Source organism: Salvelinus sp. IW2-2015, linkage group LG13 (genome assembly GCF_002910315.2).
Source record: "Salvelinus sp. IW2-2015 linkage group LG13, ASM291031v2, whole genome shotgun sequence".
Classification (NCBI taxonomy): domain Eukaryota; kingdom Metazoa; phylum Chordata; class Actinopteri; order Salmoniformes; family Salmonidae; genus Salvelinus; species Salvelinus sp. IW2-2015.
The window spans coordinates 977761-1049849 of NC_036853.1; the positions used below are offsets into that span (position 1 = coordinate 977761).

Here is a 72089-nt window from a genome sequence, read left to right on the forward strand (position 1 = left end):
CCAATTTAGAACTGGACCGGAGAGGCCAACCCACCTCTCCAGTCTGTCTAGAAGAACATTATAGTCAACAGTGTCAAATGCAGTACAAGGACAGAGAGCTGTTTGGCATCTGTGTTGGCTCTAAGATCATTTACCATTTTAACTATGGCTGCCTCGGTGCTSTGATGGGCCTGAAAACCAGATTGTAATTTTTCAAAAATMCAGTTGGCACTTAAAAAACAATTTCCCCAGAATTTTGCTTAAGAATGGAAGGTTGGAGATTGGCTGAAAATTGTTATGAGCTGAAGAATTTAGATCACTTTAGATCATGGGGTTTCACCATAGCAGGTTTTAGTGCAGTGGGGAAAGTGCCTGTGATCAGGGATTGATTAACAATAGCTTGCACTTCTTCAGATATGCAATTAAAAACTGTTTTGAATAAGGTGGTGGGGATAGGATCGAGAAGGCAGGTAGAAGGCTTAAATTGTGACATCTCTTTCCTGATGAGCATGTCTGTCAACCAGGGAAAATAAATCCATAGTGACTTTGCATGGTAGCCTAGGGCACAAACTTCTCATCAGGTCTTGCTTGACTGATACCCATGTGCTATGGCATCAATGGTTGCCCTTAATTTGCTATTAAAGTTAAGACAACTATAATCACCACAAGAGGAAGGCAGAATAGGTGACGGAGTACTGTTCATACACTCACAATCTGTAGCAACTTCAGAGGTAATGTCAGGCTCCTGAGTGGCGCAGCGGTCTAAGGCACTGCATCTCAGTGCAAGAAGTGTCACTACAGTCCCTGGTTTGAATCCAGGCTGTATATCACGACTTCCACCGAAGGTGGCTCCTCTCCCTGTTTGGGCGGCGCTCGGCGGTCGTCGTCGCTGGTCTACTAGCTGCCACCGATCCCTTTTCGTTTGGTTTTGTCTGTCTTGTGTTCACCTGTGTCTAGTTTAGTTAATCAGTGGGGTATTTAATCTCGCCCTACCCGCTAGGTTTTGTCTGTCTTGTGTTTCACCTGTGTCTAGTTTAGTAATCAGTGGGTTATTTATACTCTCGCCACTACCGCTAGGTTTTGTCTGTCTGTGTTCACCTGTGTCTATTTAGTTAATCAGTGGGTATTTAATCTGCCTACCCGCTAGGTTTTGATGGCGGGATTGTTTTGATTTACTGTCGTTGGTTTGGGTTGCGGTTTTTAACGTGTTTAGCAGGTGTTTTGTCACCGGGACTTGTTTTGCCCACACTCGTCAGATTTCCATGACGAGGAGTGTTCGCTCCGTTTTTTTTTACTAGCTGTCGTTCCTTCGTGTTCTGTGTGGCTACTGGCACTTTGTGGTGCCTGTACCTGATTGCGGTGTTGGGTGGACAGTAATAAACGCCCTTCTTTGGATATTCTTGCTCTCCTGCGCCTGACTCCACACCCCCTCTCCCTAGGGAGATTCTGACACTGTATCACATCCGGCCGTGATTGGAGTCCCATAGGGCGGCGCACAATTGGCCTAGCGTCGAAAATACACTGTGGTGATCGAGATAAACCAACATCAAATGAATGTCCCCTGGTAATAAATCAGGTCCAGAGTATGGCTGCACTATGGGTGGGCTAGTAACGTTGGCTAAAGTCCATAGAGCTCAAACGAATCATGAATTCAAATGGTTGGAGTCAGTCTCTTTGGTCAACATGAATATTAAAATCCCAACACAATGATTTTTATCATAGTTCTGAAAGATAATAGTTCAGAGAAATCAGTAAAGAAAGTGGGGCAGTGCTATACACCTATACAGGCCAGCACTGGTGGCTGACATTTTAAACAGTATAGCATGATGCGCAAAAGATCCAAAGTCACCAAATGAAATGTCCTTACAGCTGAGAGCATTACTAAAAATAGTGGCTGCCCCCTACCCTTTTCTGATAGAGTATGGAACGCTGTAGGGTTGGGTGGGGGGGGCTTTAATAAGAGTGGCACTACAGTCTGAACACATCCATGTTTCAGAGAGAAACATGCAATCAACTTTGCGCTCAGTCATGAGGTCATTCACGAGAAAGAGCAATCACTAGTAAAACCTAACATTTAAAAGTGCCATATTCAATGAGTTTGAGCACACTGGGATCTGCCTAGAGGTAACCAATGGAATAACAACCAAATTTAATTATCGTTTACAACCACGTTTTTCGGTGCAGTCTCCAAATACAGGAATGATAGGATGACAGTTTGTATAAAACTCACTAGAAGGCAGAGGTAAATAAGAGGTTCACACAATAAACCATGAGTGCCACTTGTACCAGGAGTTGATATGGTTTCAAAGGTCCAAGGAACGCTGTCTGTCAGAGTACTCTTAAACAGTTTGCATGTTGCTGGGAATAATCCTTGGAACCCTGCGGTGAAGGTGAATCCCATCTCCTTGTTAAGAAAAGTTGCTGTTGCTACCCACAGCAAATCAAAGCTGGTCCACAAAAGTTTCTTCAGGTATTTTGCATTTAGGGCAAAGGGTCGGCTGGAAACATTTCCGAACGCCCTTGTAGCATGGGAAGGGGCCAGAGATAAATTCTATTTCCTGTGCTAGCGAAGAGTCTTATAAAAAAATGTTGAGGTCCTCCCTACAGACTCCTAAAACGAAGGGTCCGTAAAACCTACTGTGAGGACGATATGGTCGTCAATATTGGAGTAGTTTGGCGAAACCGTGTGCAGGAGAGATGGTGACGTCAATGGAAATGGGCTCCTGGGTGACAGTGGACCTTGGTCGGTCCACAAACCATAGGCAGGCCAAAATCTCTCACCATGAGGCTGCCCACAATGATGATGGTAGTGGTGGAATCCGATGGGGAAATGACCTGCTGAAGTGTGGTGGCTGTGGAGGATGGTGCCACTGGGCGGCCGCCAGCTGTTGGTATACACCCAGGATCTGTGTTGACTCCCGGGGCTGGTAGGGCCGTCTCAAGCTGGGCAAACGGTTCGATAGCTGGACCATGCGTAAATGCTGTGCATGTCGGTTGAAGCATAAAATGCTTTTGAAAAGTATGGAACAGTGCACTGCTCTATAAACACAACTTGCACTGAATCCTGGCCACCCTCTGCCTTCAGTGAGACAGCAGAGCAGGTAGTCAACATGTGCATGTTAAATGTAATGCAAATGGCCGGAGTTAGAGAGAAGGTCTCATGTACACAGCATTTCCTCTTGGCACCGTGCCCTAGTGGGGTTATTAGCCACTGTACTGAAAACGTTGACGCATCATTCGGTTGTTGCTGCTGTTGTCCAAGTCCATCTGACATCCTTGAAACGTGATGCCAATTAATCTATAACTGAGTTGCAGCACAGATGGCAATTGAGGCAACCAGGTGACGCTAGGCTCACACAGATTCGGCCGCCACCACCGTTTAGATGAGGCCTGTGGCAGAACGAGATAGCAAGCAAAACTCCATTGGATATCTGCGAATATGGCAGCTCAAATTAAATTAAACTAATACATTCAGAACAAAAGTTTTGCGACTATATATCATCCTGCCTTTCTGAAGTCTTCGAAAGCCAAGTTAACAAACAGATCCTGACGCATTTAGGCGAGATCTGGAATTTTTTTTTTTTTTTTTTTTTTTTTTTTTTTTTTCGAATCCCACTGTACCTCTCCGCTGTGTAATCGGTTTCCGAGCTGGTCACGGGTGCACTCAGCCACCTCAAGGTACTAAACGACATCATAACCACCATCAATAAAAGACAGTACTGTGCAGCCGTCTTTATCGACCTGGCCAAGGCTTCGACTCTGTCAATCACCGTATTCTTATCGGCAGACTCAACAACAGCTTGGTTTTCTCAAATGACTGCCTTGCCTGGTTCACCAACTACTTCTCAGATAGAATTCAGTGTGTCAAATCGAGGGCCTGTTGTCCGGACCTCTGGCAGTCTATGGGGGTACCACAGGGTTCAATTCTCGGGTCGACTCTTTCTCTGTATATATCAACAATGTCGCTCTTGCTGCAGGGGATTCCCTTATCCACCTCTACGCAGACGACACCATTCTCTATACATCTGGCCCTTCTTTGGACACTGTGTTAACTAACCTCCAAACGAGCTCAATGCCATACAACTCTCCTTCCGTGGCCTCCAACTGCTCTTAAACGCTAGTAAAACTAAATGCATGCTTTTCAACCGATCGCTGCCTGCACCCGCCCACCGACTAGCATCACTACTTTGGACGGTTCTGACTTAGAATATGTGGACAACTACAAATATAGGTGTCTGGCTAGACTGTAAACTCTCCTTCCAGACTCATATTAAACATCTCCAATCCAAAATGAATATCTAGAATCGGCCTTCCTATTTCACAACAAAGCCTCCTTCACTCACGCTGCCAAACATACCCTCGTAAAACTGACTATCCTACCGATCCTTGACTTTGGCGATGTCATTTACAAATAGCCTCAACACTCTACTCGGCAAACTGGATCCAGTCTATCACAGTGCCATCCGTTTTGTCACTAAAGCCCCATATACCACCCACCACTGCAACCTGTATGCTCTCGTCGGCTGGACTTCGCTACATATTTGTCGCCTGACCCACTGGCTCCAGGTCATCTATAAGTCTTTGCTAGGTAAAGCTCCGCCTTATCTCAGCTCACTGGTCACCATAACAACACCCACCCGTAGCACGCGCTCCAGCAGGTATATCTCACTGGTCATCCCCAAAGCCAACACCTCATTTGGCCGCCTTTCCTTCCAGCTCTCTGCTGCCAATGACTTGAACGAATTGCAAAAATCGCTGAAGTTGGAGACTTATATCTCCCTCACTAACTTTAAGCAACAGCTATCTGAGCAGCTTACCGATCGCTGCAGCTGTACACAGCCCATCTGTAAATAGCCCACCCAATCTACCTACCTCATTCCCATATTGTTTTGATTAACTTTTTTGCTATTTTGCACACCAGTATTTCTACTTGCACGTCATCATCTGCACATCTATCACTCCAGTGTTCATTTGCTAAATTGCAATTACATCGCTACTATGGCTTATTTATTGCCTTACCTCCTCACGCCATTTGCACACACCGTATGTAGACTTTCTCTATTGTGTTATTGACTGTACATTTGTTTATTCCATGTGTAACTCTGTGTTGTTGTTTGTGTCGCACTGCTTTGCTTTATCTTGGCCAGGTTGCAGTTGTAAATGAGAACTTGTTCTCAACTGGCCTACCCGGTTAAATAAAGGTGAAATAAAAATATAAAATAAAAGATACTAAATCGATCACAGCCAGTTACTGGGCGTCTGGTAGGAGTGAAAAATATAATTTATTTCCCTGCAGCACTAGCAGCAGGTTTTTATTGTGCTGGGTTTCTTTTTGYTTCACATTGTAAATGTTGTTTTGTATATCTAATTCTAAAATGGTTTATGAACTGGCACCTGATTAACCAGGTTTAATTAAACATTGTGCTTGGTAATTTTGACTAGCTCAATAAAATCCTGCCTCATAGCTTCAGCTTCAATATTTTTTATTTTGTCGATCGACTTTCATACTCAGTCTCTCTTTTCCTTCCTTCAATCTCAGTTCATCCCTCACCATCTCCTTTCCCCCCTCCCACCTCTTCCTCTTTAGCTTCCTTCAATCTCAGTTCATCCCTCACCATCTTTTCCCCCCTCCCACCTCTTTCCTCTTTAGCTTCCTTCATCCTCAGTTCATCCCCTCACCATCTCCTTTCCCCCTCTCCCACCTCTTTTCCATATCTTTAGCTTCCTTCAAATACTCTTTCATCCCCTCACCATCTCCTCCCTTCCCAACCCTCCCATCCTCTTTTCGCTCAGTTGCTCGTTCTACTTCCTTCAAGTTTCTCCAGTCTTCATTCGCCTCACCATCCTCCTATTCTGCCCTCCCACCTCCTTTCCCATTTAGCTTCCTTCACATCTCCAGTTCTCCCTCACCATACTTCCTTTCCCCCTCCGCAACCCTCGTCCTCTTTAGCTTCGTTCAAATCTCAGTTCATACCGAACCTTTCCCTCCACCATCTTCCTTTTCCTTACTTCCTTCAATCTACTTCATCCCTCACCATCTCTTCGCCCCTCCCACCTCTTCCCTTTAGCTCCTTCAATCTCAGTTCATCCCTCACCATTCTCCTTTCCCCCTCCCACCTCTTCCTCTTTAGCTTCCTTCAATCTCAGTTCATCCCTCACCATGCTCCTTTCCCCGCCCCCACCTCTTCCTCTTTAGCTCCTTCAATCTCAGTTCTCCCTCACCATCTCCTTTCCCCCCTCCCACCTCTTCCTCTTTAGCTTCCTTCAATCTCAGTTTCATCCCTCACCATCTCCTTTCCCCCTCCCACCTCTTCCTCTTTAGCTCCTTCAATCTCAGTTCATCCCTCACCATCTCCTTTCCCCCCTCCCACCTCTTCCTCTTTAGCTTCCTTAATCTCCAGTTCATCCCGTCACCAATCTCCTTTCCGCCCTCCCACCTCTTCCTCTTTAGTGCTTCCTTCATCTCAGTTCATCCCTTCGACAATCTCCTTTCCCCCCTCCCACATCTCTCCTTTCATAGCTTCCTTCAATCTCATTCATCCCCTCACCATCTCCTTTCCCCCCTCTCCACTTCTTCCTCTTTAGCTTCCTTCAATCTCAGTTCATCCCTCACCATCTCCTTTCCCCCCTCCCACCTCTTCCTCTTTAGCTTCTTCCCCTCCCCTTTACCYCTGTCTGTTCTCCCAGCTGAGAAGAGGAGCTGGATGGTGACAGAGGGACTGTGAACCGTCACTGATCTCATTTGGCTCCAGTGTCGAAGGGAATTGACTTGGGGAGAGAGGAAGAGCAGCCAACCCACAGGAACTGCTAGGATGTTGTAAGGGAGCCAATCAGAAAGGCCATCGATTAGCCCACTCTCATGTCACAGTCGCTGACCACATCTCATCCCCAATTTCAAACTCTGTTCAGTTGAATAGGCAGGAGATTGGATCCCTCCCTATCGCTTAACCTCCCTTAGAACTGGAACATTTGTGGATGTAGTTAGTTTTTCCCCACAGAAAACTAATGGGAGGTAGGCTACCTCCTCTGAGATAAAACCCCTGCAGTCCCCAAGTGTACAGTCGACAGATGAGCTTCAGGACCACTTCCACATTAGTTAGGGMAAATATAGCCTAATTAATCAGAGGGATAGTGAGTGTGCAACATAGGATGACACATATGGGCTGAAAGGAATTGTTATTGAAGTAACAAAAATAATTTCCCCAATGYGGATAGATACCATTTTATACCCTAGGCCTACATATGCAATGCAAGAACGCTATACGCAAAACGGCGATCCTGCATTCTTGCGTTGAGTTATGAATTGCGGGGCTGCACATGTCTGCGTAGTTTTKCTACGCAACAGTATTTTGTGTAGCTTCTTATAGTTCTTCCATGCGTACATATGGTATAAACTAGGGTGTCCACTTTGATAACAGTCAGTATCCAACAGATATTTTTTTATGAAGGGAACCCATCTGACTGTGTGTGGTCCTGCCATTGACAGCACTGAAGGAGCAGATGGCAAAAAGAAAAAAGGTCCTTGAGCTGACAGTTAATGATGGCACTAACCACAGCCACCCACACACCTCTTATGTAAGGGGCGACCCATTAGTACAATTAGCCTAATGGTCCTGCACAGTGGCTCTATGAATAGACAAACCGTAACCAACACTATACAGAACATTAGTATTGATATATCAAAATAAGGATTTTGTGCTTTCTTCTAATTTGACAACTCATATCAACGTATCAGACCTGTTGGAGGGGGGTGAGGGGAGTTGCTGTGGGATTATTTAAGAAACTCTTTGAATAGGTGGGGGGTCAGTTGCTCTTGCTGCTTCGTACGCAAGTACCATTGTCTTGTAGTGGATGCCAGTGGAGCGTGCGGAGGAGTGGGGTGACTTGGGAAGGTTGAACACCAGGTAGGATAAGTTGCAGGGGTTTGATGGCACAAGYGGGCAGCCCAGCCAACATTGAGTTGCAATAGTCCAGATGGGCGATGACAAGTGCCTGGATTAGGACCTGCGCCGCTTCCTGTGTGAGGTAGGTTCATACTCTATGGATGTTGTAGAGCATCAACCGGCAGGAGAGAGTCACTGCTGATGTTTGCAGGGAACGACAGGGTGTTGTCCAGGTAACGCCAAGGTTCTTTGATCTCTGGGAGGGGGACACCATGGAGTTGTCAACCGTGATGAAGAGGTCTTGGAGCAGGCAGGCCTTCCCCGGGAGGAAGTAAAGCTCAGTTTTGTKGAGGTTGAGCTCAGGTGGTGGTCAGAGCTCAAGTATTATGGAAAGAAAAGGAGGGACACAGATGAAATGGACACGTGAGTGAGGGAGAAAGAGAAAGTCTCCACTTAGGAGAAATTAGTAGCCCTGTGCCACCAGCATGACAACCAGATGCTCTCGGACTATGAGAGAACACGTAGTCAGATGGAGAGAGAGCAGCTGGAGTAGCAGTGTTCTCTGGGGTGATCCATGTCTCCATCAGGGTAAAAAAAAAAGTACAGGGACTGAAGGGCCACATAGGCTGAGATGAACTCTGCATTCTTGACCACAGATAAGCAGATTCAAATGCTGCCAGACCAGAAATTCCACATGGGTTGCGCACACAGAGTACACTAAATAAGAAGGGTTGCAGCCAAGGGGTGGGAAGCATCTGTAAAGCCTACAGGGAGAGGAGTGAACAGGTATAGAAAACACACACATAGTTGACAAAGAGCAAAATGAGAGTCTGTAAATAACAAGGCACGATTCTCACGTGAGAGTGGTGTGGTCTGGTCTGGTCTCGTCCGTCCGTCCGTCCTTCCAACTCCGCAGACCTGTCTTTGTTTCGGCTAAAACTAAAGAACTAACACTAATTGCTACTTGCCTAGCAGAGGTTAAGAGCACACCTCCCGGTACCAATTGCTGATTGTCTAAAAAGGAGAAACTACTCCCTCTCCAATACAGCCACTGATTACCAAAACAACAACAGTCACAAATTGCCCTGCCCCTTAATGCTGGTTGATGTGTCAACAATCTCCTGCAAAATTATACTTATCACTGGAGATATCGGGAGTCCTCTAGCAATGGGATGACGTCAGAGTCGGACATCCCAAGGATCCTAGGATAGCACTGGCCGTTTACACAGGTAGCCCAATTCTGATCTTTTGCCAAATTATTGGCCAAAGAGTTGATCTAATTGGTCTGAAGACCAATTACTGAAAAAAATATCAGAATTGGGATACCTGTGTGAACGCAGCCTTAGATCCTAATGAATAAGACTACATAGACAGGTTGGAACTGATCCCAGATCAGCACTCCTACTCTGAGATGTTTGATACGGCCCCAGATGAAAGGCAGAGCATACCATCAATGGTCTGGGTAATTGGTGTGTGTTAATTTAGAGGAATGTCAGGAGGAGTCAAGACTATTTTTCATGCCTCAGTCATTCCTAATGAGTGGTATTTATCTGGGTCAGTGTTCATAAGGCACCAACTATGGGAGAACACTGAACTAGTCCAATAAGAAAGGCACATTTTCATTTTCTGTTGAAAAACGTTTTGCTATGGTGTGTCCTAATGAACACGACCCTGTTTAGCGGTGGATTTGAGTTTTATACATAAATTAAGTCTAATTTGTTTGATAAGTTAAGTGTAACTTGTGAAAAGGCAAACAGATGATAATAGGGCTGAAAGGTGATACAGGATAGAGGATAAAGGATAGAGGATATTGGTTGAAGGATAGAGGATAAAGGATAAAGGATAGAGGATATTGGTTGAAGGTTAAATGATAGATGATATTGATTGAAGGATAAAGAATAGAGGATCGAGGATAAAGAATAGAGGATAGAGGATGAAGGATAGAGGCTAAGGATAGAGGTTGGAGGATAAAGGATAGAGGATAAAGGATAGAGATTGGAGGATAGATGCTAAGAATAGAGGATAGAGAATAAAGGATAGAGAATAAAGGATAGAGGATAAATAATAGAGATTGAAGGATAGAGAATAGAGGATAGAGGGTAAAGGATAGAGGTTGGAGGATAAAGGATAKAGGATAAATGATAGAGGTTGAAGGGTAGATGCTAAGAATAGAGGATAAAGAATAGAGGATAAAGAATAGAGGATAAAGGATAGAGGATAAAGAATAGATGATAAAGAATAGATGATAAAGGATAGAGGATAAATGATAGAGGATAGAGGATAGAGGATAAAGGATAAAGTATAGAGGATAGAGGATCAAGAATAGATGATAAAGAATAAAGGATAAAGAATAGAGGATAGAGGATAAAGAATAGAGGATAAAAAATAGAGGATAAAGGATAGAGGATAGAGGATTAAGGATAGAGGATAAAGTATAGAGGAAAGAGGATAAAGAATAAAGGATAGCGGAAAGAGGTTGAAGGCTCTCAATGCTCAATTGTGAATCTGGTAAAGTTTCAAAGCAAAGACATGTTTCAACTGGTGAGTGGGGTTTCAAAGCAAAGACATGAAGTGAAAATCTTTGCCTAATGGAGTTTTGCTTAAAAGCTTGTGAGTAGCTCACACACACACACACACACACACACACACACACACACACACACACACACACACACACACACACACACACACACACACACACACACACACACACACACACACACACACACACTTCCCAATGGGCAATGCATTTGTGTCCTGTTCAAATTACAGTAATGAGAGAAGTGCCCTTAGGGTAATTGGTGTCCTTGAATAAGCTTAAACAAAAAAAATACTTAGGCCCAGGCAGAGTGTGTATTGAATAATTGATTCAAAGAGGGGGAGGGACCACTAATCAGATCGGAGCATAATGACTTTATATAATTAGCACGCGCGGGGACACGTAGGTCTATGAGAGCCGTGCACATTTTACAGAGCATTGGCACAACTAGAGAGGCAGAAAGCCGAGGTCGACCGTAGACTACTTTGAAACGCTTGTTCCGATGCTTTTAAATATAATGGATCTAAGTGCTGTGGCAACACCAGAGCTATTGAAATACAACCCGACACTTTTGGTAGATATCGCGGGAGAAGTAGGATTATTGATCCACTGACATCTATGGACTATTTTGCCTATTTTTCACATGCCATAAGATACTTTTTACTKATAGCCCAATTTGCCAACATGAAAGGGTTTTAATGGATATAATCATGCCTGGTCAGATTTGATATCGCCGCAAGCGTTCAATTCCTACTAGCGGAGCTGGAAGACTTTGATAAGATCATCTTCAAGAGAATCTAAATCCATTTGCGTCGACCAGCGAGAATTTGCGTCTGAACGTCGAGGGGGACATTGAGAGGTTGTCGCAGCCGTGTGAAGGTTTCTCCGAGTCGAATCCCCGTCTGAACGATGGTGTTTGACAAGGAGGAAAGTGAGTGCCTGATTTGGATGTCTACATTTTTAAGCAACTAATGTTCGAACGGTCGGTCTACGATTCACAGACCTGTATTTCCTTGCCCGTCTGTGTCATCGACATATAGGCCTAATTAGGAATGTCGCCTATGTGATATGAATTTACAATCTAAAGGCTTTTGGGATGTAGCAAGAGCAAATGCCATGTCTCTTTGGTCATTGGGACTGGGTTAAAGGGATAGCCAGAACTTTTTCCACCACAAACTCACTAAATCATTTAAAAAAAATGGAATGTTAATTAATATTGAAATGATTGTGTTATGACCGGATCAGTCTGGCCATATAGCACTAGAAAGGGTCCCATTCATTATAGGCTCTGGAGTCAGAAAATGTTTAAGACCAAAATATGATTTAGACGTGACCAAGAGATAATGATAGCCCTGAGAGAACCATATAAAGTTATGGTAGCCAAACAATATTCCTTGGTCATGTAACAGAGGGTTAGGGATGGCTGTACTGTAGCCTACTTCCAAATCTATCTGTGTCTGCCTGTCTGTAGGTGTCTCCCTTGTGCCTCTCCAGTCCAAAGGGAAGCAGAGGGTCTGCGCCGGGTGCAACCGGAGGATCATGGACCGCTTTATGCTAGAGGCTCTGGACAGGTACTGGCACGAGGACTGTCTGAAGTGTGCCTGCTGTGACTGTCGCCTGGGTGACGTGGGCTCCACCCTCTACACCAGAGCCAACCTCATCCTCTGTCACAAGGACTACCTGAGGTAAGGACTCTCAAACCAGGGCTGTGTTCATCAGGCACCACATGGAAGAAAACGGACAGAAACAGGGAGAGACTATATTAACTTTTCCAATATGAAATTCGAATTAAAAAAAAAATGTTTTCCATTGCAAAATGTTTTAAAATGTTGCGTACTTCAAGCCTCTCCAATCTAGCCTCTACCCCTCTGTGTTTGTCGGGATGGGTGTAAGCAATAATGGCGTCGTCTCAACCTAGACTTCCAATAGATGGAACTATTGCCATGTTGCTTACTCCTTCCTATCTGTTTATTTTCTGATTTGTTAAGACAAATTACCTCAGCTTGGTGAAGGGGGCAGAACAGGCAAAAATCACAGCATCTCCATGTTTTGGTTAGCAGATAAAATGGAGATCAGAGTTTGAGGAGCACAAATATGAATAAAACTATAGTGGCAGACCTGGAAATGAATCATTATGGCTTCAACTCCATATGAAGTTTCATTCCAAAAAGCTTTATACCCATTTTCATAAATGTTGGTAAATTGGCTTTTATTGTTTAAAGAAATTAGGAAATGCAATAAAAGATTTTATAATGAAGAAAATGTACAAATGAGAACACATTGTGACGTCAATATAAATTTTTTTTTTTGTAAATAATCCAATCTGTATGTAAAACGTTGATATTTGACATCAGGCATTTAGCATATGCTCTTATCCAGAGTGACTTTCAGTGAGCACATTCATCTTAAAATGGCTAGGTTGAGACCACCACATATCACAGTCAAATATACAGGATACCAACATTCCATTCCAGCTAAACAATATAGCGTTTTGCAAAAAAAAGTGTAATTTTCATACACATCCAACCTCTATGAATTAAAAAAAAAAAAGAATAGTAATATTTTACACACATGAAGGTACCTATAATTAATGATGTGGGGGGAAACACAAATGTGAAAAATTGGTGTATAACTCATTTTGGAAATAAACTCTTCATATACATCAATATACTCGAGCACAGAAAACCCTCAGAACTATTCTGGGGTTGCTGCTATAGAAACCCYTGCGAATATATTTAGCCCACTACCAGTCATTCAACTCAAGTGCAAGTCTCATGTGTAAGATCCAGCTGGATTTGGTTGAAGCTAAGTCTCTCATTAGCTGCATTGCTTTTAGAGGGGAAAACCAGTTTGACAGTTAAATTGGCTAAATTGCCTCCTGTTTTCCTCGTCATCGCGACGATCAGGCAGAAAGCCTTTGAAGGCCGGGATTAAAACCATGTGATTTATTTTAATTGGACCATTAGTGGAGAATTAGCATTAAGGCCCATACCCTTGTTAAGGAGAAACACCAGGTGCATACCAAGACCCCATTAGCATTGCCTTCGTTAGGCTTCATTAGGMCTGCTTGCTTTTGGTCTCTTGTTTGCCGCTGGTCTATGGCACTATCATGTTTTGTGAGACTTGCCATTCTGATGCAGCTCTGTGTAGATTCTATGAGGGACTCAACCCATGGATGTGGTTCTTCTCAAGGCTCTCTTCCACCACTGCAGATTTCACCCTATGCTACTTTTTTAACGTATKAATAAAATGATAATACGTTAAGTCCTAGTTAATGTATTATCAAAGCAGTCGGCTACCTGGGTTGTGTTCAGTTGGCATGAAACATAGTGAAAAGAGGAGATGGATAGTATCTGAACTTGTCCAATGAGAAACTAAAGTTTATTTCCTAATTGGTGTTTCCTAATGAAGACAACCCACATCATTGCCTCTCTTTCTCCACCTCCAGGCTCTTTGGGATGACGGGGAACTGTGCAGCTTGCAGTAAGGTGATCCCGGCCTTTGAGATGGTGATGAGAGCCAGGGAGAATGTCTACCACTTGGACTGCTTTGCCTGCCAGCTGTGCAGCCAGAGGTGAGATGAGGGGAGCCTCAAGGCTATATTCATTAGGGCACACAACAGAACACGTTTCGCAATGGAAAACAAAAATTGAGTCCCAAGTACTCCCTCCCGGTTTCATTCTGTTTTCTTCTTTTTGGTGCCTAATGAATGAATCCCAGTTCACCCCACATACTGTGTATGCCTTGAAAGCAGGCATCAAGTGACCCTGAAAGGAAAATAATCATGATAGATCCCGTAAACAGCTTGTTTATGTGAGTAACAACAGGCATGTTGAGTATCTGTTTGACTGCCTGGTGCTTTTGGAAAAATTTTAGCCTATAAGGGGGGTTTAAGGGATGGCCTCTTAATGAGCATTTGAGGTCAGACAAAATGGCGCAAACAACCAGCTAAGAGTTTGGGCTTGAAGCAAGTACAGCAAATCCCAAACAATCGAAATGTATGAATGCTTTAAGTTACTCTCTGGAACAAGGTCAAATGTTTTTTCGAGCCTGAAATTGAGGCACTGTATATGGTGCGGCAGGTAGCCTAGCGGTTAAGAGCATTGGGCCAGTAACCGAAAAGTTACTGGTTCGAATCCCTGTGCCAGCAAGGTAGAGCAAAGCACTTTTYCCCTTGAGCAAGGCAGTTAACCCACAACAACTGCTCGCCGGACGTCGGTTTAAGGCAGCCTCCCCCACACCTCTGATTCACACATTTCAGTTGAATGGATTCAATTGTGCAACTGACTTTCCCACAACGTGGCAGTAGGCCTTCATACTGTATGGAATGCAGCATACTGTATGAAGGCCTATTCATTTCCTTTACCCAATGACTACTGCTTTTAAGGACTTGGGAAGTTTCATTGGTCTTAAATGAAGGCACTAATTTGTGTGTGTGTGTGTGTCTGCAGATTTTGCGTGGGAGACAAGTTTTTCCTGAAGAACAACATGATACTGTGCCAGCTGGACTACGAGGGGGGGCATCAGAATGGAAACTCTGCTRATCAGGCTCTGTAGGCTCTACTGCTCTCTGCTGGTCAGAGACTAGCTACCGCCAGTGGACACTACTCCCTACCGGTATGCCCGGACAGTCCTCTTCTCATCACATCAGGGCTGTATTCACTAGGAACCAAATGGAAGAAGGACCTACACTACATGGCCAAACGTAYGTGGACACCTCTTCAAATGGGTGGATTCKGCTATTTTAGCCACACCCGTGTGCAGTAGAATGGCCCGTAGAGCTCAGTGACTTTYAACGTGGCACGTCATAGGATGCCRCCTTTCCAACAAGTCAGTTTGTCAAATTTATGCCCTGATATGTTTCTAGAAGATTCTGTGCTTCCAACTTTGTGGCAACAGTTTGGGGAAGGCCCTTTKCTGTTTCAGCATGACAATGCCCCCATGCACAAAGCAAGGTCCATAGAGAAATGGTTTGTTGAGATCGGTGTGGAAGAACTTGACTGACCTGCCCAGAGCCYTGACATCAACCAACCCCTTCGAACACCTTTGGGATGAATTGGAACGCAGACTGCRAGCCAGGCCKAATCGCCCAACATRCTCTTGTGGCTGAATGGAAGCAAGTCCCYGCAGCAATGTTCCAACATCTAGTGGAAAGCCTTTCCAGAAGAATGGAGGCTGTTATAGCAGCAAAGGGGGGACCAACTCTATTTTAATGCCCATGAAGTTGGTATGAGATGTTTGACGAACAAATGTTCACAAASCTTTGGCCATGTAGTGTACTTGAACTTTTTCAATAAGAAACTATTTGTTGCAAAATGTTTTGCTACAGTGTGCTAATGAATACACCCCAACTGACAGTTGTGGACAGTTGTGGACAGTGCAGGATTAAGCGCCCAGTTCCCGATGCTCAGCGACAATGGTGATGCCACTTTGCCTTGACTTCTGCTATGCTTACTGTCCTTGACGGTAGACTCACCACAGAGTTATTAGCGAATGAAGCGGCCTTGTGCATGGGATATTACTCTCATTGACTGAAACGAGGAAGGAGAACTAATGAGCATTGCCGTGCAAAACAACAACAAAAAAGTAAAAGAAGTTCAGAGCAATATGTTTGGACTCTATTATTATTAAAGCTGCATTTTGTTACTTTTTGGCCGACCTGACCAAATTCACATAGATATGGGAGTTATAGATCTGTCATCTTTGCATTGAAAGCAAGTCTAAGAAGTGGTAGAGCTGTTTGATGTGCACAATTTTTTTGCTTCCCATTCAGTTTTGTTTTTGCATCTTTTGGTTTTGTACACCCGCTTCAAACAGTTGAAAATACAATATTTTTGGTTATGGAAAATGTTTCCATCTGTTTAGATGGTACAATGATTTCTCTACAGTATACTTGCTTGATTTGTCGCTAACTTTTAGAATTTTATCAATCAGGGAATGGCGGAGCAATTTCTGCATAGTTCACCTTTAATGGTTCTGCCCAAATCATGGCTAGGGAGAAAGGCACAGCACTCGTTTGTTTGTAGGGGGGCAAGCTGCCTCTGTTCACAATACGCAGGTCCACTGGTATTGCTGGTATTGAGTTCTGATGTACAGACCCTTTTAATAAAGGGTAATAACTAACATGCTCTATCTCTGAAGATATTTGTTTTTAAGTTACCTTTATGAAGAGTAGTATGATTTGTTTGCWCAGCTTTTGACTTTCAATAAAGACTGAAACATTTTATTTGAGCACTCATGTATTCACCACTCACACTCGCTACTTATAGCTGGATAGCAGCAGCATATAAAAGGACTGACATTCTCTAATTAATAATCCAGGCCATCTGTGTGTGAATACACTAACAAGGATACCCACACCTTGATGATACAAGCCCCTGGGACCTTTTTGAAATAGCTCCTTGATAAAGCTGGATACGCCTGTGTTCCTTTTTCAAAGCTTCTCATTTGAGGGGCAGTGAGCAGTCTGAGGTGATACCCTTCTCACATTAGTGACCCTCTCCATACTGTACAGGCTCAGATATTTCCATTTCATACTGGCCTTCCACCATGGTTCCAACAAAGATTAAGGATATACTCGCAAGATTCTTGCCCCCCCCCCCGACCAATAATGGGAGTCGTTGTCCACAAAGCGGTGGCAAGCTGTCACGCTCTCGCCTATTCCTYTCTTTAGATTGGTGGATATATCTCATTATTTTAATAMATTTTTGAATATTTGATGAGGGTTGTTGAYGTCAACCGCYTGTATTGAAGGGAGAGAGACGCTATGCCACTAGCCACAAGTTGGGCCTCTCGCTTTGCCTCTTTCTTGCTGGTTCCACCAACTATAACCAGTCAGTTGTGGACTCGAGTCACATGACTTGGACACACAYTTTATGATTTGAGACAACTTGACAGAAAATAAAACAACTTGAGACTACTTGGAGCCTCAAGACTCAGGACTCGACTTTGACTTGAGACAGATGACTTGAAATTATCTGGCCAGGTTTTGTAACGTTTTGTCAATCATTTTGGGGCACAGTCTCCCTATACTTCAGCTCCTCTCCACGCAGCCAGAAAAAAAGCAGCCGCAGCATCCCCCTCGCAAAAACAATGTGCAACAGATTGGCTATTGGAATGCGCACACTGATTAGACCAGAAAACGTTCAACCAACACAGGTCGGGTGGGATTGGGTCGCATGCAAACGTCAAATTGTAGGGAGAGTTTGGCGTAATAAATATGCAGCTCCTAAAAATGTAGATGATCAAGAATATTAACTGTTTACTTTTCAAGCTCACCAGCAATAGAGTATCAAACAACAATTACTAGCATTGGTATTTATTAGGATCACCATTAGACGCTGCAACAGCAGCAGCTACTCTTCCTGGGATCCACATGAAACATGACATAATACAGAACATTATTAGTCAAGGACCATACTATACTGAACAAAAATATATATGCAACATGTAAAGTGTTGGTCCCATGTTTCATGAGCTGAAATAAATTATCCCATGAATTGTCCATATGCACAAAAAGCTTATTTCACTCAAATKTTGTGCACAAATCTGTTTACATCCCTGTTAGTGAGCATTTCTGGCTCCCAAGTGGGTGGGCCTATGTCCTCCCAGGCCCACCCATGGCTGCGCCCCTGCCCAGTCATATTAAATCCATAGATTAGGGCCAAATGTATTTATTTCAATTGACTGATTTCCTTCTATAAACTGTAACTCAGTAAAGTTGTTGTATGTTGCATTTTATACTTTTGTTTAGTATACATAATGTACATTTAAAACGTCACACACAGCCTACACATCAGTACACACAATATCTAGGTCTAATACATAATACAGTGCAAATTACAATACGAGATATATATACTGTACAGTATATATAGAAAATGGCTGTGTCTCTTCACAGTCCCCTTTGTGCAGTAAGGTGTTCTTTTATCTGTTTTTTTTAATCAGTTTTTATTACTAGTTTATGGGTCTGGCCATAAGACTTCATCCACATCATATGCGATGTTGTCTTGACGAAGGCAGWGTGGAAAGTATCGCCTGGAGTGCCGTATCCAAGCCTGGCATGACCCCTGATCCATGTCTCCACAAGCCTCCTCCATTGCCTGTAGAAGGGGATTGGTGGGGCTGGCGATCATACACCTTCTAACACCATGCAGAGAATAATTCTTCAATAGGATTCAAGAACGGAGAGTGTGGGGGGAGATTTGAGTGCGATGAAAAGTGGGTGACCTGTGAACCAATTGCGGACCACAGCAGCCCGGTGGAAACTAACATTGTCCCAGATGATAACGTACCTGGGCTGCTCTKGCCCCTGGTCATTKGGGATTAGTCTGTTGTGGAGGGTGTCCAGAAATAAGATAATGTGTGCAGTGTTGTATGGGCCTAGGATTGCATGACGGTGAAGGAYGCTGTTYTGACTAATAGCCGGACACGTTGTTATGTTGCCACCASGTTGTCCCGGGACGTTGATGATGGCACGGTGTCCGATGATATTTCTGCCGYGGCCCCTTGTTTTTGCAAGGTTGAAACCTGCCTCGTCCACATATATTAGCTCATGATGCACTGCATCTGCTTCTAGCTCCATGACTCTCTGGACGAGACAAAACAATGTAGCACAGTAGGAAAAGACAGGGATCAGTCAATATGATGTAGCACCATACACTTCCAGATCCAGTACCAATGATAGGATAGTATAGCTTACCTGCACATATTCATATCTCAGTTGTTTTACACGGTCTGAGTTTATTTCGAAAGGGACTCTGTACAGCTGCTTCATCCTAATTCTATTGTGTTTCAGTAGACGAGAAAGTGCAGAGAGACTCACTCTGTTTCAGTAGACGAGACAGTGCAGAGTGACCAGAGTGACATTTTGGAATATGGTGTTATCTGCCATTATGTGGTCCTGCAGTTCTCTGAGTCTGATGCAGTTATTTGCAATGACCATATTTACAATGTGGGTCTCCTGCTCTGGAGTGAACAGTCAACCTCTTCCACCAGATACTGGTTTTCTTGCAGTTGTGTAAAAACATTTGAATGGTTTTAGTGATAGATCCTTCTCATTGTGAAAGTACAGTACATACTAATGTACCAGTAAGACTACAGCACTTACAGTTACTTACCGGTTCTCATTTCGATATATCCGGATGATACCTGCAACAGTATAGCGGCTCAGATTTGGTTGAACCCGTTGCCCAGCCTCCCTCATGCTCATCCTATGGTTGACAACATGGTCAACCACAGTCGCTCTGATTTCATCAGTTATTGTCGGTTATAGTGATGCAATCAATCTCTCCTCTACTTTGAGCCAGGAGAGAAGTGTGGCTTTGTTCTGGACCAACTGCAATTTACCTATTTTACCAGTCCCTAACCTGTCCCTACTTTACCTGTCCCTATTTGCTACACATGACCACACACCTGTGTAATATTCCTTGTGAAACATTATCTAGGACCTGTCTGGTTKACTGAGATGTCAAGAAGGCAGAGGTCTGTCCTGTCATGGACAGACCTCTTCCCATTTTAGCAACCATTGAGTCTATGTTTTGACCACGATAGCGGCATACTATGTTTACACCAATTAGTTTAGTGTCCTCAACTTGCTCAATCGCGACATTATTCAATAATATATCTGAGGTTAGGTTAGACCAATGAGGTTAGGCCTACTGGTGTTTTGGTATGTCAAAATTGCTTGAAATTTACTTATGAAGCTTGCATTTGGAATTTAATGTTAATATTAATTATTACTTGCGCAAGTCGAGCTCTCCAAACTCCCGCCAGTGGAGAGCGCTTGTTCCGATGTTGAAAWGTTTGCTGCTGCTTTCACACGTTTAAATGCATATGTGGTAAATCTATATTCCATCTAATCCTACAATAATTGCCTGTACCGTTTATTGCAACCCTTAGACATTTCTGTTTCTGTTTCATGTTTGATATAAGATTTTCATTTAGCCCCATTTAATGCCTTTTCAGTGGGCGCTATGTTTCTTGTGCACATGGACGTTTGCAAGACTCGTGAGAAGTTCTGCGTGATAGGAGCGCTTCTGCGTAATAGGAAGCGTTCTGCGTAATAGGAGCGTTCTGCGTAATAGGAGCGTTCTGCGTAATAGGAGCGTTCTGCGTAATAGGAGCGTTCTGCGTAATAGGAGCGTGCGCCTTTCAACGCGCATAGAAATAGGCTACGTGGCCTGGGCGCCACACTTTGGAGTCAGGATTTTGAATAAGATAAAATGATTTCTCCATTTATAAATGGTGATGAAATATCATTAATACTCATTCAAAATGACTAAGAAGGATGTACCAATGTAAAAATGTATGTAGAAATTGCCTTTTATATTGTAGAAGCAGTTTATTAGTTGTAATTGCCAATTAGGTAATTGTATGGACCAAGGGAGGGGCCRAGTGCTTATACTAGACAGATTCGATGTGGTTTCTCAAGGGGAGGATGTGCAGTTTTGCCCTCTACCTGTGTCCATTCAGATAGGACAGGTTAAAGGGATTCTTCTGTACTTTTGTATACTTTTTAGCTAGTAGTTCTGAAAGTAGCACCCACCAGCCAAAAGTGGTMCCAGAAAATGATGTATTACATMAAATGCCAAGGAGCTGAAGCACATTGGCTAAAACTCGAAATTGCTAGAGGGTTGGCCCACATGGGGGGAAATGTAGGGAAAATGGTAATACACAGCTTTCAGAAAACAGTYGCTTTCAAACTAGGGATTTTGTGGATAATTGAGGTAAAACAGTAATTTGCTCATAGATTATGCATGTATGAACTACACATTGACAYATCCAGCGCAAAGCGGGAGGTTTAAAAAATACTTACTAGTTGCCAAAGTACCGGAGCATGTCTTTAAGCCTGATACAGAAGCTATTTCTTTTGGGCTWTTGCCTKTGTATATTTGGTAAATGCACTGGTATATTTWGGATRATATGGTGCTTTCACCATTGGATCACCAAGACCTGTAAATAAATCTACACTCGGAACACGTCAACCTGCTGATGTCATGTCCTTACGACTGCTACATGGTCCCTATTTCACAATTACATCATCAAAATGTGTTGTAGACAAAATCATGAAAAKGGCTGTCTGGTAGTCTCAATGAACAGACACAGATTTGTAGTTTAACAAGTTGTTGCATGGATAGATTTTTTTTTACTTGACTTGAAAAAACTTGTGACTGGACTTGCTCAGAATACAGGACTTGGACTTGTGACATAAGACTCATTCAACTTGGAACTCAACTTGAAACTTGCTTGTGACTCAAATAATAGTAACTTGGTCCCACCTCTGTAACCAATACAGCTGGCCTGGTCTTTGCGCAAATTGACTTGTCTCAGTGGTGTGAATAGGGTGGCTTAGTTTCCCTGACAATTCACAGACAGTGGTTTATTCGTATCTACATGGTAAATGTATATAATTGATATCATAATGAATGTTATGGGGCAATGAATGCTGGGCTAATCTACAGACTAAGTAGTGACGGAGTGGCTGGTCGGATGGTGCACATTCTTGACACCAAGGGAGATTCTCGTTTGTAAAAAATTCTCCTGCCCTCTCTCCTCCGTGACCTGGAACCAATAAGTGATCGAGAAGTGGGTCAATTCTTTAGTAGGCAAACGGAAGAGTGCCCTCCCCTCCTCGATAGCCACCTTTCCTCGAGGATACTCGTGTGTATCCTATTGCAGAATAGTTTTAAATCTGCCACCCCCTTTGAATCAGCTTTTGTTTTGTCAGAGAAAAACATGCACACGTTTAAAAACAATATGCTACGTATTGTTTTATCTATAGAATGTCTTGCACAACTACCTTAACTTGTTTACACATTTATTTKGGGATCCCTTGCTGTAAACATAATTTGACTAATGACGTGCGAGTGGGGAAGGACCGTCTCATTTCAAGCAAGCACAATTCCATCCATGTTCACTCTCTTCGCGGACTGTCCTCGATTAACTTTGACCTTTTTCAAAAGGAGGCGAGAGGGCGCAGRGGGTGAGCAAATCAAATTGATAAAAGTCCCAACCAAGTCTTCAACGCACTGRGTTGACAGTTCCAATTAGGTCTTTCCCTAGGTATTACCATTATCTAATCCAGTGGCGACCCGTCTTTCAGGGCAGGTGGGGGCTTGCCTGTTTTGCATGTTATTTTGGCATTAATATGTGTCAMATATCAGTTTGCAAACAATGCAACAAAAATATATATMATTGAGTTAATAAATCCGCATACAAACAGGCAGCTCCAAAATACAGGTGTTTCAGCCTAGCTCAGGGCTTTCTGTGGTAATGGGGCAGGCCAGCAGAAAATAGGAGCATTGCACCGTGATTGGCTCAGCATTGCACCGTGATTGGCTCAGTGTTCTGTCACTTATGGGGACACTGCGTCACTCTCCTTTAGTAAGGGTAGACATCAAGAATGTGATCCCTTTGGGTCCCTGCCATAGACTTAGATTGAAAGTGCCCTCCAAGAAGGCTCAAGGTCATTGGCCACAGATAAAATGATGTCAAATCATGTTATATCTACAGTAGCTTTGATTGGACTGAACATCTTACAGTCATCATCATAAATCAAGTAGACAATCTACTGGCAAATCCTTTTTAATCATTGCCATATGAAGAGAAAAAATGAAGAGAAGTTATAGATCAAATGTATCGGTGCTCATCGGCCATTGGACATAAACATTACACAACCATTTGGAAATCGTAAATTCAACAATGAGTTGTTTGGAAGGAATTGGTGACAGTGGCTAACCGCTAGCATTGCAACTGAGTACTCGGGAATAAACGCGCTCAGACTGGGAAAATACATTTTGAACGGTCATCCAACTCGGAATTGTAAATCTTTCTCTTTCTTTGATGACAAAATTTGCCAACGAAGGACCACCGCGCACTAAAAGGTGAGTCCAAAAATGTCTGCATAAATTATGTAATGTGTCAGGGAGAGCTGGTCAAACATATCAGCTATGTTTTGTAAAAAGGCATTAAACGAGGCTGTATGAACTGTTTTGCTGCCAGTCAAGGCTCTGCTGATAGCCAGGTGTAGCAGTGGTAAGGATTCACTCCATGGAGCTGAAAAGAAAGCTCTGCTGTTGGGACAGATTTATGTAGGCCCTAATAGTTTGTGGGCACCGCTTGACGGCGTTATTGTGCAATTAATATATTGTTTAGTCTTGTGTTGTGTAGTGGCTTTGCTGGCATGCATCTAAAAACTTTTTTGCCCCACCAAGATTTGCATGCTAAAATCGCCACTGATCTAATCTATCACACTWATAATTATAGCAGGTATAAAGAGTTTTAAAAACGACTTTACCATATTTGGCTATTTCTTACAAGGGGGATGTAGTGCCATCACAGCCTTTCTATTTGGTCGAAATAAATGAAGGTTCTCTGGCGCCATCTTCTGGAGAGGTACATCCACTACAACAAATGTTACACTTCAGTTTTTTAGCGAACAAGAAAGTGTACACAAATTAATGATGCTGAGGAGACACGCATCATCTACATGACCCTCTTGTGTTTTCAGTTGTTTGTGTAATCTTGTCGTTTTTTTGGGACATTTCTCTGCAAAAGCAACATTGCGGATGTAACAATGTCGATGTCAACATTTCAAAACGTTACGCTCGTATCTTGCCTGGTGCTCTGCGTTGCTCTTCTGGTTCCGAAAATGCTTCTAGGCGGAGAGAAGAATGGTGYACAGACCGAGGGTAAGTTCTACGCTCTAAAAATGATACATATCTTTATTATTCCAGCTATCATAGGTTCCAGCATTTACTTTTTTTTTTTATGCATGCATCGTCGTTTATCTTTGAAATGACCAGCTACATCCGTATAGGGTGGTATCACAACCGACTTATCTTTTTTAGTTCAAATAACATTGACTACGCTTCAACCGTGAATGTAGGTCTATGGGCCCGAGTCAAAGGTATTGCACTRAATAGGGAATAGGGCAGTAGCGGTGCGTGGGTAAAATCACTTGGGACGCCAAGCCAGGGGGAAAAAATCCTGTTATAGTTCATATGTCTTGCCACCCTAATATATAGCCCTATGGCCGAGACAATAAGAWGAAACAGTGGCAGAATACATTCAACCACACCTTTTATTTCAATACAAAACTGGAGAGCAACATCTGTCTGCTTGAGTCCACAAAGCATATTGCATATAACAAACAGTTACATGACCTGCAGCATGGTCAATCAAGTTAATGTTTCGGAGATTTTCAGACCACTAAACAACTATTGATTTAGAACACTGCAGAGTTAGCAGTCCGGTGTCTCTACTCCTACTACCATTTAATCACACTTCACTCCTGTCTCTTCTCACCACCTCCGGATAGGAGACATGCTGGACAGTCCTTATGCTTGCCACCTCTGTCTCCTTCCCCTTAACAGGGTACTTCAGAAATGTGGGCGCATAAAGTTGTTGCTCCAGTGGAACCCGCGTATTAGATCACAGTGTCGGGTTTGTCTACCTCCTTTGCGTTGCTGGTTCAGGACGCTTTCCTCCCATGGTGCACAGGCAGATGGTTCCGGACAGTCAGGGCCAGAGGGCTGCTSGGTACACCAGGRCACACAACATCGAGGCMAGGGCTAAGGGTGGTGGTRGCACAGGGGTAGGGACTGGGGGCAAGTCCAACCTGGCAGGGCAGATCATCCCCATCTATGGCTTTGGGATCCTCCTCTGCCTCCTGTTTAAGGTGCGATGTTGTGGGGTTGGTATAGTGAGGTTGGTATAGTGAGGTTGGTATAGTGAGGTTGGTATAGTGAGGTTGGTATAGTGAGGTTGGTATAGTGAGGTTGGTTATAGTGGAAGTTGTATATGAGTTGTATAGTTGTGGGGTTGGTATAGTGAGGTTGGTATAGTGAGGTTGGTATAGTGAGGTTGGTATAGTGAGGTTGGTTATAGTGGAGGTTGTATAGTGAGGTTGGTATAGTGAAGTTGGTATAGTGAGGTTGGTATAGTGAGGTTGGTATAGTGAGTTGGTATAGGTGGGGTTGGTATAGTGAGGTTGGTATAGTGAAGGTTGGTATTAGTGAGGTTGGTATAGTGAGGTTGGTTGTATGGTAGTGAGGTTGGTATAGTGAGGTTGGTATAGGAGGTTGGATGTATAGTGAGGTTGGTATAGTGAGGTGGTATGTGAGGTTGGTTATAGTTGAGGTTGGTTATAGTGAGGTTGGTTATAGTGTAGTTGGTATAGTGGGTTGGTAATGTGAGGTTGGTATAGTGAGGTTGGTATAGTGAGGTTGGTATAGTGAGGTTGGTATAGTGAGGTTGGTATAGTGAGGTTGGTATAGTGAGGTTGGTATAGTGAGGTTGGTTATAGTGGGTTGTATAGTGGGAGTTGGTATAGTGGTTGTATAGTGAGGTTGTGTATAGTGAGGTTGGTATAGTGAGGTGGTATAGTGGGGTTGGTATAGTGAGGTGGTTATAGTGAGGTTGTGTATAGTGAGGTTGTATAGTGAGGTTGGTATAGTTGAGGTTGGTATAGTGGGGTTGGTATAGTGAGGTTGGTATAGTGAGGTTGGTATAGTGAGTTGGTATAGTGAGGTTGGTATAGTGAGGTTGGTATAGTGAGGTTGGTATAGTGAGGTTGGTATAGTGAGGTTGTATAGTGAGGGTTGCGTATAGTGGGTTGCGTATAGTGAGTTGGTTTATAGTGAGTTGGTATAAGTGTAAGTGGGTTGGTTAGTGAGGTTGGTATAGTGAGGTGGTATAGTGAGGTTGGTTATAAGTGAGGGTGGTATAGGTACACACACGACATGCAATAGTCATGGGCATTTTAAAGAAAGTCTGTGTTTGATTACTCTCGCAGTTAGCATTTTAAATGTGAAATGGGGCTGAAGGCAAAAGTTTGCATTTGAAAATTAATCGAAGACTAATCTTGAATCGAGTACCTGCAGTTTTGGACTCTCTCTACTGCACCTGCTGTCTCTAACTCTGAATGATCGGCTATGAAAAGCCGACTGACATTTACTCCTGAGGTGCTGACCTGTTGCACCCTCTACAACCACTGTGATTATTATTATCTGACACTGCAGGTCATCTATGAATGTTTGAACATCTTGGCCATGTTCTGTTATAATCTCCACCCGGCACAGCCAGAAGAGGACTGGCCACCCCTCAGAGCCTGGTTCCTCTCTAGGTTTCTTCCTAGGTTCCTGCCTTTCTAGAGAGTTTTTCCTAGCCACCGTGCTTCTACATCTGATTGCTTGCTGTTTGGGGTTTTAGGCTGGGTTTCTGTACAGCACTTTGTGACATCGGCTGATGTAAGAAGGGCTTTATAAATACATTCGATTGATACTTGTGCCCATCCAAACATGTGTGCATATAATAGGAGGAGGACACGCATGCACACAAACTCCATTGTTTCCTATTCTCACAGAAACTATTTGTTTACGATCGGTGTGTTTAATGTTCAAAAGACACATTTATAGCAAGGTTTAAATCATATTCCTATTGTGTTCTCAAAAGATAACATCAAAGGTGAAGAGCGTCGTACCTGCCGAGCTCAGATTTCCCTCGGTGAGAGGAGAGAACCTGAAGAAAAAGATCAGTGAGTTACTGTGTTTGTATTCCGTAATCTAATCACACGATTCTTAGATCTTTCCCCTTCAAGAAGATTGATAATTATATAGAAAGAAACAGCAACAGTTTATAGTACTACTTTTTAAATAGTTCATTTCAAAAACATGAAATCTAAATAGTTCTGCTTCAATTCAGACAATGCCAGCCTGGAAAGTTCAGTATTTACCCACCCTTGCACTCTCCTTATTCTCTCTCTCGTCTTCTCTGCAGCTGATTTTCAGCTGACTCAGCTGCAGGATACGCTGAGGGAGACAGAGATGGTAATGGAGAGGATTGTTTCTAAAGCCAGCTACAGCTCTAAAAGGTTTGTTGTTTACCTGCCGTTCTCCTCAACTCTCATTTATTCTCCCTTCAGTCTTTCTCTCATTCGTACTCTTTGCATACGAAAGAACATACAGTATATTCAAAGTGTAACTTTAAAAAAAAAAGTTATATCTGGGTCATTCCTTTCCCACCTCACATGGTTTTTCATGGCAAAAATATTTGATTGAACATTTTTTGGGGGGGGAATTTAATTTAATTGTATACAATCTGGATTGAACAATGTATTTACTTTACTATTACTGTATTTGTACTGTCAACTGTAATTGCAACTCCCATTGATTGACTGGTGAATTCTAATGGTTAGACCCTGACCTGTGGCTGTGATGTGCTGCTCTCTCTGCAGGGTGAYAGGGGTGAGTGCCGACCAAGAGGAGAGACTGCTTCTCCAGCTGAGAGAGATCACACGGGTGATGCAGGAGGGCCGCCTGGCGGAGGGGGTTGCCCCACCAGAGATGGGGGCCCAATGCTGGGAAGGTATAATGGGATTGAACCCCTTTCTGGGCCTTTTTCTCCACCACACAACAGCTATTGTTATATGGGGATACTTCCTTTGTGCTTATTTAATGGTTGTCACACCACGGTGGCACTTTTATTGCTTATATGGCATCATTAAAGACTTGTCTGAATATGTCATCCACGCTCAACAATATGGAAACTCACTCTACATACTTAGATGAAGTTGCGTGGAAAAAGGAATGGGGGTGGTGAAATAATTTTCTGTCGTGGACAAAGGATCTCAAAGGGTGTGACGATATTAATTAACAATTTTTTTTATCTGAATGTGCAAATACTCAGGAATGATTCGCAAAGAAGGTGGATCCTTTTGAATATGAAAGTGGACGAAAAAGAGATTTGGCTCATTAATCTATATGGTCCAAATCAGGATGATCCACACTTCTTCGAAAACATTTATACCAATTTATTGAACTTACAGGCAACAAATTAACAAATCATTATGGTGGGAGACTATAACACAGTGTTAAGTACCTCATTGGACCGTAAAGGTAATCACTCTTACAAACTATCATCACTGTGCCCTTAAGGAAATCACAAATATTATGGACACATTAGAAATAGTGGATATTTGGAGACTAAAAAACCCCGACCTAGTGAGATATACATGAAGGAGACTTAATCAAGCTAGTCGTCTTGACTACTTTCTTGTCTCTTGCTCTCTTGTATCAAAGATTTTAAAAGTTTTAATAGGAGACGGAATGCGATCGGATCATCATCTAATTGGCATTCACATAACTCTTATTGATTTTCCACGTGGACGGGGATATTGGAAATTTAATCAAAGTTTACTGGAGGACAACTTATTTTTAACTAAGACAAAATAATTTATAACTGAATTTTTCCAATATAATATAGGTTCAACAAATCACCTTCTCGTTTGGGATACCTTTAAATGTACCTTCCGGGGTCATTCAATATTCATCAGTAATGAAAAAGCAGTTTCTGGCTAAAGAGACAAGACTAACAAGGGAAATCCATGAACTAATAGTACAGGTAGATAGCAATAAAAACGATAGTACAGAGATACAAAATAAGTTACAGGAAAAACAAAAAGAACTTGAGGAACTTATTCATGAACGATCTAATGTAATCTATTACAAAAATAAAGCAAACTGGATGGAATATGGAGAAAAATGCGCAATATTCTTCCTGAATCTCCAATACAGGAACGCTAACAAAAAKAATTTACAGAAACTCGTTACTGAAGACGGAGTCATCTATGATTCTCTGAATGATATTTTAAAAGAGGAAGCTAATTATTTTAGGCAGATGTTCTCTTTTCCTTCTCATCCTTTCCCACTGAATGAAGATTATGGTAAGGAATTATTTCCAAATAATAAAAACATTTAAAATTAACAAATGTACAGAAAAATCAGTGCGAAGACCAAATTACAGAGGAAGAACTTTTTGAGGCTATTAAATCCTTTCAGTCTGTAAAAATCCCAGGGCTTGATGGCATACCGGTAGACGTATGTTTTAACTACTCCTATAGAAATTGTAGTCTGTCACATACTCAGCAGGAAGGTCTGATTTCTCTATTATTAAAACAAGACCCAGATGGCAAATATAAAGACCTAGTCTATCTAAAAAACTGGAGGCCCCTTACACTTCAATGTTGTGATGCAAAAATACTAGCAAAATGCATAGCACTCAGAATTAAAAGGGTTTTACCAAGTATTGTTCATCCTGATCAGACATATTTTTTACATGGACGATACATTGGAGATAWTATACGACAACTACTAGAAATAATAGAACATCATGAAACATATAAGAAGCCAGGAATGGTATTTATAGCGGATTTTGAAAAGGCATTTGATAAAGTAAGACTGGATTTTATTTATAAATGCCTTTTTATTTTTTCAATTTCGGTAATTCTCTTAGAAAATGGGTAAAAATAATGTATAGCAACCCCAGGTATAAAATAGTAAATAACGGCTACTTCTCATAGAGTTTTGAATAGTCAAGAGGAGTTAAAAAAGGGTGTCCGCTGTCACCATATCTATTCGTTATGGCCATCGAAATGCTAGCTATTAAAATCAATAACAATAATAACCAATAACAACATTAGAGGATTTGAAAAGGCTTAAAAACATAGGTGTCCATGTATGCCGATGACTCAAGTTTTATATTAAGTCCGCAAGCTAGATCCCTGCAATGTCTCATTAAAGATAACTTTTCTGTACTCTCTGGACTCAAACCTAATTATGATAAGTGTACAATATTACGTATTGGATCCTTAAAAAATAAAAATTTTACATTACCCTGTAGTTTACCTATAAAATGGGCTGATGGTGAAGTAGACATACTCCGTATTCATATCACAAAATATATAAATTAACTCTACACAATGAATTTCAATAGAAAACTTGTAAAAATAGACAAGATCCTGCAACCAAGGAGAGGTAAATACCTGTCTATTTATGGAAAATTTCCCCTGATTAACTCCTTAGTCATATCTCAGTTTACTCACTTACTTATGGTGCTGCCTACTCCTGATGATTTGTTTTTCAAATCATATGAGCAAAAAATATTTCGCTTGATCTGGGACGCTAAACCAGACAAAATAAAACGTACCTATCTATAAAATGAATATGAATTGGGTGGGTTGAGATTATTAAAAATAAAAGCACTAAACCTCTCTAAAAGCTTCTCTCATTCAAAAGTTTTATTTGAACCCTAAATGGTTTTCAAGTAGATTACTAAGAAAAGCTAATCCATTGTTTAAAAATTGCCTTTTTGCCTTTGTGCAGATTGCCATGTCTCCTTTTCGATTAATTGAAAATGATACTTTTTTCAAAGTATCTCTCTTTTTCAAACAAGCATTGCAGAGCCGGCTACAATTTCAATTTCATCCCCCTGAAAAGATAGAACAAATATTACAACAAATATTATGGCTGAATTCAAATGTGCTGGTTGATAAAATACCTATATTTATGGGAAAGATGTTTGAAAATTGTATTTTGTTCTTAAATAATATTGTAAATTGGAATGGTAGAGTTATGTCCTTCATGGAGTTATCAGAATTGTACGGAAAGGTCTGCTCAATCCAAGAGTACAACCAATTGATTACAGCATTGCCCCAAAAATGGAAGAGGCGGGTGGCAGCGGGAGGAGGTAGGGAACTGGTCTGTCTGCCCAATATAAAGGATCAAAACTTGCAGAGGAATAAAAATAGCATAAATAGGAAAGTATACCAGTTTCATTTGAGGACCAGRATGTTGACAACTGTGCCATACAGATTGCAAAATAGATTCCAATGCCATGGTACAGGGTGTATGAGTTGATATATAGAACAACGCAAGATTCAAGACTTCGTGCTTTTCAGCTAAAATGATTATTTAGAATTCTTGCCACCAACAAAATGTTGAATATTTGGGGCATAAAATCATCGAAGCTCTGCAGATTTTGTTGTGAGGATACAGAATCAATAGACCATTTATTTTGGTATTGCCCTCGGGTAGCCTGTTTCTGGTCTCAGGTTTAAGAATGGCTGAAAATACATAGCATTGATCTAAAATTGACCCTAGAAATAGTACTGTTAGGAGATCTGGAGAGACCGGGTCAGTCAATTACTAATATACTAATACTCTTAGTAAAAGTATTTATCTTCAACTCGCAATCTGTGGATTCGATTAGATAGCTTGAAATTGTACGTTAAACATCACAGCATAGTTGAAAGATATGTGTTGCGTAGAAACCCAAAGTGGGTGGCCAGCAGAGATGAATGGGATGGGCTGAGGGTTGGTATGTGGAATTGGAGACAAGTGGGAGTGGAGTTGCTGTGTGAGAGATAGAATGATGGTCAAAGATAAAGTAAAAAAATATATATAAAAATTAAGTACAAATAAAACATAATAAAAAGTACACTAAGTGGCAGTGTTTTTACAACTAATGCCGGTTTGCCTGAGGCTGATGCCGTGCAGGTGTTTGTACACATGCATATACACACACTCTCATTCAAATAAACACATACAAGAACACACATACATGTAATAGTGCCAGACATGCACACAAACATATACAGTTGGCATTGCTGTTATGATTTTAGTTGTCCTTAATGTCCTTTGTTTTAATAATACATTAAAAAAAAAGCATTTTGTTTGATCTTGGGGGGTGGAGAATGGAATTAATTGTATTTTTTATTTTCTTCCTGGTGGGGGTGGGGGCTGTGGGAGGGCTCTCGAATGGTTGAGGGACAGCTATTGGGGTACTGTGGGGGGATCTTGGAGGGTTCGGGTTCACGTTTTTTGGCCTGGTGGTAGATCGGTCAAGATGCCCTTGAGCAGGGCATTGACCCTGGATGCTTCTGTGTGTCACTCTGAATGGGAATCTGTTGGATGACTGGTATGATGTAGTTATTGAGCGGCTTCACTGCAAGTATATTGTATGTTTCGAATATTCAATAAATAATACAAGGTAAATTAATAAAACAATATGGAGCTATACCAGATTTGGTGTAACATACAGTAGGGTTTAGTGCTTCTGATGAGGACTGTGCAGTATGTGCTCGAATTACAAAGTGACTGACGATGAATGGAAATGGAAACTTTATTAGGTACTGTATATGTATCCATGGTTGAATTAGGTTTCCCAGAAGATCCCCATCCATGCTGGGAAGAGCCCTTCTGTGGATGTGACCATTCCCAGGCGACCAGCACTGAGGAGCAGCCAGAGACGACCAACGGGAGTGGGGCTGACCAGGAGGAGGGTGGGGCTGAGGATGATGAAGGTGGAGCTGAGGCAGGGTCTGATTTGAATACTGATGAGGGAGCTGCTGATTTATCCACTGGGAATGAGGAAGGTGGGGCTAAGTGTGATGTGGGTGGGACTGAGGTAGAGAAAGAAGGAATGTACCGGGAGGAGGGTGGGGCCAATGACAAGCTGGGTGTGGCTGATAATGAGATGGGCGTTGCAGAGGAGCAAGGGGAGGAGCTTGAGTACACACTAAAGATGTCCATGGTGTTGGAGTGAGAGGAAAAGGATAGTGTCAACAGAAACATCAACTGGCCGTTCTTAGATGGAACAAGAAGCAGAAGAAATAACCACAAGGAAACACTATTGATTCTTCCCTAAATTCCTTCCTATACTTGGGAGAGAGGAGTGCAACCTACAAACAAGTCTGATTACATCTGTCAATAAACATTTCTTTCTAGCCTCTAAAAGCTTCAATACTAGATGGGCCCTAGCATGAAGGCTGGCAGTTATCCRGTCTGTAACAGAGTAGAGGAGCAAAAAGCTCCACCTGAGAAAGATGGTATCGCYTCTTCTCTTGCTAAGTGACAGTCTGAAGCAGAAGTCATACAGTACCCACAGTATTGTACCAGTGTCTGGTTAAGGAGTCCACCATTGAATAACACCTTTGACACAATGTGCTTACAGTAAACTGACTGATTGGGATTGTATTGTGCTCCTACACTTCTGGACTTAAGGATGCTTTTTGTCCTTAGTGCAATAAACTGTCATTAGAATCAATGTGAAATTTATCTAGAACTTCGAGACCTTGACTCTGACATTTGTCAAAAATGATTCACATAATTGATCTTTAGCTGGTTCTACATGTCTGTGTGAAGAAAAGTAAAGACTACAAAGTTCAATCTGCATAAACCCATCTGGACTTTGCGCTGTAAGGTTATCTGCAGTCCAATCACAAGCCTGAACAAAGAGACGTGTTCTGATTGGTCTGTCTTTGCCATCGCCCTCTAAGTATGGTCTATGCTAGCCAGAAATAATGGCACGCAAGCAAAAAAAGTCTGAAATTATAAGTAAATTGTGATGACAGTCAGAACCCATGATCAGACTAATTACTACCTATAGTTATATCATTTATGTATTCAAATAGCTAGTTGTGACTGAACATATCTGCAATTGCAACTTCTACATTTCTTTTAATGTCTCAGGATTTTGAAGCTCTGCACTCCAGTTTCCTTTTAAGGTGAGGACAAATGTGTAATGAAAGGATTCACTATAAAACACTTGGTCTGGGATGTGAAAACTTTGATTATCAGTATCTCAGAACTATGCTTTGCATAGATTGAACCTTAGTAGAAATGATCATTGGTGACCTTGGGACTAAGGTTCAATCTACGCAAAGCATAGTTCTGAGATACTGATAATCAAAATGTTCACATCCCTGCTTACTTCATGGCTATAATGCAACACTGGACCACTAGTTATATAGAAAAACTCACTTTTATACACTATTGATTAACCTGTATGCCAATGTTATAAAAAGTAGTCACTGCTGTGGAATATCTCTTGGTTGGACAACCAACAACCTTAAAATAAAAAATAAGTCTCAAGTATGTGTCAAACAAAAAACACATTGGCACCAAATGAGAAAAAAGGTTTTATTTATAGAATTGAACATTCTACCAATAGAAAAGCAACATCCAATGTTATTAGCAGAAAGCGTACAATTCACTTGTTTTCAGTAAGTGGCATATTGTCACAGTACAGAATTTCCCCATTGCAGTCCAGTGAGTGGTGCCTTGTTGGATTTTGGTTTCTGGCCACCGCAGTGTGACAAGAAGTGTGTAATCATTCTGCGTCCTCCAAGTCTCAGATATCCATTGGCTCATCAGGTTTGTCTGCTGCAGGCTCATCTCCAGCCTGGATGACCTAAAGGACAGACAGAAGGAGAGGTTAGCAGTGGCCCACATCTTGATTGGCTACCGTTCAACGATAATGTGACAATTCCAACACTTGATSTGTTCAGGCAATTTTGTGATGTCATGTTTGTTAACCACTAATATATTTACATATACAAATATCTTTGAGGGTGCATTATACTACCCTGGATTCCAAATGAATTGTTCTGTTTCAGTGTGGTTCCAGGCTAGCATTAATCCAACCACTTTCCTCAAATTACATCCAGTTAGCTCCAAGCCGACTCCTACCTTTCTCTGTGGCCTCTCCTCTAGACCCACGAGGAAAGGAGCCACGTCATCATCGTCGTAGATGGTGAACTCCATGTCTTTCCCCACAATACCGATGGAGACATTCTGAAAGGCAGGGAGAGCTACTCAGTAAAGGCCTGGGTTGTGTTCATTAGGCACCAAACAGAAGAAAACCGACAAACAGGGAGGAACTAACTGGACTGAGAAATACTAATTTTATCATAAAATGTAGCAAAACATGCTCTGTTACATGACTTAATGAGCACAGCCCTGTTCAGCAGGGAAGGAGGGGTAAGACCAGTTGGTTGAGCCATAGCAGCTTACCTTAGTCGTGAGGTCCTGTTCAGCAGGGAGTGTTTCTCTGAGCCCAAGCAGACCATGCCTGATCAGCTCATTCAGATTAGCTAAATACAGACAATGCAATGGACAAAGGGATAAATGCAAAGAGCATGTGCTGAAATGTGTGTGAGAGAGGTGCTACAGTTAACAAGCATCAAACGGTATCTACTTTATAGTAAGTGTCTGAGTAGACATGCATTTGTGCCCTCAGGTATGCATTTGTGTTAGTACTTGTGAGAACTACAAATACAGTGTGTGTGTGCGCATGCTCTCACAGTCCAGGAAGGTGTCCATGTTTCTCTCTAGGTATGTGCGGGCAGACTGGGAGCGGGCTCCAATGGACATGGCTTTGCAATCRAAGTAGTTTGCAGAGGGGCAGGTCTGGAAGATATGAGGCCCCATGTCCTACAAGAAGAAACCATATGGAGAGAATGACAGATGCTCCACATTACTAATTAATATTGCTTTAAGAATCACATACTACTTCTAGAGTGTTACACCCCTTCATCAGCAGACCTAGTTTCCATTAAAAAAGATGACAAAGAGAACTCACGTCGTAGCCAGCGATAAGCAGTCCCACACCATAGGGTCTTCTTCCATATCTCTGTGTGGGGATTTGGGTTTCTGAGGGACTGTTAAGTCTAAAGCACAGCASGCCAATTCCCAAACCTGACCTCACCTATTAACTCATGAAAAGCCCAAAGTGTACATTTTGACATTGAAACATTGATTGGAGTGCCGGTGCAGGCTTCTAGAGGTGAATGTGTGAAAACATGACAAAGGATACTGCTTCCAATGAGAGTGACGAGGCGCGACACTGGGAGAGGCCTGTCAAACACAAACCTGGAGTCCAGGCATTCCTGCCTCATGAAGTTACTGTCGAGGATGAAGGAAGGGGAAATCTTGACACAGATTACAGTGGATACACTTTGCATACGAAGTCATGGTATTCCTGCAACTAGACACGAGATGTGTGTGTGTGTGTGTCGTACCAGAGGAGCCTGGCATCTGCAGTCAGCCCGGCAATAGAGATGCCAATGTGTTCATCAACATGAAGGATCTTTTTCTGGTGAGCAGCCAGCTCAGACTGGGCTCTCTGTGGATAAACACAAAACAGTCTCACTCAACAGCCCATTGATAGTCACTGCAAGTGTAGTACTTAGTCAAGAGTAAGGTACTACAACTGTGGGACAGCCACATTTTTATTTCATCCCAGGGTATCTTAACTGGCCTGGCACACCGGAAACTTAACTTTTGCTGAGGGTGAGACGCTCTTATTCATTTAAATTAAACCTGGGCATAGGAGCACCGTCTACTTAGCACAACATTACCCTCTGGTTCTATTTTCTAGATTGCAAAGTGTGGCTCTTGTCCACATCCAGTGTAGCAGGTAAATATATATATTTTTTACTGTTTTCCTGACGTCTCGGTGTAGCTCCTATGTACCCCCTGACAAAATAAAGCCGTCACAGTGTAGAATAGAAGTGGGACGTTACTGGGAAATACCTTGAGAGCAACCAGGACTGCRTGGGTTCTGGACTTGAGCCCCACTGTAGCCGAACCTTGTTTCACCGCCTCCATGGCRTATTCGATCTGGTGAATRCGCCCCTGAARCAAGTGCATTGATAATGTTACCTTATTTGGGAGACACTGCAGGGAATCTCATTCCCCAAAACATTTAGAATCATTTTGATTGTCCGTTGAGTTATGTTAACGCTGTAGTTGGTACCTTGTAAGGTCGCTTTCTCATAAGGCAACATGGCCCTTACCTGAGGACTCCATACGGTGACGTCRTTGTCGTACTGGTTACGGAACTACAGAGAGACAAAAAAGGCAGTTGTGTCAATGTTTTCACGGTATATTTGTCAAGAAATACACATTTACATGTTTTACTTACGTAGTTATCTKGCATTGCGATGAGTTATCTACCAAAAAAACAACTCGACACAGAACGTGTTTGCCACCCTAGACTAAGGTATTGTATTGCTATAAATAAATTATAGCGCAAGCTATCAAGCAACCAACCTTGTGGCTTTGTTTACAGTCACCTGGCATGGGGGTGCACCCACAGAATCAGTCAGTAGAATAGGACCTCTATGGGTGCACCTCTCATGACGTCAAACACGKTTGAAACTTTTAGAGGTAGGTATGACAACTAGCTAAATTTGTTTCAAGCAGCAAAGTAGCTGGTTGCAAGCATTTGGAAGACAGCACCGCGAACAACCATGCAATTTCAATCAGCCTTTGACTCCATAGGTAAGGACGGTTGACTGCAAATGGTATTCGGCAAAGTTGGGTAACTTTTATGGCAGTCAAAAAACGAAAGTGAAACAATCAACATTACACTGGCTAACGATAGCTAGCTAACGTAGAATGCTAGTTAGCTACCTAGCTGTGTTAGGTAGCTAACTAGCCATCTAAAATTAGCTAACTAACTTAGTTACGTTACTATGTAACTAACTGCTAACTAGGCTAGTACTTTTTATTTATTTAATCTTATTGAGATAGTTTGCTAACCATCTAGCTCGTGCATAATCATAAACTTCCAGATGCTTGCTGTTTTGTGCTTACTCACAGTGCACTCGTTTCCTCTGTTGTGCTCATAGACTTGTGCTAAGCTAGTCTAGCTAACGTAAAGTTAATATCCTTTCAACGAGTGATAGCTAGCTAGCTGCTCTAGCTAGGATCCTTAATTATCGAACACTTTTGCCATTCAATGTATGCGATTAATTTTATTACCTATTAAGCAACATTCGCGCTTAGAAACGTAAAACAAAATGCATGCTTTATTCATTCTTACCATCTCTGCTTTGCTTGGTGAACTGTGACTCTGGATTGATTTATTTCCCTAKATCTGTGACGTAAGGCAAAGCAGTAGATCTCAGAAGTCCATCCAGTAGATTAAAATTCGAAATGCAATCCCGTGGTGTAAAGCGTTTAAGTAGTACTTTAAAGTATTTTTACTTACGTTTTTTTTTAGGGGTATCTGTACTTTACTATTTATATTTTTGGCAACTTTTACTCCACTACATTCCTAAATAAAATAATGTCCTTTTTACTCGATACATTTTCCCTGACACCCAAACGTACTTAGTTACATTTTGAATGGTGAGCAGGACAGGAAATTGTCAAATTCACGCACATAAAAAGAAAATCCCTGGTCATCCCTACTGCATCTGATCTGGCGGACTCACTAAATACAAATGTCTGAGTGTTGGAGTGTRCCTATGGGATCAATATCATGCCAAATGTATTGTGAACACACAGCATGCATTTTGTATTTCTGTATAACGATCTGTACAAATAAGTACCAATCCACAAATGTAAATCACTTGTTTTMATTTGGCATGATATTGATCCCATATGTGCCCCCTGCTATCCGTAAATAAAAAAAGAAAGAAAATTGTGCCCTCTGTTAAAAAAAAATATATATATTTATAGTTTTACTTTTAATACTTAATTATATTTTAGCAATTACATTTACTTTTGATACTTAAGTATATTTCAAACCAAATTCTTTTTTACTTTTACTCAAGTAGGATTTTACTGGGTGACTTTCACTTTTACTTGAGTCATTTTCTATTAAGGCATCTTTACTTTTACTAAAGTATGGCAATTGGGTATTTTACCACTGATGTAATCAAAGATTGAAAACGTTAATCATTTTTTACTTGACCAAAGACTTGCAATTTTACTGTTTAATTTAAATGATTCCTGTCAATTCTGGAATGAATTTAGATTTTGATTGATGTTAAAATCCATTCCAGACAGTATGTGTATGGTTCTCAGAACGTTGCAATAACTGGAATGACATAAACTTGCAGTAATAAAAGCAAACAACATTTTGTTTTAACATTTCTTTTTCTGCAACGAAATACATAATTGCAGTGTGCCTAGATGAGCACTGGATGGCAGCAGTAAATTGGAAGTTTACATCACAGGCTACAGTAAACTGATACTGTGTGTGTGTGTGTGTGTGTGTGTCCACTTTTTTTTTTCTTTGACTGGTTGGCTTTGACAGTTATTTTGTTCAATAGGATTCATTACGCTATACATTGTCTTTCTTATTTTATGAAGTATACAGTACTACAATCTCTGTATAGGGGACTATGGCATAGGTCAGGTAGTCATGTTTTTCCTCAATCTGCAGGGTTGCTATTTCAAGTCAGGACAGGTCTGCAAGAAATGCTTTGTATTTCATTTTCACTGTACAGAATTCCTTTGAATGGTGTTTTATCACTAAGTCCTGCCGAATCAGTCAGAGCTACAAAAAAGAGGTCTTGTCAATTCAGTAGTGTTGAGCTGCCATCAAATTAAACCTGGATATTTTGCATTCTGAATAGACAAAATGACTCTCGAAGGAAAAATAACGAGACCAAAATAAACTTGCATCACTCCAATCAAAGCAGGGATAGGCCTAACAACAGTATAGGCTACTTTTGATTCACAATGTGCAACAAGAGCATCATGGTCACAACACATGCTCTGTAAGCCTGTCATAACAGCAGTGAACACAGCTGAGTGTAGTATACAACATGAACAGGCTCATGGATGCAGGGTTTATTTGATCCCTMTTTGAATCCCTCTCTCCCCACTCTCCAYCTCTCTCCGSCCACCCTGTCTTTTTTTATTTGGGTTGAAACGGCTGGACACTGAGAGCCGAGACTCTGTTAATGATATCTGATGTACCCTTGATCCGGAGGGAGATTAATTAAAGGAGCTGTGCTGACGAGCCCTCCTCCCCTGCCAAGGCAGATGCAGTGGTGGCCATTACGTCAGCGTGCCTCCTTTGTGATTGAGCTTCTAGGAGCTGTGCTGAGCTCAGCATATTTCGCCAGGGCTTCATTTAACTCTGCCAAATGGCCCCCTTTTTAATTTTTCAAATGGCAGAGTGGCCTGAGTCACTCTGTGACGGGTCCAAGCCACGCCGCCAGTCCTCACACGCAGGGAAGGAAGAGGAGGAGTGCGGAGGTGTTTAAAGGTGTAGCGTTATGGATTGGGAAGACGAAAGCAAGGTTGCTAACCCAGACCAAGTCTCGGAGAAGAAATAYGTCAGTGCATTGTCAACTGTACTTAGCTATCTCAATCAGTGACACAACAGTGTGTGTTACCACAAATCCAGAAAAATTGTCCCTCAAAATGTGCTTGAATATGTTTTTGAAGCCCTTGTGGGGTTCCGGCCCTTTGACCCTCATCACTAAGGTCATTGTCATCACAGACAAAGTCAAGCATTTTCATGATTTGGAGTTGTAGTTGGACCTCAGAGGTGCATCTTAGTCCTCCCAGCGACTCACTGGAGCGAGAGATGATGACATCAGCGTCAGCAGTGAACCTGTACGTGCCTCCAGATATGGATTGCTTGAGTATCCGGAGTGACTAAATGTGTCTAAATATGCCCCCATCTCACACCACTGTTGCTTAAAATAGGCCAGCGATGTGTTTAGCCTGGGAATCAGCTGGACTAATGGGCCGGTCTGCCAAGTATGCATTAAGCTGGCAGGTACCACGGAGCGGGTCAAGGGTCATCAACAGCACACGGAGTGAACGGAAAGCCCTCCTCAATAGGTTTTATGAGCATGTATACATATTCATTGACTTTTACATTTCCCACTAAATGTCAGGACACGCAGCAGCAGGTGGTGGAGGAGTTGAGAGTCATGCAGAATCTTGCCATCCGTTTCCTTGCGTTTTCTCAAAGAGTTTACACAGCATTTTGGCGGTAAATGGCTGAAAAGGCTTCTTCTGTCTCAAACCAGGAAGAGCCCATTGTGGAGCACTTACTAATATGAGAGCCAGATAGATTGCATATTCACTCAGCCTTTGGATCTAACAATAGCTAGCCAATAAGTGGCGAACCTCATGCTGTGTCACACATTTATACAGCTCAATCCCCTAGACTAGGGAAACGCATGGCGGTCATGCAGCAATGATGGAAGTTGACTGTTTGACTGAAGACACCAGGGTTCAAATGTCCAGCCTTCTAGATATATAGTCCCTCTCCTCTCTCAGKGCTCCTCATTCGTTCTCATGTCTCGTTTTCCATGAGACAAATGCTTCCTCGTTAGAAAAAAATGCCTCCTTATCTGATGTTTTCTGGGTTCCCCTAAAACATCACTGCTGTAGATCATTTCTAAACATTTTCAATTTTACAATTTTCAAGCCCCATAATACCTTTCGTGCTGGGAATCATGGAATCAAGAAAATGTCACTTTGATGTTCATGCACTATATGGATTTCAGTACAGATTGTCTCAGTACAGATTRTCTTAGTACAGGGGCCAGGAACCTGATGGTCCAGAGCCACATGGAGGCTCTTTAACTGTCCCTTTGTGTCTCAGTGGTGATCTATAATTAGTCATTTGATCTGATCAATACATTGTACAATGCCTGATTGAGATTCATGTATGTAGATAAACAGCCATGTTGTCTCTCCCCTGAATCATCTGGCCTTTGAGGTTCTGACTGACAGCTGTGATGGCTCTTATGTGTGTGGTGTGGTGTTTTGTGGGACATCATGTGTTTTTTGATGTGCTATCGTTCTAGGCTGCTCTGATTCTGCTCTGACAGGTGTGACTGGCAGGCTCTAGCCTCTGGGCCTTCAGTGTCCATCCAGTCAAATAGAGACAGGAGGAGAGGGTAGTCCCCGCCTCCTCCCCTTTTTGCCTGTCAACCATGTTGTGAGCGTGCGGTCTAATCGGAAATCAACAGGTGGTCTCGGGAGGGGTCCATTGAGGGAGATTCCACGGCAGGACTCCATTACATCAAGGGCAGGATGATCTAGGGAGGTCTTTTGATGTGTCAGAGTGAATTACTCCAAACAAGTGTTTCAAACCCTCAGGTGCTTTTCATGTGTGACAGCTAGGATGTTTATCACAACTGTAATTTCCTGGCAAGGTTACTCATATGACTGGTGAGAGGGGAAGGGGGAGTGTTATCCTCAGATAAAAAGAAAGCTTTTGTCATTGAACTGTCATCATTCTCACATCAAATCGTCTTATAGATGTCCCTGCCTATTGTAGCACCAACTTCTTGGTGCTTTCTTCACATAAAGGTTCTTGGSTTTTCAAACAAAATAATCACACAACAAGCACTGACAGACAAAACACAACTCCCCCAAGTTAATGTAGACACCATCTATTTCTTCAACCTCCATTGTCAGTGTAGATGGAGAAATCGGTCGATGCCAAGTCTGGGAAGYAAGAAGACGTCAAATCATTACTGAACTCAAAGTATTTCCCTTGCTCCCCAGCAAATGCTCAAACATTAATTGCATTTGCTCATCCGATACTGTAATTTTGGATTAGCTAATATGAGAGGTCACTTTTGGAGACGGGAGAGATTCCTGGCTCCACTTCATCTGCTTTATGAGCAGCCTCTTCAATTTTCTCACTAATWTTTCTCTGGAGTTTGACAACAAATCTATGAGCTGGGTTTTCAGCCTGTATGGGTTGGGTATGAAATGAGAATTCTCAGGAATGTGTTCTTAGTCAATCTGCTGTGAAGCACAGTATCTTATATTTTCCTTAGACTCACTATAGTGTAACTCATCAACAATAATACTGTGTTTATAAATAGTGTTGCAAATCCCCAGTTGGACAACTTTTGGAATCCGCTTGGAATAACCCGAAAATCCGGGAATCACTGTTAGTCTGCACCTGTTGTCTACGAAGCATGTGTCAAATAAAACATTTTTTATTTGATGCTCAATATGTAGTCTGTCCACGAGAGATTAGCGCACCTCTAATATCATTATCTATCCCGATGAGCATGGTATTTCTCTCTTTAGCCAGTACATGTTGAATGGCTTCACAGCATAGTGCACTTATTGAATTGACCCAATAACTGATTCCAATCACTACCCATGTCTGTTTGGCAGGTTTCACATTCATGTTCTATGTACACATTTATAGAGCACAGATTACTAAAAAACATGAGCGATTTAGACAACACATTCAAGGAACATTCAGGGGATATGAGGAGTTAGGGATTGTTTCATACCCTTCATTGAGCATATAATGTCATCCAGGACAGACTGAAGGATTCATTCTGACACAGTGGGACCATGTCCCATTGCAGAGGACTGAGCAGGAGAGCAAACCAGGACAGGGATCGTTGTCCATCAGTATTGTGGGAACAGACCTGGGAAAATACAATCCATGACATTAAAAGCTTAACCATGATCACAAGTATGTTCTTTGCACTTGGAACACTTTTGAATGAACTCATGAATTTACTATAGGACATTTAACAGCCGGAACACTTAGCAAATGAACACTGACATTTCATCTGATTGAAGCATGTGGAGACTCCTTTTTCACTATATTGCATTGCCATCTACAGGTACTTTTGATACCTGTGGTAGACAGTAAAACTTCAGGCCAGAATTCACATAGCACATTCCCACTCTGTGCTTTCAAAGTTGTGTTTGAGTTGCACAGCAGCGTGTCTGTTATGGAGGGAGATGACACTTGATTTCCATTGCGCCGTGCAGAAACCCTCTTTCTGCAGTTTTTATTTTTTTTATTTCACCTTTATTTAACCAGGTAGGCTAGTTGAGAACAAGTTCTCCTTTACAACTGCGACTGGCCAAGATAAAGCATAGCAGTGTGAACAGACAACACAGAGTTACACATGGAGTAAACAATAAACAAGTCAATAACATGTAGAAAAAAGAGAATCTATATACAATGTGTGCAAAAGCATGAGTAGGCAATAAATCGAATAATTACAATTTAGCAGATTAACACTGGAGTGATAATCATCAGATGATCATGTGCAAGAAGGAGATACTGTTGCAAAGAGCAGAAAAGTAAATAAATAAAAGCAGTATGGGGGTGAGGTAGGTAAATTGGGTGGGTAGTTTACAGATGGGCTATGTACAGCTGCAGCGATCGGTTAGCTGCTCGGATACAGATTAAATTGTTGAGGAGATAAAAGTCTCCAACTTCAGAGATTTGCAATTCATTCCAGTCGCAGGCAGCAGAGAACTGGAAGGAAAGGCGTCCAAATGAGGTTTTAGCTTTAGGGATGATCAGTGAGATACACCTGCTGGAGCGTGTGCTGCGGGTGGGTGTAGCCATCGTGACCAGTGAACTGAGATAGGCGGCACTTTACCTAGCATAGCCTTGTAGATGACCTGGACCAGTGGGTCTGACGACGAACATGTAGCGAGGCCAGCCGACTAGGGCATACAGTCGCAGTGGTGGGTCGTATAAGTGCTTTAGTAACAAAACGAATGGCACTGTGATAAACTGCATCCAGTTTGCTGAGTAGAGTGTTGGAAGCTATTTTGTAGATGACATCGCCGAAGTCAGGATCGGTAGGATAGTCAGTTTTACTAGGGTAAGTTTGGCGGCGTGAGTGAAGGAGGCTTTGTTGGGAATAGAAAGCCGATTCTTGATTTGATTTTGGATTGGAGATGTTTGATATGAGTCTGGAAGGAGAGTTTGCAGTCTAGCCAGACACCTAGGTACTTATAGATGTCCACATATTCTAGGTCGGAACCGTCCAGGTGGGTGATGCTAGTCGGGCGTGCGGGTGCAGGCAGCGAACGGTTGAAAAGCATGCATTTGGTAAATTGAGTTTGATGATCTCAGCCTTAATCTGAAAGTATTCACATCCCTTGACAATTTTCACATTTTATTGTGTTACTCCTTACATTTTAAATGAATTAAATGTGTGATTTTGTGTCACTGCCTACACACAATACCCCATAATCTCAAAGTGGATTTATGTTTTTAGAAATGTAAATTAATTAGAATTGAAAAGCTGAAACGTCTTGAGTCAATAAGTTTTCAACCCCTTTATTAATCCTAGCCTAAAGAAGTTCAGGAGTAAAAATGTGCTTTAACAAGTCACATAATAAATTGCATGGACTCACTCTGTGCTTAAAGTTGTTTAACATGTTTTTGAATGACTACCTCATCTTTGCACCCCACTTTACAATTAAGATCCCTTAGTCAAGCAGTGAATTTCAAACACAGATTCAACCACAAAGACCAGGGAGGTTTCCAGTGCCTTGCAAAGAAGGTCACCTATTGTAGATGGGGAAAATGTTTAAAGCAGACATTGAATATCCCTTTATGTATGGTGAAGTTATTAATTACACTTTGAATGGTGTATCAATAAACCCAGTCACTACAAAGATACAGGCGTCCTTCCTAACTCAGTTGCCGGAGAGGAAGTAAACCGCTCAGGGATTTCACAATGAGGCCAATGGTGACTTTAAAACAGTTACAGTATTTAATGGCTGTGATAGGAGAACTGAGGATGGATCAACAACATTGTAGTTAGCCATAATACTAACCTAATTGACAGAGTGAAAAGAAGGAAGCCTGTACAGAATACAAATATTCCAAAACATGCATCCTGTTTGCAACAAGACACTAAAGTAATACTGCAAAAAATGTGGGAAAGCAATTCACTTTGTCCTGAATACAATGTGTTATGTTTGGGGCAAGTCCAATATGACACATTACTGAGTACCACTCCATATTGTCAAGCATAGTTGTGGCTGCATCATGTTATGGGTATGCTTGTAATCGTTAGGACTGGGCAGGTTTTAACTTTGTCATATATGGGTAAAAACAATCCATTTAATCAATTTTGAATCAGGCTGTAGCACAACAAATGTGGAATAAGTCAAGGGGTGTGAATACTTATGAAGGCGCTGTATATCGGCGCCTGATCCTACATAAGCTATGGCTGCCTTCCTCTGAAGAGATGCCAAAATACCCACAGAAGGAGAGTGAATGGCGACCGTGGATGTCAAGGAACTCAGAAGGTGTAGAGATTGTTCCAGGTCCTCTCTTCGAAGAACAGGTTGCACCTCAAGTAGTTTAAAATGTCATGTTTTTATTGTCACGTGCAAAAGTACAGTGAAATGCTGTTCTTGSAAGCTCTTTTCCAACAATGCAGTAACCAATATCAGTAGTACTATAAAATAAAGTGGAACAAAAACACAYGAGAAATAAGATGAACGTGCTCACACCAGGACTACACAAAACAGTACAAATATGATACATTTTATCCCCTTGATCAAAACAATAGTTAGCCTACGTAGAGTAAATTTGTTGTGAACACTTTACATTGAGCTGCTCTTATACCTGTKTAGTAACACTTATTACTACTGTAACGACACTGTTATTACACATTATTTCAGTAATTGTTTTGTAATTGCACAATGATGGAGTTAAATCGTTTTTTAAATATTCTACAAGGCTCAATATCCATTACTATGTGATTATAATACAGTTACTAAAGTACCACGTAACATGTTAATATAATGTTATTACTGTAGTAATTACAGGGTTATTACACCGATATGAGAACAACTTAATGTAAAGTCTTCCTGCATTTTTCAATTAATCAGCAACCTGGTTCTGCAGACCAGATCTTTTGGAAGTGAAATACACAGTACAGAAAAATTGGATACTCCTTCATTTTTAACTCTCAGCTTTGCTGTGGAGGCASAAATGACTGCAGACGTTGGCCCTCTGCCATGTTTCATAACCGCATACCGTTTAACTTTCTATAAATACCGAAGGACTCGGTCCAAGTTGATCAAGTGTGATTGAATCTGAAATGGCTCCAAACGTGGGAGCCAAGTTTCCTTGAGGAGAATTGCTGCCTCCATCCTGGCTTCTGACTCACTAAGATTTCTTCTCCGGTTGCATTGGGATGATTGAGCCAAACGCACAGTGGTGTCACTGCAATATCAGCCCCCGAAAGCAAGATGGTTATCTTTTAAAAGTGTTGAACTTACAGTGTTGGGGAGTAGTGAACTACATTTAGCTCAACTAGTAATTGAATTACATTTTGCTGTAGCTTGGTGGTAGTTGAACATGACACTTAGCGTCATAACACGTTATGACACGGTCATAACCATGTCATAATATGTCATAAGAGCAGACATAACTTGTCATAATATGGTCATAACTCTATTGTGTTTTTTTTACGTCTTATTTTACAAATGTCAAAAAGCGCAAAACCTACCACACAAGGCAAACCATTCCATTACACCATARCCTACTTGTAAACATYATGTTTATGTTATATAACATTTTCTGAAATTGACCATATTAAATGATCATTGTAATTGCACACACATTGATGTCAGACATGTACCTACCCCAATGCTCTGTTGCTGATGACTGGGATGAATGCAGGAGCAGATTTCAGGAATGCAGGAGCAGATTTCAGGAGCAGGACAAGACACTCTCTTTGTGACTGATGACTGATATAAGGTCATGTACGTGAGAGGCCTATCTGGCTTATATGATTATGATGGTCATAATKCTGCTTGACAGTGTCACAGCGGTTTAGATGGTATAATGATATACATTGCTTGTTTTGTCACATAAACTGAATTTAGACGAGCTATTCGAATTTTAGCAACCAGGAAATGGCAGAGCGAATTCTGAATATTTCCTTTCATTTGAAAGTTGGTTTCTGCAGCCTCCCTCAAGGTCTTCACCTCCACCCTTGGAGGCAGCAGATGCATTACTTTTTCTGAAAATATATATCTAAAGAACAGAAATCTGAGAATAGAGTAAACTACAATGCAGTGACACCGCTAAAGAAAGCTGAAAACTAAAACTTCATACCAAATATATTATGGCAATAGCAAACACTTTCACACATTCTCAAATACATTACAATCCCGTTTCTCAATGTTTTCATAACATAGCTAAAGCTAGCTCTCAACTTTTCATGTAGCTAGCTAGCTAGCTAGCTATCTATCTAACAGTTAGCTACCATCTAATTAGTGTTTTTTTTAGCTAACATTAGCTATCTTATCACTAAAGACGGTGGTGTGAAAAACAAATAAATACACCCATCCGATGTTAAGGCAACAACAGTACATCTGATTCACTCTATATATACAGTGGGGAGAACAAGTATTTGACACACTGCCGATTTTGCAGTTTTCTACTTACAAAGCATGTTAGAGGTCTGTAATTTTTATCATAGGTACACTTCAACTGTGAGAGACGGAATCTAAAACAAAAATCCAGAAAATCACATTGTATGATTTTTAAGTAATTAATTTGCATTTTATTGCATGCCATAAGTATTTGATCACCCTACCAACCAGTAAGAATTCCGGCTCTCACAGACCTGTTAGTTTTTTCTTTAAGAAGCCCTCCTGTTCTCCACTCATTACCTGTATTAACTGCACCTGTTTGAACTCGTTACCTGTATAAAGACACCTGTCCAACACTCAATCAAACAGACTCCAACCTCTCCACAATGGCCAAGACCTGAGAGCTGTGTAAGGACATTCAGGGATAAAATTGTAGACCTGCACAGGCTGGGATGGGCTACAGGACAATAGGCAAGCAGCTTGGTGAGAAGGCAACAACTGTTGGGCAATTATTAGAAAATGGAAGAAGTTCAAGATGATGGTCAATCACCCTCTGTCTGGGACTCCATGCAAGATCTCACCTCGTGGGGCATCAATGATATTGAGGAAGGTGAGGGATCAGCCCAGAACTACACGGCAGGACCTGGTCAATGACCTGAAGAGAGCTGGGACCACGTCTCAAAGAAAACCATTAGTAACACACTACAGCCGTCATGGATTAAAATCCTGCAGCGCACGCAAGGTCCCTGCTCAAGCCAGCGCATGTCCAGGCCCGTCTGAAGTTTGGCCAATGAACTTGGATGATCCAGAGGAGGAATGGGAGAAGGTCATGTGGTCTGATGAGACAAAATAGAGCTTTTTTGGTCTAAACTCCACTCGCCGTGTTTGGAGGAAGAAGAAGGATGAGTACAACCCCAAGAACACCATCCCCAACCGTGAAGCATGGAGGTGGAAACATCATTCTTTTGGGGATGCTTTTTCTGCAAAGGACGACTGCACCATATTGAGGGGAGGATGGATGGGGCCATGTATCGCAGATCTTGGCCAACAACTCCTTCCCTCAGTAAGAGCATTGAAGATGGGTCGTGGCTGGGTCTTCCAGCATGACAACGACCCGAAACACACAGCCAGGGCAACTAAGGAGTGGTCCGTAAGAAGCATCTCAAGGTCCTGGAGTGGCCTAGCCAGTCTCCAGACCTGAACCAATAGAAAATGTTTGGAGGGAGCTGAAAGTCCATATTGCCAGCGCACAGCCCCGAAACCTGAAGGATCTGGAGAAGGTCTGTATGGAGGAGTGGGCCCTGCTGCAGTGTGTGCAAACCTGGTCAAGAACTACAGGAAACGTATATCTCTGTAATTGCAAACAAAGGTGTCTGTACAAATATTAAGTTCTGCTTTTCTGATGTATCAAATACTTATGTCATGCAATAAAATGCAAATGAATTACTTAAAAATAATACAATGTGATTTTCTGGATTTTTGTTTTAGATTTCATCTCTCACAGTTGAAGTGTACCTATGATAAAAATTACAGACTCTACTGCTTTGTAAGTAGGAAAACCTGCAAAATCGGCAGTGTGTCAAATACTTGTTCTCCCCACTGTACATGGCAAATTGTACAAATCAAGTATAGAAAAGGCCTGTGTATTAAATGTAAGAAACCCCCATGGGCAGCATTAAGTGTATTTACACGAGTACATATGTTCCATGCTAATGATATGTATTTTAGAAGGTTACGTTTTATGAAATGTGTATCTAATGATCGCATACTAACTGCTAACGTAGCTAGYTAGTTGTTGTTAGCGAGCCATCATTTGTAAAAAGTAAATGCATTTAATCCAAGACACCATCTTGTCTCATTGACTTACATACAAAGTTAACTAGCTTAGCTTTGCTGCAGTCACATGAAGGGGAAAATGAGACAAGATGGTATCTCGGATTAAATGTATTTTCATTATAAACATTTGGGCTTTTTAATGGTTTCATGTCTTTTTACAAATGATGTCTCGTCTTATGTGTATTTACATGAGTACATAAATTAAACACTTAAATTATACATCAAAATTACAAGAAAACGAATCATAGTTTAGATAAACCTTTTATCTCTAGATTTCAAAAACRAAACCATGCTTATAAATGTTACAAGCCTGAAAACAGGATGAATAAGGAGACAATGTAGCGGGGTGCGTAATTGGCGGCAGAGAAGTCAGGCGCAGGAGAACAGAACTGGGTAATAACCKGAGATTTATTAAGCAAAACCAACGGCATCCAGAACAACAAGATAAATAGGCACAAAAATAACCYGTTGTGCGCTCACGGGGAGCATGCACAAGCACTACAATAAACAATCCCACACAAAGACATGGGGGGAACAGAGGGTTAAATACACAACAGTAAATGAGGGAATTGAAACCACGTGTGTGGAAAAACAAGACAAAACAAATGGAAAATGAAAAGTGGATCGACGATGGCTAGAATACCGGCGACGCCGACCGCTGARCGCCGCCCGAACAAGGAGAGGACCCGACTTCGGCGGAAGTCGTGACAGACAAGAACAATTTACATTTTTCYGCGTCTTTCTTTTTCACAATGCAGTTAAACCAACACCACACCCCGTTATTCAGAGGGGCGTTCTACAATGCTTTGAGCGCTCTCCWWGTCCGGAAGTGAATATCAGGTAGCTAACAGTGTTCAGTAGGGAATCCTTGCATGTAAACGTAACAAAGAGATAATGATTAGCTATAATGTGGTGCACTTTTGCTATCTCTGTGGTTTATGTCTTCAAGTGTTTTGGACGGTGTAACTAATGTCACATGCAACAACTTCATTCAATATAATAGGCCATTTTTGGAAACTGTTCTCTCAAACCACACCATTGCCAACTGTCTAGAGATCAACGCCTGACGTTTAAGGATTAGGGAGCCGGTACTCATGGTACTGTACTGTATACTCACCGAGATCCGRTACTCCAGTACTCAGATCTGGTAACCCAGCACCGGTCCACATCAACCATTGGTCTAGACATTGATTGCTGAAGGGGCTCTTTTTCTCTCTGGCCTCTTTTACTTGAATGAGAGTGGAGGAAGCAGCCTACTACAGTAGCAGAGCGGTGCACGCAGACAGCACTGGATGATGTCAGGGCTAGCCAAAGCTTCCCCCCTCCAGGGGCGGACTTAGAGAATTGGAGGCCCCAGACAGAGGCCAAAGTGTTAGCTAAATTGAGTTGAGTGCTCATCATCTGAATTCTAATTTGCTCATTATATTAAGGATTTTTTGCATGTTATGTAGCTTAACAAGTGTATTTTGCTMTTCACTCGTGTAGTACACTCWTAGAAAAAGGGTTCYAAAAGGGTTATTTGTGGAGGGATAGGGTTCTACCAAGAACTGTTATGATCAGAATAACCTTTTTTGGAAGACAAGGGTTCTTTGTAAGTGAAAGGGTTCTACCTACAACCTTTAACATCCTAAGAACCATTTTTGGAAGAAAGGGTTCTTTGATGATTCTTTGAAAGGCAAGAAGTATTCTTTGGAAGGCAAGAAGGATTCTACATATAATCATATATAATATTTCCTAGCAACCTTTCATAGACCGTTCTAGGAAGACTGTTTAGATGATGCAACTTTGAAGCTTCCCGCAGATTTTGCTGCTGGACCAACCTGCTGAAGCAAGACAGAAGGAGAGCAGTGAACTGAGCAGCCCGCAACAGCGGATCGTGCGGAGGATGGGGGGGTTGGGGAGGTTGGGGGGGGCTCGAGCGGAGAAATAAATATATATATTTTTTATTACTATTATTATTTTTATTTTTTATTATGCCCAGTTCACGGGGCCTCTGATGATGTGAGGCCTGAGGCAATTGTCTCTTCTGCCTAATTATAAGTCCGACACTGCCTCCCACGCGCTATATGGCGTGACCAACTAATTGATGCCCTAACGTTTCAACGATTAAATGTAATTTCTCTAATGCTCCCAGGATGAACAACAGAAACTCCAGCAAGTGCTCGGCTGCTCTTACAAGTCAAGTGGCACTTCCCATTTGCCTTTAAGTAATGACCTGTCCCCAAATCTGAATGTGGCATTTGTTTGCGCCCCCATGCCACTCGCATAATGAATGAATTGATGTATGTTGGGTGTGTGTGTGTTTGTGTGTGTGGGTGTGCGTGTGTGTGCCTGCCTGCACTCTAGGGCCTTGTGGGTAATCCCAGTGTGATGGAAGTCGGCAGGTGTTCAAATGTTCCCTTACCGCCCCAGTGGGAGAGCCCCCAAAGACAAGAGCTTGGTCACACACTTGAACTTGAATTTAATCAAGGGAGAGCATCCTTTGTGGTGATGGTGTGCAGCACTGATTAGATTTGGAGATTGAGAGCCATTAAAGAAGGTTGGAGTCTGCTAATGACTTAAGTGCTGTTGCTTTTTCCTTGAGGAAGTGATTTATATGGACAGGGTACTGCCCCCGAACCTCGGAGCACCCAACAGTGAATGGAGACACTGATAGATCCATAGATCAATKATTCACTGATAGATCCATAGATCAATGATTCACTGATAGATCCATAGATCAACGATTCATATCACTCCACTTTGGCCCCATCACGATGTATATCTCTGATATAAGGATTTACGGTCTCTGTACGTTGGGGGTGCTTTGTAACGTTCAAAGGTGTCTATATCCTCATCAATCTTTGTCCGTGATTAAAAGGTTAAATGTTTTGGTGGCGACATTGTTATTAGTGCATGTTGCATGTTAGATTACTGGATGATGTACTACTTACTTTTCTTAATCCCATGGCATAGAAAGACAATACAAAGTTTGAAGTAAATAACTAGAAAATGTCAATTTCCTGAAGAAAATATGTGTCCTTGCTTCAGCAGTCTAAAAGAACGGTCGTGTCCGGATACCTGTATTTGCATCTTCTATAGGAGGCAGTTTGGTTATTTGAAAATATGTTTTATACTGATATTTATATTTGTTGCTTCCTGCATAATTTTTTTTATAAACATTATGTTCTAAAAAGGTATGTAGTACGATTAGTACACAGTAATACTGTAAAAAAATGTAACTTAAATATCCAAGTTGTCTGGACTTCAAATTGGGAAATTGTTGAGCTGACATGAATTACTACTCCACTAAAACCCAATGATTTTTACTCAATGTGAGTTGAAAAAGAATGAACTGAAATATTGTCATTTGCAACACAAATAGCTGAGTTGATCACACGGGAGTTATGTTTGCTGACACTTACAACWTAAAATACTGTTCTGGCTTAAACACGTGTTTAATTAACATATTACCCAGTATACCTTTCTGCAAGTTGTATTATACATATTATTTATTTAACCTTTATTTAACTAGGCAAGCCAGTTAAGAACAAATKATTATTTACAATGATGACCTACCCTGTACAACGCTGGGCCAATTGTGCGCCGCCCTATGGGACTCCCAATCACGGCCGGATGTGATGGAGGCTTGATTCAAACYAGGGACTGCAGTGWCGCCTCTTGCACGRAGATGCAGTGCCTTAGACCGCTGCGCCAGTCGGTCAGGGATCAGTTACAACTGAAACATGTATTGCAGAGGCTGATGCATTTAACCAGATATAGTAAGTTGATTTGTTCTAACCCTTATGTGATCTGTGGTTACTCAGATTTGATAGACCTACCTGTCTGGTCCATTATATGGATCATGGCTGAAACTGGTTAGGAGTCAAAGGAGACACTAGTCTGTCACAAACATACTTGGCTCAATCAAAATAAAAAATATAACAGCCATCCGTCAATAATACAATCATTTCCATAGTTGAGCAGAAATCTACAGTATATTATAGCTCATCCAACTTCAGCTCTCTTGGCGTCATGGACCAACGTATAAGGTGTTGGGTTGACACTTGACAGTCAGTGAACCCGGGTTTGAGTCCCTGCCTGGGGCTATCCCCCAACWTCGCTACGTTGGTCCATGAAGCTTAAATAGTTCAGCTGATGATATCCTTACATCGTTAAGTTGAAAGGACTTGAAATCGAAAGTTAAGTCAATTTAAAAAATCAAGGCAACCAGATTTCTAGTTAACTCAACTTCGGCAAATGTGATGAGACAACTCAGGAATGTATGTTAGCAGAACTTTCCTGTCCCAAAGTTAAAAACCGTAAAGCAATAAGTCTGATTACTCCATTTGGATGGATGTATGAAAAATAGCCCCAGACCATTATTCCTCCTCCACCAAACTTTAAAGTTGGCACTRTGCATTTGGGCAGGTAGCATTCTCCTGGCATCCACCAAACATAGATTAGTCTGCCGTACTGCAAGATGGTGAAGCGTGATTCATCACTCCAGAGAACGYGTTTCCACTGCTYCAGAGTCCAATGGTGGCGAGCCTTACACCACTCCAGTCGATGCTTGGCATTGCGCATGGTGATCTTGCGGCTGCTCGGCCATGGAAACCCATTTCATGAAGCTCCCGATGAACAGTTCTTGTACTGACGTTGTTTCCAGAGGCAGTTTGGAACTCTGTAGTGAGTGTTGCAACYGAGGACGGTTGATTGTTACACGCTACGTGCTTCAGCACTCGGCGGTCCTGTTCTATGAGCTTGTGTGGCCTACCACTTCGCGGCTGAGCCGTTGTTTCTCCTAAACGTTTCCACTTCACAATAACAGCACCTASAGTTGTCCGGGCAGCTCTAGCAGGGCAGAAATTTTACAAACTGACTTGTTTGAAAGGTGGCATCCTATGACGGTGCCACGTTGAAAGTCACTGAGCTCTTCAGTATGGGCCATTCTACTGTCAATGTTTGTCTATGGAGATTGCATGGATGTGTGCTCAACTCTATAAACCTGTCAGCAACGGGTGTGGCTGAAATAGACAAATCACTAATTTGAAGGGGTGTCCACATACTTCTGGCCATGTAGTGTGGGGCTGGGACCTCTGCGCAGTCCATTTTACTGTGATTTAGCGCCTGGGACTTCGGAGCCGCTCACTGTTCAATAACACTAAAAGGCTCATCCTGTCTAATGTGGTACCTCTGTGACGCATGCAGGGAAAGGCCCCCCCACTCTCCTTCTCTTACACACACACACACACACACACACACACACACACACACACACACACACACACACACACACACACACACACACACACACACACTTTATGATGCTTTGCCCGCTATTGAAAAGGAAGGGAAATTAGATTATGCCACCTGACAAACAGTTCTGTAATTGCTTTTGAAAAACAACTGTCTTTGTCATCAGGGATTCTGCAATGATTCCCTGTTGAAGTCCACTTAATGTATCCATTGAAGGAGGACATGGACTGGGGCAGGGATAATCATTTTAACACATTAGCCATGTTTTCATAATTCATACCAATGTTGTCTTTTGGTATGTGGACTAGGTAACTTGTAGATGAATAACGTAATGGTGAACCCTGTGTTACTGTGGATCATTGAGACACAGTCATACTCATTAACTCAGATTACATTAGAGGAGTTCAAAACCATGATCAAATTCCACATTTTTWAAATCTTAATTGTATAAAATAAGGACATGTAAAATCATATTCTTACGAGTTGAAGTCTTTGCAGTGATTGTATTCATGATGGTAATAAATGCTCTTTTATTTAACTGCTCAGATAATTGTAAACTTTTTTGAATAGAACAATCGGCCGTATTTGAGTTTCAGCATGACAGTGGAATTGACTGGGGTACTTACTTGATCCCTATGTCTCTTGGTTGAGTAGCACCAACCTAGGAGTAGATGGGACTGCAGTATACCTTCATTCCCAGCAGATGGCCCTGCCTACTAGTACTTTGCTGTGGCTTATCAATTTGGCATTTGAAAAATAGCATGCGTGTAACATTTTTGGAAGCCTATAAAATATTTATTGCGAGGGATGGTTGCCGTGGCCATTCATTAGATTTGCTCCTCGTTAATTAATGACCTCAATGGAAATTTGGATATCAAATTGTTCAAATGACTGGTGGATTTTGTGAATGGAGCACTTAGTGACTAAAGAATGACGTCATTGCAAAGCCATATCCCTTCTTAGTGTGCCAAAAGTAAGGGGTGTCATCCGATTGGCTCGCAGGAGCATCTCAGCGACGGGATTGGCCGATGGGAGATAATTAAACACCTACACAGTCAATACACAAATGCAAGCAGTGGATATATAGGCTTGTGCATTGGCACTGCATGCTACAGATCCAAGAGTTGGTCTTCAAAGTGAGAGAAGTCAACTTAGGCGTTTCCTACAAAGCTATATATTTTTGGGGGCCCGGTGATTAACACAAAAGGTAAGTGGAGAACTTTAACCAGATCCACATGGTGGAGACTGTGTATTTGGATGGTAGGTTGACTTAATGGGTTGTGTCTGAGGACTCTGTAACTCGGTTGGATATGGAGAGTGTGGACCTGCGTTTTGGCGCAGTGTGATGTGATGGTGACGGTAATGGGATTGGGATTGAAGTGTGGCCGTAGGGGTCACAACTCTCCTTCAGCTCTGTGGTGGAGGCAGAACAGAAAAGATGGAAAGAAAGATGAGAGAGAGAGAGAAAAAGTGAGCAATGGTGMGTGAGAGACCAAAGAGTAAGTAAGAGACGGAGAGAAATAAACAGTGAGTAGAATGGAGAGAGAGATGGAGTGCTTGTGTGTGAGAAAGTGGTGGCAGCTCATTACACTAATGTACTGGTCCTCCTCTGGGAGTTGGCACACTGGCTGGAACCACTATCCCCTCCTCACAGCGGCTAGCTAACGCTACGTCCCCTCAGTTAGCACCAACCGACAGGCTTGGACCCCCGTCATTCCTGGACACGCCAAGGGCTCCTCCTCAGAGAACTACCTCTCCTGTGCTGTGCTGTACCCAATATTGTGAGACTGGAGGAATAGTTTGCTCCGTGGAGAAGAGTAGAGACTGTTTGGATGGAAGGTGTCATGGGGAGACAGAAGGATGGATATGCAGCTTGAGAGATCAGTGCTACTGAACTGAACTAGTGCGGTAAAGCTGAGTCTGCCGTCAATACATCATCTAGCAGCTCATTTCAAACTTAACGAAGGAATCCTTTAACCAACAGTTTTATTGTGTTACATTTAGCCGTACAATGCTTAATCTCATTCTGGTAAAAGTATGCTGAATGTTTTTGTGTTGGCGACCTGCTTCTCTCATTGTCACATGTAAATGTTAATGTAATTGCTTCACTGATGGGACTGTCTCTTTGCTGTAGGGGACCATGGTTATGTTGAAGATCTCTGCTTTCCTTGTTGCCTATGCCCTGGTCATTTGCCAGATGTACAGCTCACAAGCAGCCCCTGCCAGGTGAGCCCGACGGACACACAGAATGTAAAAAATTACACTCATACACATACAYACATCACACGAGCTCACACACACTTGTGTAATCTTTCATGAAAAGATGGATAAGACGTGCTGCCATATATAACTGTATTATTTTAGAATGAAAATTATGAGTTACATTTTTTGGGGGAAATAATTTTTATGTGATAAAAGTTACATAGTACACATGTTTTGGTCTGTAAATTGTTGATTTAGAAACTGTAACAAATACATAAAAGTTCATATGTTCCTTAATCCAATATCCCAGAAGTGCACTGCAGTTAAAGGGACAGCAATCCATGCTTAGGTGTAGTTTCCCTGGCACTGTTTCCACATGCTAACATTGTTGAGCTTCACAATCAATTTGAAATTGTTTTTGATGATTTGGTCATGATACACGAAAAATGCTAATATCGGTACCATGACTTGAATGGGATTTGTGCCACAAATGCTAAAATGTTAGYATGTGGAAACCGTGCCAGGGAAACTAAACTAAAGCATGGATTGCTGTCATACCTTGTCGATAGACTGCTTAAAGGGTAAGGAAACCAATGTGTAATTTTGTAATTTGGGTGAACTATCCCTTAAGGTGTAAAGGGGACTGTAATGACATTTGCAGAAAGAAAAAACACCACACAACAAGAGTAATTTAATTTAGGAGAGATAAATGAGACATAGAAAAACATCCAAGCCACTCCCCGTTATAAATCTGAACTAGGTCACACGTCGGCCCTTTTAGATGGACTACTCTTAGCAGATGACTATTTTCCATGTTGGCTGGGGTCCATTCCAGTCCCACGTCATATCTTTAGACTCAGTGATGCTCTGAGGATCTTTTTTCTTTTCTTTTCCCAGGTGATRACTCCATTTGAGTTTTTACGTTGATCCCTGTGCATCACCCACCCCCTTTTCTTCCTCCTCTAGAACGGGCATAGAGTCCATGACAGACCAAGTCACGCTCACGGACTACGAGGCACGGAGGTTACTCAACGCCATAGTCAAGGAGTTTGTGCAGATGACAACTGAAGAGCTGCAACAGCAAGTGAATGAAGGCAATAGGTACAGACAACTGCTTTTTCTTCCTGCATTTCGAACAGCCTGAGTTTGCCTCTTAGCTACCAATTAATGGACTGATGATGAATTAAASGTGATGATCAGTATTGATGGTCAGAGCTACTTTTATATTACCTGTGTGGAGAGACGTCTTCTAGCCACCTGCCGTTTGATTTAATCCATTTGGAGGTATGTGCTCAGAGGAATGGTTACTAATTCCATCTCAAGGAGAGAGATCCAGATCCTAATCCCTCCCAACTGATTCTCTGTCGTAACCCTCCCACATGGATAAGTTTGACATTCAGTTATTTGAATGGATGAATGTTAACAGTGTGTTTGCCTGCTGCAGAWATTATATTAGCGGGGAATGCCCAACTGGATGGATAAGTGCATGGTCTCAATTAGTGGAGGCGGAAAGAGTTGCATGACAACAGGAAGCTACCCGTTCTGTTCTGTTTGGGGTGATATGAGGGTGGGTGTGACGATACAATGGAGTTGGAGCATGGGGGTTGATGTAACGTTTTTGGAAGGGAAGCATGATATTTTGGAAATGTTAATTTATTGCCTATGACAGCACGTCTGACAATGCATTGTGTATGAGACATGCATGAATTAAAGGGGGATGACACAGTACTAACATGAGAGAGAGAAAGAGTGTGTGTGTGTGTGTGTGTGTGTGTGTGTGTGTGTGTGTGTGTGTGTGTGTGTGTGTGTGTGTGTGTGTGTGTGTGTGTGTGTGTGTGTGTGTGTTGGAGAGAGAAACCTGCATGGGTCCAGCTACTATGAGCCTGTTTTCTGCATGTTTGTCTCTCCCCTCTGACAGCATTGAAAGACCCCTAACCAAGCGCTGCTCCAACCTCAGCACCTGCATGCTGGGCAAACTGTCCCAGGACCTGCACAAATTACAAACGTTCCCCCGCACAGACGTGGGCGCGGGCACGCCTGGCAAGAAACGCAGCACGCCCGAGAGCGAACGCTATGCAAGCTACGGAGAGACACTTGACAGCATCTAACCCTTCGCCCTCCTCCTGTTCCCACTCTTTTTCACTTTTAATTTGAATGTCCTCCTGGTTTTAAATCTCCGTGCATGTAGATTTTGCCTGCTTGATTGACGTTAGAGCGGATCTCCCATCGCAACGCCCCCGTGATTTTTTYCCTTCTTCTTTTGATAATTCCTTTCCCCTTTCGGCAGAGAATGACGTTGTATCTGTTTAGACAATCGAAATGAGAACTTATCTAAATTACAATTATTCAAAAGAATGACTCGAAATGTATAGATGATTTTTTTCTGAGTGTATATTCATATAATTTGATTGCGTTACAAATTCCTCAAATCTCCAAATTCATGAGAGATAACCTACGTATTATTCGACCATAATAAATGGTTTCTTTATGCGGCACCATGTTTCTTTTTCAATAAACCTATTTTTATACCAGGAAGACTTTTACTTTTTATTCTTAAGAAATGTAATGTTAGTACTTATTTATTTTATGAAACTTTGACTCTTCCAACAACTGCATTCAATATTGTTTGAATTGCAGCATAGAATAAATCATAGTTATAATAGCAGTTCCAATATCCTTGAACTGTCTCTAAAACCCTCATCAAGTCTCAAGGTAAGAATTATGACCAACTGAACCATTCTAATGATCGAACATTTCCAGAGACTATATTAATCCTCTGTCTACTTTTATGTGTGTGTGTGTGTGCGCGTGTGTGTAATAGTGCACTTGTGTAGGCCATCTGTGTGTGTGCTTGAATATGTGTATGTTTGTGAGTGTCTGGCATGAGTGTGAACACACGTGTATTGTATGTGTACGAGGTGCGGAGCAGGGCTCACCATTAACCCCGTCTCCATTCCCGAAGCAGCGTTACAGCACAGAAGCGGGCCTGCAACACGGCCACCTGCGTGACTCACCGCCTGGCAGACTTTCTGAGCCGGTCGGGGGGCATGGGCAACAGTAACTTTGTCCCCACTAACGTAGGCTCTAAGGCTTTTGGCCGGCGGAGGAGAAACACACAGATGTGAACATTCCAACAACCTTCAGGGTGAATATTCCTCCTCCYCGCTGTCCTTTCCGTCTATGTTCTTTTGGCTAGGCCTTATTTCTATTCTCTAGCTTTTAGTTAAACGCCTGACATGACGACTGTATATATGAATGAACAAAACCATCGATCACGTGTGAAGACTCAATAGATATTTGAAGACAAGAAAGCCGGTTAAGATGGCGTCTCATGGAGACATAACATGCGCAGTTTGAGCTACTCCAGGAAGTGACGTTGCAGGCTAGTTCAGTGTTGCCCCCTCTCATTGAGTATCTCAAGTTCAAGGCCGACCGGGGCACTGCAGGCTGCCATTAGCTACTATAGTACATTATCTTTATAGCTTSTTCTGTATGTCCAAGGACATACATCTGGTGTAATAGAAGCARTTATTGGTTCCATGATTGTCTACAAAATGTGTATTTATTKAYACAAAGATTGWCTACAAAGATTGCCATTTTCCCCTTCACTAGAATGGGGGACCCTGTTTTCTGCAAACAATGCCTGCAATWCCGTGGTCGGCCTTGAACTTCGTKGCTTCAATGAGAGGGAGCATTAGAAAWTATATATATATWTTTTWWAATWMARATTTTACATATAGATAATTGATTTCCTGTGTTGATGACAAATAATTGCTTGGTCTTCTTGTTTGCTCAGAGGACTTAAGTTTTGTGACTGACAGAAGGCGCTGGGCACTGAAGTTGTTGACTTGTCTGTTCTCTCCCTTCCTCTCTCTCTTCCCTTTCAGATGTTTACCCTCCTTAACGCGATGACATCAGAACATATCTGGGAGAAAACAACAAAACAAACAGAAAAAAACACTGGCTTTATTATCCACTCTCCCACAGTCTACACAAAGAAACCCCTTCAGATTGTAGGACACCTCTCATTCCCATAATGTTATGAACCTTTCATTTTGCTTTTTTCAAAACAGAGGGGGGAAAAATGAAAATATTACAGCAACCTCCGTTATGTACATTGACAGCTGAATCSGATTCCTTTTTTTTATACATTAAATTAATTTGAAATGAATGGAGAAAGCATCAGTGCTTATTTATTATTTACTATCTATTGTCTTAGAGCACATTTGTACCATGTGACCCATTTTCCCTGTCACTCATACCCCCTGTCCCCATGGCAACTGTGACCCGCAGGGATAGACATTAAAGATCAGCTTTCCCTTGGCTCCCTCACAACTGCTGTCTTGTGCCTTGATGTAAAACACTTTACATGACATGATTGTACAGTATGTTTCAAGATTATAAGAAGATTACGAAGAAGAGAATGAAGATGAAAAATATTCAAGAGATTAATATTGTAACAATTGTGAATTTCAGCAAGATTAAAATGTATTTTAGATACATTTGGGTTTGGGGTACTTGTGTTGTTCTTCAAAAGTTTCATGAAATGTTTAGGTGAAGAGAGAACCGTTGTGTTGATAGTATATTACCTTTACATGGGACGAGTGGCTTCAGTTACAGACCATGCAGATTTCTCCGTAACTCTGGAACACTTTGGTCTAACACTGAAACACGTTGGGAATTCTGCAGCAAAGAAATCTGTTCTAACTTCACTGTAAAATCCCAATGTGCTGTCATTACTCAAAACTTTTGAAGAAATCCGGGTACTGTTACTAAAAGTGATTTTGTAGTCATTACTCAAACCGGTAGAGTCACTGTGACCCTGTAGGGGTCCACATTTGAGTTGCATGAGCTTGACTTTAAAAAAATAATGCCCTCACTAAGCCACGCCTCCAATATAATTTCCCAGTGTACCTTGCTTGCCTTTGAGTGAATTGTAGCGTTACCATCCATGACTATATTTGTTAGTGACTGAGATGTGGTTGTTGAATTCATTTGTCCTGTGGCCTAATTATAGTCTTTATGACAATGCCTATCTCATAAAGCCTTATTTTGAAGCCTCCCTTTACCAAGATAAAGCAACCAGAAACACATGGTTTGCAGACCACATCAGTTCTGCAAGTAGGGTTACAAAATTCCCAGATTTCCTAACATTCCTGGTTGGAGGAATTCCTGCAACCTTCCATCCAGGCTATCTGGAAAACCAACCAGAATTATGCAACCCTAATTGCAAGTCACATTATGCAGACTTGTGAAGTGCTGTGCAATTCCTATTGGAATCCAACCAATGTTAGGATATCCAATGGCTGGAATTTTTATTTACCATCAACCTGCATAGATAATGAGTTAATGAACATTGGCTTAGGAAGAGTGTGAGGAGACTACCTAAACCATTTCAGTAACTGGTGCAATTTTTTTTTAACTAAATGATTGGATTAGTTTAGAAAAATAAAATGTATGTTATTCATATTTTTGTAGCATAAGATTAATCAGTCACCTTATATACATGCAAAAACACAGATATTAAAAGCAATTCCACAAAAAATCTACCTGCAGTAGAGCATGCTTGGTAAAAAGTTAATTTGTTATTATGACTTTAAACATTTAGTTGATGTGACTTCTCGTTTAGTTTTGAGTCAGTACCACATAAATATTTGAAGTAATATTGACTTTGAGTTGACTTTGAGTTGAACTTACTAGAAGCATTTGAGTAAAAAATGCCTTGGAGTTTAGTGCACTCCAAACCTTTCACACTGTTCTAAACATACACAGCTTATTCATCTGGTTCGGTGACACAAAAATGTCAGATTGTGACATCCATTTCCATACAAAAGACAAACCTTTCATAGTAAATCACAAAAATGGAAACAGATATTGTCCTATTGTCCTCAAACTAGCCTATTCCAGCTCAACATGAATTCTCTTAGGAGGAGAGAATTCAGGCATACTTTGTCCCAGTCACTTTTCTACCAAAATAAAGGAAACACCAAGATAAAGTGTCTCAATAGGGCATTGGGCCACTATGAGCCAGAACAGCTTCAATGCACCTTGGCATAGATTATACTGTCAGGAACTCTATTGGAGGAATGAAATGCCATTCTTYCATGAGACAATACATCATTTGGTGTTTTGTTGATGGCACCACTCCAGAATCTCCCATAAGTGTTTAATCGAGTTGAACTCTGTTGACTACCACAGCRTATAGTTTTCAAGCTCATCAAACCATTTAGTGACCACACTTGCCTTGTGGATGGGGGCATTTCCATCCTATGGGGGCATAGCTATGGTAGCCAAAATAATGGACTGCCCAGGATTTTTGTACATGACCCTAAGCATGATGGGACGTTAATTGCTTAATTAACTCAGTAACCACACTTGTGTGAAAGCACCTGCTTTCAATATACTTTGTATCCCTCATTTACTCAACTGGTTCCATTATTTTGGCCAGTTACCTGTATGTTAATAACTGGGTTGAAGAAAACAAACACATTAATATGAGTTTGAATAGGGCCTCCCGGGTGGCGCAGTGGTCTAAGGCACTGCATCGCAGTGTAGCTGTGCCACCAGAGATTCTGGGTTTGAGCCCAGGCTCTGTCGCAGCTGGCCGCGACCGGGAGGCCCATGGGGCGGCGCACAATTGGCCCAGCGTCGTTAGGGAGGGTTTGGCCGGCAGGGATATCCTTGTCTCACCGTGCACTAGCGACTCCTGTGGCGGGCCGGGCGCAGTGCACGCTGACCAGGTCTCCAGGTGTATGGTTTCCTCTGACACATTGGTGTGGCTGGCTTCCGGGTTGGATGTGCATTGTGTCAAGAAGCAGTGCGGCTAGGTTGGGTTGTGTTTTGGAGGACGCATGGCTCTCGACCTTCGCCTCTCCTGAGTCCGTACGGGGGTTGCAGCGATGAGACAAGACTGTAACTACTACCAATTGGGGAGAAAAAAGGGGTAATAATAAATAAATAAAAATAGTTTGAATAACATTAAACAATGAAATAGAAATAGACAATATGAATACATTTCTCAATATAACAGCAAAACCTAGCAAGTGTTCACTTGTTCTTGCTCAGGCTTTGAAAGCTTTGTCATTCATCATCTCAATCAGACAATTGAAGTGTAAATATTATGATAAGATTGTTTTAGCTTGAGAGGCACACGCCTTCTCCAACCAACAAATGTGTGACCAGTTGTTTCTCCAAGCCAATGAAGGCTTGTTGGGATTGTATTTTATTTCCATATTATGGTATCTATTTTTGCATACACCCACCTCATTATTGTGTAAAACTCAATTATTATTTTCCTATAAAAAATACAATTACGACAGTCGTGATGGAAACAGGTAGTTTCGATACAATTTTATAAATATTAACAGATAATTTGACATGGTCGGGTCTTTTTGTGTCGCTAAACTTAATCATGCGAGAAATGGTGGTGGAAACGCCTTTATGAGAAAATATTGAGAGAATAAGCATCATATTTATGTAAACTTGGATTCACTCGATGATATGGTGTGTGGTCCTCCYACTACGACTCGGGAAACCATGCAGTTTATTTGGCTACAGATGAAATAMGTTATGATGAACTTCACAGGGTGGGGAAAGTGCACAGYGGTCTTGATGCTCCTTTCCAATAAATATTGCGGGTCTTATTCGGAAAGTATTCAGACCCCTTGACTTTTTCCACATTTTGTTACGTTACAGCATTATTCTAAAATTGATTCAATTGTTTTTTCCCCTAATCAATCTACACACTATATCCCATAATGACAAAGCAAAAACAGATTTTTAGACATTTTTGCTAATTTATTAAAAATAAAAAAAACTGTAATATCACATTTACTTAAGTATTCAGACCCTTTACTCAGTACTTTGTTGAAGCACCTTTGGCAGCGATTACAGCTTTGAGTCTTCTTGGGTATGACGCTACAATCTTAGAACACCTGTATTTGTGGATTTTCTCCCATTCTTCTCTGCAGATCCTCTCAAGCTCTGTCAGGTTAGATGGGGAGGATCATTGCAGAGCTATTTTCAGGTCTCTCCAGAGATGTTAGATTGGGTTTAAGTTCTGGCTCTAGCTGGGCCACTCAAGGACATTCAGAGACTTATCCCGAAGCCACTCCTGCGTTGTCTTGGCTGTGTGCTTAGGGTAGTTGTCCTAATGGAAGGTGAACCTTCGCCCCAGTCTGAGGTCCTTAACACTCTGGAGCAGGTTTTCATCAAGGATCACTCTGTACTGTGCTCCGTTCATCTTTCCCTCGATCCTGACTAGTCTCCCAGGCCCTGAAAAACATCCCCACTGCATGATGCTGCCACCACCATGCTTTGCCATATGGATGGAGCCAGGCTTCCTCCAGACGTGACGCTTGGCATTCAGGTCAAAGAGTTCAATCTTGGTTTCATCAGACCAGAGAATCTTGTTTCTCATGGTCTGAGAGTCCTTTAGGTGCTTTTTGGCAAACTCTAAGCGGGCTGTCATGTGCCTTTTCCTGAAGAGTGGCTTCCGTCTGGCCACTCTACCATGAAGGCCTGATTGGTGGTGCTGCAGAGATGGTTGTCCTTCTGGAAGGTTCTCCCATCTYCACAGAGGAACTCTGGAGCTTTGCCAGAGTGACCATCGGGTTCTTGGTCACCTCCTGACCAAGTCCCTTCTACCCCGATTGCTCAGTTTGGCCATGCGTCCAGCTCTATGAAGAGTCTTGGTGGTTCCAAACATCTTAAATTTAAAAATGATGGAGACCACTGTGTTCTTGGGGACCTTCAATGCTGCAGAAATTGTTTGGTACCCTTCCCCAGATCTGCGCCTTAACACAATCCTGTCTCGGAGCACTTCGGACAATTCCTTCGACCTCATTGCCTGTTTTTTTYCCCTCGGACATGCACTGTCATTTGTGGGACCTTATATAGACAGGTGTATGCCTTTTCATATCATGTCCAATCAATTTAATTTACCATAAGTGGACTCCAATCAAGTTGTAGAAACAACAACAAAAGAATCAATGGAAACAGGATGAACCTGAGCTCAATTGAGTCTCATAGCAAAGGGTCTGAACACTTATGTAAATAAGGTATTTCAGTTTATTTTAATTTTTATAAATAAGCAACATTTTCTAAAAACCTGTTACCACTTCGTCATTATGGGGTATTGTGTGTAGAATGATTAAATTGCTTTTTCCCCAATTCAGTTTTAGAATAAGACACCAACGTAACAAAATGTGGAAAAAGGAAAGGGGTCTAAGTACTTTCCAAATGCACTGTAGAAGGGAGAGTTTGAGGGAAGCTGAAGGGTGGGACTAAAAAATAAATTTAAAAAACAAGATAACTAATGTAAAATATACTTTGTCCGTAAAATGTATATAGTATGTATAAGCTGGAAGTAGAAACTTAAGTGTTGTTGTCCATTAGTKTACTCCAATTAGGAGAGGGGTGGTAGGGTTAGGGGGAAATAATGAAGGAAAATATATATTTTTAAAGTATATATACAATATATACAATACCGTTCAAAAGAAATGTCCTTGTTTTTGAAAGAAAAGCATATTTTTGGTCCATTCAAATAAYATCAAATTGATCAGAAATACAGTGTAGGCATTGTTAATGTTGTAAATGACTATTGTAGCTGGAAACGGCAGATTTATTTATGGAATATCTACATAGGCGTACAGAGGCCCATTATCAGCAACCGTCACTCCTGTGTTCCAATGGCACGTTGTGTTAGCTAATCCAAGTTTATMATTTTAAAAGGCTAATTGATCATTAGAAAACCCTTTTGCAATTATGTTAGCACAGCTGAAAACTGTTGTACTGAAGCAATACACCTGGCCTTCTTTAGACTAGTTGAGTATCTGGAGCATCAGCATTTGTGGGTTCGATTACAGGCTCAAAATGGCCAGAAACAAAGAACTTTCTTCTGAAACTCGTCAGTCTATTCTTGTTCTGAGAAATGAAGGCTATTCCATGCGAGAAATTGCCAAGAAACTGAAGATCTCGTACAACGCTGTGTGCTACTCCCTTCACAGAACAGACTAGCTCTAACCAGAATAGAAAGAGGAGTGGGAGGCCCCGGTGTACAACTGAGCAAGAGGACAAGTACATTAGAGTGTTTAGTTTGAGAAACAGACGCCTCACAAGTCCTCAACTGGCAGCTTCATTAAATAGTACCCGCAAAACACCAGTCTCAATGTCAACAGTGAAGAGGTGACTCCGGGATGCTGGCCTTCTAGGCAGAGTTGCAAAGAAAAAGCCACATCTCTGTCCATTGTCTGTGTTCTTTTGCCCATCTTAATCGTTTATTTTTATTGGCCAGTCTTAGATTTGCCTTTTTCTTTGCAACTCTAATTCCCCAAATCCAGATATCCAAAGCTGATACAGACATACCCAAGACCACTCAAAGCTGTAATCGATGCCAAAGGTGTTTCTACAAATCAAATCAAATAACATTTTATTGGTCACATATACATGGTTAGCAGATGTTATTGGGAGTGTAGCGAAATCCTTGTGCTTCTAGTTCCGACAGTGCAGTAATCGAACAATTCCACAACTACCTAATACACACAAATCTAAGTAAAGGAATGGAATAAGAATATATACATATAAATATATGGATGAGCAATGACAGAGCGGCATAGGCAAGATGCAATAGATGGTATAAAATGCAGTATATACATGAGGTGAGTAATGCAAGATATGTAAACATTATTAAAGTGGCATTATTAAAGTGACTAGTGATCCATTTATTAAAGTGGCCAATGATTTCAAGTCTGTATGTAGGCAGCAGCCTCTCTGTGTTAGTGATGGCTGTTTAACAGTCTGATGGCCTTGAGATAGAAGCTGTTTTTCAGTCTCTCAGTCCCAGCTTTGATACAACTGTACTGACCTTGCCTTCTGGATAGTAGTGGGGTGAACAGGCAGTGGCTCGGGTGGTTGTTGTCCTTAATGATCTTTTTGGCCTTTCTGTGACATCGGGTGCTGTAGGTGTCCTGGAGGGCAGGTAGTTTGCCTCCGGTGATGCATTGTGCAGACCGCACCACCCTCTGGAGAGCCTTGCGGTTGTGGGCGGAGCAGTTGCCATACTAGGTGGTGATACAGCCCGACAGGATGCTCTCAATTGTGCATCTGTAAAAGTTTGTGAGGGTTTTAGGTGCCAAGCCGAATTTCTTCAGCCTCCTGAGGTTGAAGAGACACTGTTGTGCCTTCTTCACCACACTATCTATGTGGTTGGACCATTTCAGATCGCTGGTGATGTGTACGCTGAGGAACTTGAAGCTTTTCACCTTCTCCACTGTGGTCCTGTCGATGTAGATAGGGGCGTGCTCTCTCTGCTGTTTCCTGAAGTCACCTCCTTCGTTAAAAAGTATTGACTCAGTGGTGTGAATACTTATGTAAATTAGATATTTCTGTATTTCATTTTCAATGAATTTGCTAACATTTCTAAATACCTTCTAAACACTTTTCCCTTTGTCATTGTATTTAGATGGGTGAGAATTGTTTTCAATTTAATCCATTTTGAATTCAGGCTGTAATAACAAAATGTGGAATAAGTCAACGGGTATGAATACTTTCTGAAGGCACTTAGGTTCCAGGCAAAGGTGCTTTGGCAGTGAAAACTACATATGTTTTAGAAGTCTAATGTCACTGAAACGTGTGCGATCGATGCTACAAACAATATGTGCCCTTGGGCCCGTATTCATAATGCATCTACAGAGTAGSAGTACTGATCTAGGATCAGGTCCACCCCCAGTCCATTCATTATAATCTAAAAGGCTAAACTGATCCTAGATCAGAACTCCAACTCTGAGAGGCTTTATTATGAATATGTGCCTTTGTGTTTTTAAGTTCCTGTATGCTTTTTATCAGCACAGAGACTAGACAGAACTGTGGATCTGTACTCCATTCCCCTCCGGCAGTATAGAGGCCTCATCTGTCATTTGGTTCTTTTTACACTCTTTCCGCTGTCCTCGTGCTTTCTCAGTCTCTCTGTCTGGGCTGGAAGCAGCTCCGGAGTCGTCGGAACGTGCTGGAATCAGCATGGAAATGACAAAAATATTCCATATTTTGATAACTGAAGTTGAGGGYTGGATTGGGGAGAGTTGTGCATCTTTCTCGATAATCGATCCTCTTCGCCAATGAGAAAAAACAGACCTAATAGTGAACATCTGTATTTCATTGGGTCATTTCAGTTGGAAGATGGTTCATAAGACCTAGCAGCAAACTCCAATTTCCAGATAGAAGGATTTACCCTCGCTCCAGTTCCCAGAAATTTACACCACAGCCCAACTCTTGKTTAAAAAACGATGACATCAGTCAGTTAAACAGCCAGTATAAGTGAGGATTATCTTCACACCTTGTAATGTTAGTCTCTCTGCCACATACAGCGACTACAAACACTTTCCTGTTTATGTCAGGAAATAAGGTCAAATTTAAGAGGAAATTAGCATGTTTGCCGTCAGATTATCTGAAACTCAATACTTATTAATCCTACTCTCATGCATGCCATAAAATAGATACCTTGTGTTTGTATGTATGTTTGTATGCGTGCGCTCGTGCATACCTTTCAAATATTAAAGACCAATCATTCACTCAAACATATAACCATGGCTAGAAGTTTTTTCTGGACCTCGTGACCAGAGCAGRAAAAACTCTGGTCCTTGCAATAACATTAGAGGCAATGCAGACTGACCAAAGCCTCCATCTGTTCCCTCGTAACACGAACCACCAGAACTCCCGTTTATATTTTKATTCCCCCCTTCTTTTTTAAAGCTCCCACTTTTTCTAGCAGGTAGTCATTTCCAAGCTGACATGCAACCAGACACACTGAACGGCTCATGGTAAAAGTCCAGAAACAACACACTCACAGCCTCCTCTTACCTTCCMAAAACCCCTTTTTCTCCTGTGACTTCTCAGAGGAAGGTAAACACCATTTTGCCGTGGCAGAAATGTGATTTCATTCTGCTGCGATAGCAAGTTCTGCCGTCTAGCTCTTTTCTTCTCCCGCTCCTTCTTTTCCAACATCTGGATCCTAGTTCCTCATTTATTTATGTAGTATGCCTGTTTTTGTGGGACTTTAAAAGTCCTTTACCTTTTTCCCTTGGCAGTTTCGCCACCAATTTGACAATTAGATTTTCGCCATAACTGGTGAACTCGRCAATTACATGCTCGACCACAGAGTCTCTCCAAAATAGAGCGGTGCGGCTCATATGGCACACAGAAATAGAATAGTTKTCATGTCTGTTTGGATGGCCGCCCAGCTAAAACTATGCTCAGCCGCTTGACTGACAGAGGGATGTGGGCTTTTTTCTCCCCAAGAAAAATCTTAGGGTCACGAATCCTGACCAAAGACTGAGGCAGTTGAGCTCCCAGTTCCTCGGTTGGGCTGCGAGGAGAGAGGAGGTTGCAGGGCAGGGACAGAGGCTTGTGCCTCGACAATGAAAACTCCAGGGGACACTTAACATTTAAGATGCTGACCTGAGGCTGGGGTAAGTCTGGCAAACACTCTCTCCTATTTGCTGACTGGGAGATCACATAAGACGGAATGGGGGTCTTGTGAGGTTGTCTGTACTTCTTTAAGAGACTAACTTCAATATAACTTAGTGATGGGATAAACTTGAGAGTTGTCTATTACTGCCTGGTATCTGACTAAGTCTTAGAATCATTCGCCTCATACACACACCACTAAGCTCATCAGTAGAAAGCGGAGCTCATGGCATCTTTGAGACTGTTTCTCACTGTTACTGCTGTTACTGTGTCGGTTGATACAGAACCTCTGCACTCTAAAACATTGTGGATTAAAAACAACCCAGTGTTGGGTAAATAGTGGACAGAACACATGTTGAGTTATTTTGACCYACTTAGTTGGGTTGTTTTCTTTGAAGACAGGAGGTGTGGCTTATAGTGGGGGTGTGGCTTTCAGGTAGTTATTTTTGGCCAMGTGTAAATTGCATTCCTGWTCATCATGTTAAGTTCRTACACTGMATATTTCAYTTTCCTTAAATAWTTTTGCACAATACATGATCTAACATAAAATTAATAAAACATTATTTAAGTATTATAACAAAGTGGTAACTTTCCCAACATTGGGACATGCATAGGTACTTGATGAACTCATACGGCTCACAAACGTTTCAGTGCTCAACTTAAAGATAACAATACAACAAAACATAAGAACCGGAATGACATTTACTCTCACGGGTGGCCAAAAAGAWCTATCTTAAAGCCACTCCCTTACTAARCCATGCCTCCAGTCTTTTGATCTGATCCAGTGGCTCATAGCTCAATAACCCAGCATCAATAACCCAACAACCCAACTGAGTGACCCAACTGGCTTGGTCAAAATAGCCCAATTTATGTTCAATATTTACCCAAATTGGGATGTTTATAACCCCACTTTTTTGTGTGTGTGTGAGACACATTACAATGGCATCTCCCATGGCAATGCTATCATCATCTGCAGGTCCCGGATATTTAAGCCCTAGTTCAAACAGCGCTCTATCGCCGCACTGAACTAAAAAATATGTAACTTTCTATTTGGAAGAGCAGAGACAGAGTGCCAGCCAAAACAATAGAGTGCGCCTCGGAATTTGATGAAAGTTTGTCAGCGTCTGCCGCTCTTTCGGTGAGGTACGGGTGAAGCACACCKCTGTTTCATACAGTGCGCCAGAGCAGTTCTTCCACTGTCGGGAGAAATGGTAATGATTGTTAATATATTTTAATTGCATGCAAATAAAGGTTTMTTCTCTACCACAACGGAATCATGGCATCCGATTCTGTAAGAGGTCCCTGTCATGCCTGTATTCGACCAAAAACCAACGAGGAAGTCTGCTGCAGTTTTGAGAGCGGTTGTATGAAAACAATCAGTATCTCAATCAAAGCTCTTAACCATGCCAGTCCGTTCTTATTTCTATTCAGTTAGACTCG

At 41.8% G+C, this 72089-nt stretch overlaps 4 protein-coding genes across 8 annotated transcripts; 3 read left to right on the top strand and 1 right to left on the bottom strand.

Annotated features, from left to right (window-relative positions):
* Positions 1-10775: 10775 nt before the first annotated feature.
* Positions 10776-16625, top strand: LOC111971953 (rhombotin-1). Of its 2 annotated transcripts, none has more exons than XM_023998743.2 (4): positions 10776-11332; positions 11873-12086; positions 13850-13975; positions 14853-16625. In XM_023998743.2, exons 1-4 carry the CDS (start codon positions 11311-11313, stop codon positions 14956-14958), a joined length of 468 nt encoding a protein of 155 aa, XP_023854511.1. In that variant the 5' UTR covers positions 10776-11310; the 3' UTR covers positions 14959-16625. The 2 variants fall into 2 exon arrangements, with proteins under 2 accessions (XP_023854511.1, XP_070302162.1); XM_070446061.1 differs by having other exon boundaries at positions 11896-12086.
* Positions 16626-23993: 7368 nt separating this feature from the next.
* LOC111971946 (protein RIC-3-like) lies at positions 23994-33235 on the top strand. Its single transcript, XM_023998737.3, has 5 exons — positions 23994-24092; positions 26857-26938; positions 27181-27274; positions 27638-27768; positions 32399-33235. Exons 1-5 carry the CDS (start codon positions 24075-24077, stop codon positions 32782-32784), a joined length of 711 nt encoding a protein of 236 aa, XP_023854505.1. The 5' UTR covers positions 23994-24074; the 3' UTR covers positions 32785-33235.
* Positions 33236-34146: 911 nt separating this feature from the next.
* On the bottom strand, positions 34147-37917 carry LOC111971944 (proteasome subunit alpha type-1). Its single transcript, XM_023998734.2, has 10 exons — positions 37849-37917; positions 36818-36862; positions 36555-36656; positions 36041-36144; positions 35836-35924; positions 35602-35672; positions 35324-35453; positions 35034-35113; positions 34710-34814; positions 34147-34431 (listed from the first exon to the last, which is right to left on the bottom strand). Exons 1-10 carry the CDS (start codon positions 37849-37851, stop codon positions 34372-34374), a joined length of 789 nt encoding a protein of 262 aa, XP_023854502.2. The 5' UTR covers positions 37852-37917; the 3' UTR covers positions 34147-34371.
* Positions 37205-61523, top strand: LOC111971955 (calcitonin-1). Of its 4 annotated transcripts, XM_023998749.2 has the most exons (5): positions 56104-56193; positions 57121-57212; positions 58155-58289; positions 60154-60333; positions 61076-61523. In XM_023998749.2, the coding sequence occupies exons 2-4, from the start codon at positions 57127-57129 to the stop codon at positions 60311-60313; spliced, it is 381 nt and encodes a 126-aa protein (XP_023854517.1). In that variant the 5' UTR covers positions 56104-56193; positions 57121-57126; the 3' UTR covers positions 60314-60333; positions 61076-61523. The 4 variants fall into 4 exon arrangements, with proteins under 4 accessions (XP_023854516.1, XP_023854517.1, XP_023854513.1 ...); XM_023998748.2 differs by lacking the exons at positions 56104-56193; positions 60154-60333; positions 61076-61523 and adding exons at positions 37205-37304; positions 59107-59719; XM_023998745.1 differs by lacking the exons at positions 60154-60333; positions 61076-61523 and adding an exon at positions 59107-59719.
* The last annotated feature ends 10566 nt before the right edge of the window (positions 61524-72089 follow it).

Bases quoted from the DNA above. Each gene is read 5' to 3' on its own strand.
- LOC111971955 (XM_023998748.2), top strand. From the start codon at position 57,127: ATGGTTATGTTGAAGATCTCTGCTTTCCTTGTTGCCTATGCCCTGGTC. The intron at 57,213-58,154 runs GTGAGCCCGACG...TTCCTCCTCTAG, and splicing joins TCACAAGCAGCCCCTGCCAG to AACGGGCATAGAGTCCATGA. The intron at 58,290-59,106 runs GTACAGACAACT...CCCCTCTGACAG, and splicing joins CAAGTGAATGAAGGCAATAG to CATTGAAAGACCCCTAACCA.